This window comes from Erpetoichthys calabaricus, chromosome 10 (genome assembly GCF_900747795.2).
Source record: "Erpetoichthys calabaricus chromosome 10, fErpCal1.3, whole genome shotgun sequence".
Lineage (NCBI taxonomy): Eukaryota > Metazoa > Chordata > Cladistia > Polypteriformes > Polypteridae > Erpetoichthys > Erpetoichthys calabaricus.
The window spans coordinates 138,744,560-138,816,648 of NC_041403.2; the positions used below are offsets into that span (position 1 = coordinate 138,744,560).

At 39.8% G+C, this 72,089-nt stretch overlaps 2 protein-coding genes across 4 annotated transcripts; one reads left to right on the plus strand and one right to left on the minus strand.

Moving 5' to 3' along the window:
- The first annotated feature begins 1,073 nt into the window (after window positions 1-1,073).
- Window positions 1,074-2,801, plus strand: LOC114658442 (tigger transposable element-derived protein 1-like). The gene has a single exon (XM_028810512.1). It carries the CDS (start codon window positions 1,074-1,076, stop codon window positions 2,799-2,801), a length of 1,728 nt encoding a protein of 575 aa, XP_028666345.1.
- Window positions 2,802-7,694: 4,893 nt separating this feature from the next.
- Window positions 7,695-57,314, minus strand: LOC114658593 (rho GTPase-activating protein 40). 3 transcript variants are annotated; one of them, XM_028810617.2, is made up of 15 exons: window positions 57,101-57,312; window positions 53,635-53,810; window positions 50,429-50,649; window positions 42,638-42,725; window positions 42,141-42,262; window positions 28,228-28,393; window positions 27,996-28,087; window positions 22,292-22,369; window positions 19,179-19,338; window positions 18,678-18,760; window positions 14,266-14,472; window positions 13,799-13,939; window positions 11,521-11,669; window positions 11,333-11,388; window positions 7,695-8,098 (listed from the first exon to the last, which is right to left on the minus strand). In XM_028810617.2, exons 2-15 carry the CDS (start codon window positions 53,798-53,800, stop codon window positions 7,992-7,994), a joined length of 1,836 nt encoding a protein of 611 aa, XP_028666450.1. In that variant the 5' UTR covers window positions 53,801-53,810; window positions 57,101-57,312; the 3' UTR covers window positions 7,695-7,991. The 3 variants fall into 3 exon arrangements, with proteins under 3 accessions (XP_028666450.1, XP_051789231.1, XP_051789230.1); XM_051933271.1 differs by lacking the exons at window positions 7,695-8,098; window positions 11,333-11,388 and having other exon boundaries at window positions 11,531-11,714; window positions 57,101-57,314; XM_051933270.1 differs by lacking the exons at window positions 7,695-8,098; window positions 11,333-11,388 and having other exon boundaries at window positions 11,531-11,717; window positions 57,101-57,313.
- Window positions 57,315-72,089: the final 14,775 nt, after the last annotated feature.

Consider the following 72,089-nt stretch of genomic DNA (forward strand, 5'->3'; position numbering starts at 1 on the left):
CTGTTTATAAAAACTACAAGGTCCATAAGGCCCTGCTGGAATTCAGGGAACTTCCATGCTGCTGGGAGGGCTCCATCTGGCGGCTTGGAGGTGTGGGCCGGAATATTTGGCCGGCCATCCATCACAATATATATATATATATATATATTGTGACGGATTAGAGGGTCTCCGTTACCCCTTGAACCCTCAGACTAGACGTCAGACTCCAGGTAAAAGTCCAAATATAATATTTATTAATATAAATAAGTGCACAAAGCACTCTCCTCTCCACAATACTCAATAATAATAACAATAAACAATAATCCTCCACTCTCCCAGACACTTCGCCACCCTTCCTCCCAGCTCAGCTCAAATGTCTGGGCTTCCCAGAGTCCTTTTATAGCCCCTGACCCGGAAGTGGCTCCAAGCCAAACCCACAAGTCCGTTTTCCTTCCGGGTCAGGGCAAACAGTCCTTTTCTTCATCCCGGGAGCACATCGCTTCTTCCAGTCACGTGACTGAGATGCACTCCCGGGTTATAGGGCATGCCAGAGCCCACTAGCCCTCCTACAGCGACTCCTGGCGGCCCCCAAGGTATCCAGCAGGGCTGTGTCACAACACTACAAAGTCCATGAGGCCCTGCTGGAACTCGGGGCACAAATATGCTGTCCGGAGGGCTCCTCCTAGCGGCCTGGGGGTGACGACCGGAGTCCATAGCCGGTCGTCTGTCACAATATATATATATATATATATATATATATATATATATATATATATATATATATATATATATATATATATATATATATATACATTAGAACCTCGGTTAGAGAATGCCTTTGATAACGAACAATTCGGATAACGACCAAAAATTTCACTAAAAATTTGCCTCCGATAGCGAACAAAATTTCGGATAGCGAACAGATTGCTACGTCATGCACACGCGACGCACACGCGACCAGCGGACAGCGGCCAGCTTCCCATCTTCCTTTGCGCTCGAGACACGGTTACGAACAGACGTTCATTATCTTTATCGGTGTGCATCCTTCTTATTTAGTGATTTGGTTGCTTTATTTAATAATATAGCCCTCAATCATGGCTCCAAAGAAGATTAAGAGAGCTGGTAGCAGTGCAGTAATAAGGCAGCGGCCAACAATTGAATTGAAAAAAGAAATTATTGCCAAGTATGAACGAGGCATGCGTGTGTCGGATATCGCAAGAGAATACAGCAAGTCAAAGTCGAAAATCTCGACGATTTTAAAGAAAAAGGAGCAGCTTAAAGAAGCTAATGTGTCAAAAGGAGTGAGTATTATAACAAAGCAAAGGCCTCAAATAATAGACGAAGTAGAAAAGTTGTTGCTTGTGTATATAAATGAAAAACAGTTAGAAGGTGCTAGCATCAGTGAGGCATTCATTAGTGAGAAGGCGCTGCAAATCTACGAAAATTTGAAGAAGAAAACCCCAGAGACAAGTGCTTTGAGTGATTTTGTTTTCAAAGCCAGTCAAGGCTGGTTTGAAAAATTTAAGCACAGAACAGGCATCCACAGCGTCATAAGGCATGGGGAAGCAGCTAGTTCCGACAAGGCAGGGGCCGAGAAGTTCATCCTCGAATTCAAAAAAATCATAGAAGAAGAAAGTTACATCCCGCAACAGGTATTTAATGCGGATGAAACAGGCCTGTTTTGGAAGAAGATGCCGAATAAAACGTACATAACGAAGGAAGAGAAAGCATTGTCAGGGCACAAGCCTATGAAAGATAGGCTAACTCTTCTATTGTGCGGTAACGCCAGTGGGGATTTTAAGCTGAAGCCGCTGTTAGTCTACCATTCAGACAATCCAAGAGTATTTAAGAAGCATAATGTAATAAAACAGAAATTGCCTGTTATGTGGAGGTCTAATTCTAAGGCCTGGGTGACCCGCCAATTTTTTGTTGAGTGGGTGACCGAAGTTTTTGCCCCGGCTGTGAAAGAATACCTAGAGAAGAACAACCTTCCCCTCAAATGCCTTCTCCTGCTGGATAATGCTCCAGCACATCCTCCAAACATCGACGAGTACTTAGAAGAAGAGTTCGACTTTATTCAAGTTCGTTATCTGCCACCGAACACAACCCCTTTGCTGCAGCCCATGGATCAACAGATCATTTCAAACTTAAAGAAATTGTACACGAAAGCCTTATTCAGAAAGTGCTTCGATATAACGAACGATACCAACTTAACTCTGAAGGAATTTTGGAAGAATCATTTCAACATTTTGAATTGTGTTCATCTTATTGATAATGCATGGAACCAAGTGACCTACCGTACTATGAATGCAGGATGGAGGAAACTCTGGCCAGACTGTGTTCCAGAGCGAGATTTTGAAGGATTCGAACCAGAAATTGTTCATGAAATTGTTTCCCTGGGCCAAAACATGGGGTTGGAGGTGGATAATAACGATGTTGAAGAACTTGTGGAGGAGCACAGTAATGAACTCACTACTGAAGAGTTGCAGCACCTTCAGGCTGAGCAAGAAAAGAATTTGGCTGAGGATATGTCTTCGGAGGGGGAAGAGGAAGGGAAGGAGGAAGTCCCAAGTTCAGTGATTAAAGAAATGTGTGCTAAGTGGGGGGAATTGCAATTGTTTGTAGAAAAATCTTTCCCAAACAGTGCGGTAGGCAGTAGGAGCCTGAACATGTTCAATGATAATGTGATGTCGTATTATCGAAAAGTGCTACAAAAAAGGCAGAAGCAACAGACACTGGACAAGTTTTTTTCTTCAATCTCAAAGCGACAGAGGACATCCCCCGATGTTCTCACGGAGGGGGATTCCCCCTCTAAGCAGTAATTCTACCCCTTCCTCCCCACACCTCCATAAAAAAAAAGCATAAAAATAAAAAAAAGTGTTTTGTAAATTAGTTTCGTAAAATTAAGTTATGTACAGTAAACAGTAAAATGTGTTTACGTATTAAAGTTACCCAGTGCTATTGTTTTCTGCCATATGTAGCGTATCTGTCATATGCCCTCCCTCCTCTGCCGTGACCCTCTCTCCTCTGCCGTGACCCTCCCTTTGCTGTCGTAATCGCCTCACTAGAAAGGTAAGATTCCACATTTTTTTTATTTATTCCATGCTGTAGTGTCATTTCTTTAGTTTTTAGTTACAGAATTATGTTATGTGCTTATTCATAATGATTTTGTTCCTACACATTGCATTTTCAGTCGGTCATAGCCAAGCCTACCAATGCTACATGTCAGTCAAAACAATAAGTTTTCCTATGTTTTCTTATGTTTAAATGCTTTCTTTAATGTTTTTATTTTTATTTAACATCATTTGTACTGTATTATAACTGTTCCCATTTAAAAAACATACCTATATAGCCTGTAACTTTCATATATTAGCGAGTCAACAGGGGCTAGGAACCAATTATTTCTATTTCCTTTATTCCTTATGGAGAAAATTGTTTCGGATAGCGAACATTTCGGATAACGACCCACATCACATCACATCCTAGTGAGCTGAATGACTTTCGGCCTGTTGCTCTGACATCACATGTGATGAAGACCATGGAGAGGCTGCTGCTTCACCACCTTAGGCCACAGGTTCAACACGCCCTTGACTCTCTGCAGTTTGCATATCAGGAGAAGGTGGGAGCGGAGGATGCTATCATCTATATGCTACACCGATCCCTCTCTCACTTGGACAGAGGCAGTGGTGCTGTAAGAATTATGTTTCTAGACTTCTCTAGTGCCTTCAACACAATCCAACCTCTGCTCCTTAGGGACAAGCTAACAGAGACGGGATTAGATTCATACCTAGTGGCATGGATCGTGGACTATCTTAAAGACAGACCTCAGTATGTGCGTCTTGGGAACTGCACGTCTGACATTGTGGTCAGCAACACAGGAGCGCCACAAGGGACTGTACTTTCTCCGGTCCTGTTCAGCCTATATACATCGGACTTCCAATACAACTCGGAGTCCTGCCATGTGCAAAAGTTTGCTGATGATACTGCTATCGTGGGCTGCATCAGGAATGGGCTGGAGGATGAGTATAGGGACCTAATCAATGACTTTGTTAAATGGTGCGACTCAAACCACCTACAACTGAACACCAGCAAAACCAAGGAGCTGGTGGTTGATTTTAGGAGGCCCAGACCCCTCATGGACCCCGTGATCATCAAAGGTGACTGTGTGCAGATGGTGCAGATCTTTAAATATCTGGGAGTGCAGCTGGATGATAAATTAGATTGGACTGCCAATACTGATGCGCTGTGCAAGAAAGGACAGAACCGACTATGCTTCCTTAGAAGGCTGGCGTCCTTCAACACCTGCAATAAGATGCTGCAGATGTTCTATCAGACAGTTGTGGCGAGCGCCCTCTTCTACGCGGTGGTGTGCTGGGGAGGCAGCATTAAGAGGAAAGACGCCTCACGCCTGGACAAACTGGTGAGGAAGGCAGACTCTATTTTTGGCATGGAGCTGGACAGTTTAACATCTGTGGCAGAGCGAAGGGCGCTTAGCAGGCTCCTATCAATTATGGAGAATCCACTGCATCCACTTAATAGTATCATCTCCAGACAGAAGAGCAGCTTCAGCGACAGACTGCTGTCACTGTCCTGCTCCACTGACAGATTGAGGAGATCGTTCCTCCCCAAACTATGCGACTCTTCAATTCCACCCGGGGGGGTAAATGTTAACATTTAACATTATACAAAGTTATTGTCTTTTTTTCACCTGCATTATTATCATTCTTTAATTTAATATTATTTATTGTATCAGTATGCTGCTGCTGGAAAATGTGAATTTCCCATTGGGATTAATAAAGTATCTATCTATCTATCTATCTATCTATCTATCTATCTATCTATCTATCTATATATATATATATATATATATATATATATATATATATATATATATATATATATATAGTGATAAGAAATGCACTCCAGACATTGGGGCTGGAAGCAGAAGTGACGTCATCGGGTCCAGAACAAGAAGTGATGTTGACGGGACCAGAAGTGACATTGTCTAAGGTACCGGGACTGAAACTGACATTATCAAAGGTGCCGGAACCTGGCTGGATTTCCCAGGAATGGTCTGCTAGGAACTGAGAAAGACAATCAGTGCACCCTGCCGCCCCCTGGTCTGATGTGGGATTACAATTACTTAAGCCCTTTAGCTGCCTCCTACTCGCACATGTGTATTTGTTATATTATACATATAGCAATATATAGCCTTTGATTTTTGTAAGTCTAAGCATTATCCTCTGATGAAGACCCCTGGCAGGGGTTAAAAGCTCAGGAATAAAAACTACTTTATGATATGTGATTCATTTTTTCTCCCTTTGTGGATCTCCAGCTGCAAATATGCAAACCGTATCACAGACCTTCTCTTCCATATAGATATATAAATTTGTCACACATGTGCACATGGGAGGCAGCTAAAGGGCTTGAATAAGGGTAATTCCGAATCAAACCAGGATGTGGCAGAGTGCACAGACTCTTTTTCTCTGTTTTCTGCAGACCATTCATGGGAGATTCCACCTGGCCCTCTTGACGTCACTTCCGGGTCCGAGCCTATGGAGGAAGACCTTGCTGGCTCCAGCCCCTGTGATGTGACGTCCGGGCTCAGGCCTATGGCTGAAGACCCTTGTGAGCCCGACCCCTTTGACCTCACTTCCTGTCTTTCCCCTTAAAAGCTTCTACCTTTTCCCTATTTCCTCAGTTCTGTTTTGGATTCGGTTTTGTGCACATCAGTGCTGTTTATATTTTTGTAACGTTGCAACCAGGATACCAAATATACGGGTGGCTGCCCCAAACCTTGTTTTGACTCAGACTGGAGTTTCTGACAATATACAGTTAGGTCCATAAATATTTGAACAAGAGACAACTTTTGTCTAATTTTGGTTCTGTATATTACCACAATGAATTTTAAATGAAACAACTCAGATGCAGTTGAAGTGCAGACTTTCAGCTTTAATTCAGTAGGGTGAACAAAACGATTGCATAAAAATGTGAGGCAACTAAAGCATTTTTTTAACACAATCCCTTCATTTCAGGGGCTCAAAAGTATTTGGACAATTGACTCAAAGGCTATTTCATGGGCAGGTGTGGGCAAGTCCTTCGTTATGTCATTATCAATTAAGCAGATAAAAGGCCTGCAGTTGATTTGAGGTGTGGTGCTTGCATGTGGAAGATTTTGCTGTGAACAGACAACATGCAGTCAAAGGAGCTTTCCATGCAGGTGAAAGAAGCCATCCTTAAGTTCCGAAAACAGAAAAAACCCATCCGAGAAATTGCTACAATATTACAAGTGGTAAAATCTACAGTTTGGTACATCCTGAGAAAGAAGGCAAGCACTGGTGAACTCAGCAATGCAAAAAGCCCTGAACGTCCACGGAAGACAACAGTGGTGGATGATCGCAGAGTCATTTCCATGGTGAAGAGAAACCCCTTCACAACAGCCAACCAAGTGAACAACACTCTCCAGGGGGTAGGTGTATCGATATCCAAGTCTACCATAAAGAGAAGACTGCATGAAAGTAAATACAGAGGGTGCACTGCAAGGTGCAAGCCACTCATAAGCCTCAAGAAGAGAAAGGCTAGATTGGACTTTGCTAAAGAACATCTAAAAAAGCCAGCACAGTTCTGGGAAAACATTCTTTGGACAGATGAAACCAAGATCAACCTCTACAAGAATGATGGCAAGAAAAAAGTATGGAGAAGGTGTGGAACAGCTCATTATCCAAAGCATACCACATCATCTGTAAAACATGGTGGAGGCAGTGTGATGGCTTGGGTGTGCATGGCTGCCAGTGGCACTGGGACACTAGTGTTTATTGATGATGTGACAGGACAGAAGCAGCCGAATGAATTCTGAGGTGTTCAGAGACATACTGTCTGCTCAAATCCAGCTAAATGCAGTCAAATTGATTGGGCGGCATTTCATGATACAGATGGACAATGACCCAAAACATACAGCCAAAGCAACCCAGGAGTTTATTAAAGCAAAGAAGTGGAAAATTCTTGAATGGCCAAGTCAGTCACCTGATCTTAACCCAATTGAGCAGGCATTTCACTTGTTGAGGACTAAACTTCAGACAGAAAGGCCCACAAACAAACAGCAACTGAAAGCCGCTGCAGTAAAGGCCTGGCAGAGCATTAAAAAGGAGGAAACCCAGCATCTGGTGTTGTCCATGAGTTCAAGACTTCAGGCTGTCATTGTCAGCAAAGGGTTTTCAACCAAGTATTAGAAATGAACATTTTATTTCCAGTTATTCAATTTGTCCAATTACTTTTGAGCCTCTGAAATGAAGGGATTGTGTTCAACAAATGCTTTAGTTGCCTCACATTTTGATGCAATCGTTTTGTTCACCCCACTGAATTGAAGCTGAAAGTCTGCACTTCAACTGCATCTGAGTTGTTTCATTTAAAATTCATTGTGGTAATGTACAGAACCAAAATTAGAAAAAAGTTGTCTCTGTCCAAATATTTATGGACCTATCTGTATATATACAGTATATATATTGTTTGTATTAAAGTATGTTTTTACAACATCATAGCCTGCTTTTAAAGTATCTCTTTGGACATTAAACTTCTACAGGACAGAAGTGGGATGTGTAAACAGCAGGCACCTGTGGTCAGTAAGTTGAATTCCTAGGGGAGATATGGTTGGTAGACTGCAAGTGTTCAGTAAGGTAGACTCATATATTTCATCAAGATACACACAAAGGTCTTGAAACAATTTATTTGTTTGGGGTTTTTCAATTTGTTTCTATCCAAATTCCCTTGGTCTCATCATCACCAGTGGATATTTTGAATTCAAAGGCAGTGTGGTGATCAGAGGTGCTTCCAGACAGCAAATGAGCTCTCTTTCTCTCTCTCTGAGCTCCTTGTTGACACTCAACTCCTTTGGATCTGGTGATGGAATAACATGAACAAGCTTGACTCCTCTGTCCTCTACTGTGAGGTCTATAAGCTCTGAACTTTTGAAATTCACTCTCCATGTAAGTACAGAGGGCCATTGTGACCAAAAGTCATTCTCGTTTGGTATCAGGGTGTCGTTGCTTTATAATCCACTCGGCTCCTGGGTTGTTGTTGTACAAGTCTAAGAGAAAAGTGGTAGGATCCACACAGTGCTCCCCTAAAAGAACAAAAACAAGCAAGCCTCAGCTCAGTTATACATGTCAGGGCCAGGGAGAGAACTGTCCAAATGGGCCCCGCATCAGCCTCACAGCCATTTAACAAACCTGACAGAACTAACAGAACATTATCAATGTGTATTTTGGAGCACTGCTAGCCAAATGCAAAATATTTTTTTTAGAACATTTCAAGCCAAGTGCAAAACATTTAGACACATTTTGTAACACTGCAAATCAAATAGAGCAAAATATAATTTTTACAGCATGTAAGACAAACTTTGTAAATAACAGGTTCTATATTACTCTGATAATTTCTGCAGAAGCGTTTGTATTTGCCAAGTCATTAATAAGATCTGCACAAGTCACTTAACACGCTAGCTCCCATGCAATGGGCTGTTAAACGGTTCAGTCGTGAACGTCATTTTTAATCAGCTTGTTCTAGTGAGGAGAGAAACAGGCAAGTTTCGATCTGCATACAGTTACTCAAAACTGAGAACTAAAATAAATTTGGCAGGCAGTTTCACAATTACCAAACTCACTACAAAGTTTTCAGGGTTTAAAAATCTTTTTTTGGCAGAAATAAGGACTACTGCTCCCCGCAGCTTCATTGACACTTGTGTGTTTGCCTTTCATTCCATCTGCAGCTGTGCAAAGCATGTAATCTTCAGCACTCTGGTAAAGTCAGCTGTGTTTCTGCCTCTCATTCACATCACTGTGGAGGAGTGCAGCACATTTTTTTTCAGTGGAATATAATGCACGTTATCCACACAAAGACACATCAAAATACATTGCCATGCACATGACTGTGTTTTCTCCACAGAAAAACTCAGCGTTCTAAAAGTCGCAAACTGCCCCATATTAGCTGAGTATGTGCACATTTCCTGTGATTTGCCCCCACTATAAGTCGTTTTTTAAATATTAATGACGGGCAGAGGCATGCAGGTTAATGTATGAAAACACTTCCAGGTAGGAACTGAATGCCTTTCTTCTGTGTGAATGGTACGGATTTCGCTAGAGACGAGACATCATTTATTTTGGGATTTGTTCTATAAAGCTATAACACAGAGTTTCTCTACAAATCCAGTTTTGTGCCAATCATTTTGTTCATCTCTATGCTTTCTCCTGGCTGCAGTGACTTGAAACATGCAAGAAATGCACAGAGTAACGTAAACACGTAACGTAAAATTTCTGAAGCTTCATTCCATGTGTAGCAGTGCTGCCGTGGGGAGAACTTCACTTCCCAGCAGCCCAAGGGGGTTACCTGTAAAGTATGATGGGAACGGAAGTAGTGGCTGCTGGGGATGAAAAAGGCCGGCGGGAAAGTTTAAAAAGGAGGCCCGATGGAGCAAAAGGAGATCTGTGTTTTGTGTCGTCTGAAAAGTCAATTGTGCCCTGGATCGTTTCACGTTAGATGAATGGACTGTCTCGTGCCTGCCTGTCGTGTTATAGTGGTGGATTAATTGCTGTGTGTCTTCAAAAGGAGCACTCCTGGAAATCTTACCCCTCGCTGCTCAGGACTACCGTAGGACTGTTTCATTCATTTTCTACAGAAGCTGTTCTCGGGATTCTCATCTTCACACCATATCATTCCACCTGTTTTTGCTGTATTGGACTGTATAAGGACATTGTCTTGAGTGTTAAATTGTTGTGGTTTGTTTGTGTTTATTGTACATCGCCGTAAGGGGACTGGGGTGGAATTATTTAATGTGTAGTTATATTTCGTTCATTAGTGTTTAAGAAATTCTTTAATTGTTTTATTACCTGCTGTGTTTTTGTCTCTGCTTGTGAGTGTGTGTGGGTGAGACCAAGGCTGGGTGCATCCCTGGATTCTCCACCAAAAACAAATAAATTCCAGATAGGATAGGACGATAAACCACCATGCAGAGCAGCACAGGAGAATGACCAAACTCAAAAAGACTCAGTTCAAAGCTGGAGAAAGAAACAGCTAGAAACTACTATTTACTGTCAAACTTGGATTTGAAAACAGTTGCTAAACCTCCACCACGACCTGAGAACCGCTGGGAATTAAAATATGAGCAGCCAAAAGGCAACAATTCAGAGAAGGCGCTGGACTCACCAGGAGACAACCAGGTTTCAACTATACAGAGGAAATCCAATCCATGAGAGGCAAAGAAATCCTTTAAGATAAAAGTTTTGTTCATTACAGATCTAGCGTTCATTAGACCCATCCTGATGGGAGCCAGGTCCGAAGTCGCAATAGTGAGCGGAACGCACGCCAGAGGCCACAAGTTCTGGAGATTCGCTCCTCGCCAGTGCAGGTGAAGTGGGCAGGGGCCCGGAGGTGGAATCGCCTGATCAGAGCCAAAAACAGGTACCAGCCAGAAGTCCACAGGGTCCCGGGAGCGCCATGACGCAAAATGGTGAGGAGCCGATCTATGTTGAGCTAGAAAAGCTTTGGGAGATCAAGCTAAACAGGCCTCTAACTTTACCAACCGCCTGCTGCATTTACCTCGGCATCTGTGAGATGGACCTGGAGCATGGTAGAGGAAAGCTGGCATTCCAGGAGGAAAATCTTGTCCTCTGTTGTCAAACTGTACAAGCTTTACAGCAGACAAACAAAGCTCCATAAGTGTTTGGTGATCATACACCAGTAGTGAGTTGACATTTTGCATGACACACACACAAATAACAACAAAAACATAAGCAAAATAGAGAGCGGTAGATGACATGCCACACACATTGGCACCATCCAGGTTAGGTTGAGTGGTCTTCGACGGTGTGAATCTTAGCGGCACTGGACCGCTATGCATGTATGGAGATTAAGAAATTCAAGAGGTGTCCATGGATCTTTAGAAGTGGCAGAGTATACCTTCTTCACACACAGCTGGCACTCAAAGGCTGTTGTCAAATCACCAAATATTGTTATTGTTACATTTTTGCGCAGACCTTCCTGGGCTTCCACCAGCCCAGGGCTTAGGGTCTCATTTGAACCCCCCAGAAAACCCTCCATCTGGGTGACATGGCCCAACATTTATTTTTGAAAATGTGTTGCCTGTCAGGGCAGAGTATCTCGCAGTTGAGTCAATGGATTTTACTTTTAGCAACCTTAACTTTACCAGTATACTAGAACGCCTAGCCCAGCCTGAATGGCTCTTTCAGACAGTCCATAGTGGTGAAAATTTAAGGTTATAGCCTAGAAATTTCACAATTCCTTCAGTTTTAATTTCTATATTCTAATGGGTGTCACTGGAGAAAATGTTTATGCTTAGACATACCAATATTTCCACCAACTTCATAAAGGGCAATTTCTGGCTTCTCAACAGATCCATTGCTGCAAGAAAAACATCCACATGTTAACCCAAGAGCTTTATGTTTCACTCCTGTAACTATTATGTTAAAGTAAAGAAAATTCTCACCCATTAACTCTATTCCCTACACACAGGCAAAGTATTGGCCCACTTACCCACACCCTGTGGCAGCATTGGCCTCCTGTGCATTCAGTTGCTTGTGGCATTGTTCTAGAACATCTGCAGCCTGACAGTCAACATTCAGCTCGATCTTTAAAACATCATTCTGCTGAAGGCCGGTCTGGATCTTCACTGTCCTGTGAGGCTGTGAGGACGGTTCACGCTGATTAGTGGGCTGCATCTAAAACACCTGCTACAGTGAGGGACAAGAGTCAGCTTCCGGTAACGGATGAAAGAAACTGCCTCCATCTTGGAGGAAGCCACCCTATATTTCAATCCCTCCTGTAGCACATATCAAAAAGTGCAAAACGATGGAAGAATATAAAACAGCCCTTCCTCTAATTCATTCTGCAGGCAACAGGTAAAAGTAAAGCATAGATGTGAACAAATGTGTTGGCACCCCTCCACAAAAAAAAAAGAAGATCCCACAATTGTCTCTGAAATAACTTGAAACTAAAAAAATGTAATTGGCACCCATCATTGTTTATTCTGTATTTAACAAAACTCAGAATTTGGTTCAGAGTTTTGATGCAACAGAATATTTCAAATAATAACACAAATAAAAATGACATGGACAAAAATGACAGGACCCTTAACCTAATATTTTGTTGCACAACCTTCAGAAGCAATCTCTGCAAACAAGCCGTTCCTGTAGCTCTCAATGAGACTTCTGCACTTGTCCGCATGTTTGGGCCACTCTTCCTGAGCAAACCGCTCCAGCTGTGTCAAGTTTGAAGCGGGTCTTCTCCAGACTGCACGTTTCAGTTCTTTTCATAGATGTTTGATAGGATTCACATCAGAGCTCATGGAAGGCCACATCACAATAGCCCAATGTTTTGTTCGTAGCTATTCTTGGGTGCTTTTAGGTTATGTTTTTCGGTCATTATCCTGTTTGAGGGTCCATGACCTGTGATTGAGACAGACCTTTCTGACACTGGGCAGTACGTTTTGCTCCAAAATGTCTTGAAAGTCTTGAGATTTCATTGTTCACTGCACAGGCTCAAGGTACTCCATGCCAAATGCAGCAAAGAATTCCAAAAATATAACAGTAGGTACGGTGTTCTTTTCTTTGAAAGCTTCATTTTTTTCATCTGTGGACATAGAGCTGGTGTGAGTTGACAAAAAGCTCTGTTTTTTGTCTCATCTGTCCAAAGGACATTATCCCAGAAGACTGTGGCTTGTCAATACGTATTTTAGTAAATACCAGTGTGTCTTTTTTTATGTTTTTCTTTCAACAGTGGAGTCCTCCCAGGTTTTCTTCCATTGAGCCCACCGTTGCTCAAAAAGCAATAGATGGTGCAACCAGACACTGATGAACCTTGATCTTGGTCTTCAGCTTGTATCTCTTTTTGAAGTTGTCCTTGGCTTTCTGTCTACCATTCTGACTATCCTTCTGCACATTCTGAGGTTGACTTTCCTGTTGTAGCTGCATCCAGGGAGGTTGGCTACAGCCCCATGAACCTTAAACTTCTTAATAACATTTGCAACTGTTGTCACAGGAACATCAAGGTGTTTGGAGATGGTCTACTAGCCTTTGCCTTTAACATGCTTGTCTATAATTTTCTTTCTGATCTCCTCTGACAACTGTCTCCTTTGTTTCTCTGGTCCATGTTCAGTATGTTACCTAAGATGATGCCAAACAGCAGAGTGATGACTTTTCTCCATTTAAATATGCTGAATGACTGCTTGTAATACTAATTAAAGAAAAAGGCTAGTCTGAAAAATCACCCTAATCCAACTAATTATGATCTTCTCTAGGGGTACCAACAGATGTATCCAGGCCATTGCTTTGCTTTACTCACTGACATATTAAAAGCATTCAAGTACGCATGGGACAACTGCTTTTCATTTAATCACTTATCAGGAGGCATACAGAACTTTTTTGAGCTAAAAGGGTACCAACAAATGTGTCCACGTCTATAAATCCAGTATTGTCCTATCGGTTAATTTTGGTTCACTATTTGAGAAAATACTTGGGGATTATACTGTATATTAGGATAGCTGAGTCTTGTTTTCTGGCATTCACGCAGCATTTGATAATCACAGACAGCGGCGTGAACAACAATCTATGCTCTAACAAGAAGCAAAACCAGTTCATGAAACTCTCCATAACAGTTTTACTTCTAACTAGAGACATGTGGGTGGCAAAATGGCTAGCAGAAGGTAGCACTAAAATATTTCAAAAGCACTTGGAGTGCCAACTGAAGCAAATGCCCACTATATGTGACCTAGTATTGCAAGGGACTTATTTCATTGCTCAAATAAGATCCGTACCTCTGCTGAGCACTTTTCTGTCTTGTGCCGGTCATTGTAGATTTTCTTCAGTAGATTTTTAATCCTCCTGTCATAGAACTGGTATCTGCGGCTGCTGTTTTCATTTAGCTTTCTCACCTGAGACATCAGGAAACATGGAATCTGCAAATATGGCATCAAATCTTAGATAAGAATACATGTAGCACAACACTATCAATTTATGGAAGGAGGAAGCTTCCCTCTGCTCATCTGACAAAGGTGTATTTTAGAGTTTGTTTCAAATATTGTTCATTCAGTGTAAGTTTTTGTGCACCTTTTTGATAAAAAAAGAAACAAAATCTGGAAAACAATAATGTTCTGCATATAGCAATTTCAGTATTGCTTCAAAATGGCAAATATGCACATTTAAAGAGACATTGCTGGGTAACAGCATTCAAATGGAATCATGAATGAATGAATCTGCTGTGTGACATGATAAGGAAACTTACTGTCCACAGCAGGTCTTGATATTGGAGTAGCAGCCTCATGATGTCTGCTGCCCTCTCCGCCAGTACTTTCTCACGACCTCCACTCAGCTTGGTGTCTACACTCTTATGAAAGAAGAGGTTAGGTGCCATGATAGTGGAGACACTCCACAGGTTCATGCGGTTAGACTTCTCATGCAAAACCACTTTCCTCAGAAACTCAAGCAGGGCCTACAGGGAGACAAATTACACACCAAAGTCAGTTCAGAATGAATCTACACAAAGGTGATAATGTCAGTCAGTTGTATCAAGGTGACAACCACAACTGGAATCATGTTAAGTGTCAAACTTTCCACAAATGGCATGTCTTCCTAAAGTAAAACATATATTGAAAGGCAGATAACATACAAAGTATTGAAAATAATGTAATAATCCATCCATTCATTCATTATTTAACAAACTTAATTTTAATTGAGTCTTGAGTGCCAAAGCAGAGGTGCAGGATTGGTCTCAAAGCAAGAACCAACTATATTCCATCATGGACACAGCTACACAGTCATGTTAGAGCCACCTAACAACCTGATCTCTGGGTTGTGTAATAAAAACACCAAACAGATACAGTGAGAACTTGCATAGAGGCATGACTCAATCTCAGGACTCTGTAGTTGGGAAATTGCTGAACTACCCTGATGTCATTCAAATACAAATCATGGCGTACAATAATATCAAATCATGTATCAAAATCTGGATTGTTAACCATTAGTTATCAATATGTGTGGTAAGCACAAAACCAGACAAAATGTAACTCCTTCCCACACCTCTATAAGCTCTACACAGCCTCTGAACCAAGCTTAGGACAGCCAAAAGGAAATGAAGTCAAAAGCCCACCTGATCTAGATATGCATCAATCTTTTATCCTACTTCTCTTCTGCTACTACCCACACTAAAGAACTTCTCTTCCAGTACAGGATTGGCAATACTTCTGATATGCTTAGCTTGTTCTCTGCTTTCACCTTTCTTCTCAGCATCCACCTCTACTCCAATTGTCTACTCCAACATCCTCTTTAGTCACCCCACTACCTGTCATTAGACCCTTCCCCTTACATCTCCACCAGGCAATCTCTCCTTCACTCATTTCTGCTGTCACACACGTCATCAACACCTTGCTCATCTCAGGTTCTTTTCCTACTGTGTTCAAACAGGCCCTGATAAATTCATTTCTCAAAAAGCCCACACTAGCCCCATCTCAAGTGAGCAATCACAAACCAGTCTCTCTTCTCTCTTTTTTATCCAAAACACTTGAATATGCCATCTCTAACCAAGTCTCTTCTTTTACCTAGAGAACAGATTGCTCAGTTCTAACCGGTGAAGCATCAAGAGGGGCCATTGCACTGAGATGCCTCAATAGGCCCTATCATCCAGTCCCATGTATTCTCATGGCAAAGGCAGAGCTCCATGTTATACCAGCCAATCCATCTGTTTAACGCCCTATGTCTGGAAAACTTGACTTATTATCATTATGCAACCTTAGGGTAATCCTTCACCAACCACATTGCAACTGTCTCTCATTCATTCTGATTCACACTGTTTAACTTCTGCAAGATCTAATGGAGTATGCAACAAAACTTTTGGTCTTGTCTTATCACATCTTGACCACTGTACCTCTTACTGGCAGGGGTACCTAGATGCTCTACCAAGCCACTGCAATTTATTCAAAATGCAGCGGCACGTCTTCTGTTTACCTGGCTGGGATGTGAGCATGTCATTCCTCTTTTCAGGTCACTAAACTGGCTCCCTGTAGCAGCATGCATTACTTCAAATCCTTAATGCTATATTGTGACAGACGACCGGGGACCTTGATGCACAGGGATGCCTGGAAAGTGGAAGGACCAGGATAGAGGCAATACCTTCCCCGGGACACGAGTGGACAGCCCCTCTGGTTTGCATCAGGGCCACCACTAGGGGGCCCTTGGACACTCCCAGAGCCTCGGACTGCAGCACTTCCGCCACACCAGGAGGTGCTGCAGGAAAATCATCAGGGTGCACCTGGACCACATCCAGGTGCATTATAAAAGGGGCCGCCTCACTCCATTCAAGGAGCCAGAGTCGGGTGGCAGAGGACAGAGCTTGCAGGAGAGGAGTGTAGGCAGCAAAGGAAAGGAGAAGAAAGTAAAAGAAACTATAAAAGCATGTGGTTTGGGACATTCTGAGTCTGTCTCTGTCTGTATTCTGGGTGTCTTTCACTATATATATATATATATATATATATATATATATATATATATATATATATATATATATATATATATATATATATGTGTGTGGAAGAGAAGGTCTGTGATACGGTTTGCATATATACAGTGGTACCCAGCCGGGACACCCAGGAAGACCAGAGGAGGGCTTGTGCCTCCTCCAGACCACAAGGGGGCAACCACCCTGGTTCGTTTGAGGGCCACGGGTATGGAGCTGGGACGCTCAACCCTGTAGGGGCCCATGGTCGCCGCCAGGGGGCGCCCCCATGCCTGGAGAGCCCTGGACCCCAGCACTTCCGCCACACCAGGAAGTGCTGGGGGGAAGACGAGTGGGGACACCCAGAGTGCTTCCGGGTATGCAGACGGCACTTCCGCCACACTGGGGAGTGCTGGTGGAAGATTTCCAGGAAGCACCTGGAGCACATCCGGGTGCATATAAAAGGGGCCACTCCCTTCACAGAGTGGCTAGAGTTGGGTGGAAGAGGACAAGGTCTGAGAGGACAGAGAAGGAGGCAGTCTGATGAAAGGCATACTGTGGTGTTGGCCTGGACTGGGGTGATTGGTGCTGCGGCACTGGGGTTTGTGCACTTTTGATAACTGTAAATATTGTAAATAAACATGTGTTGCGTGCTTAAAACACAATGTCCATCTGTCTGTGTCCGGGGCTCATTCCACAATATATATATATATATATATATATATATATATATATATATATATATATATATATATATATATATATATATATATGTGTGTGTGTGTGTGTGTGTGTGTGATACAGTATCTGCCAAACAACAAGTGTTTTACCCGTATTGGGGCTTTTCAGGTGTACACATTATTTAGGTAGTTACCTACCACATAACGCTTGTGGTTCGTCGGCCAATCGGCAAACATCCACTATATCCTCTTAGTTGTGAGAAGAGTCTTTCATCATGCTGTTTGGGTTAAGAGCTGTTCGTGTGTGATGGTTAATACTGTAACTTTGTCCTTATTTCTAAACAGTCTCCAGACTGATGTTTACTTGATTATGTTGACCTCTTTTGGTTATCGTTTTTGGGCAAAGGCATCTGCTAAGTGATTAAATGTAAGTTTAAACATAAACATAGTCTCCCATAGCATCCTGAGAATATGATTTCAACAAAATACACACCCAATCATTCCATCCAGCCCTCTATTTTCAGCATTTTACATTCCAGGGTGAGAGATAACCAATATTTGCTCTAGAAAAACTGGGTGCAAAGCAAGAACTCCTTCTGCCAGAGGCCACTTTCATACACATACCCAAACTCACAAATACAAGGCCAAGTTACTCTTGACATTGAACCTAAGAAGTATGTCTTTAGGATGTGGCAGGAAACGGGAGTACACAGAGGAAACCCACAGAGCCAGTGAACAGGCAATGGTAGAAGTAACTGGAGTTGAAAGTAGAGGCGCTAATCCTATCCCATCTTTTTTCATTAAAAAGTGGTGGGGAGTCTGACCTGTCCTAGTAGCATTAGACAAGTCCATCAAAGAAAAGTCCATCAAAGGGTCTCCTTGCATACACATCCAGATTTACTTATACCAGGGTAATTTAGAGATACCAATTACAATTGCACAGTATCTCAGGGATACCAGAAAACTTGCATAGACAAAGGGAAAATACGCAAACTCTGCACAGACATTAATTGAGTAAGTCTCAGAAGCTATGCAACAACAGCAACAAGCCCTGTAAACCCCATCCTTAACACCCTAAGACCCAGTGAATATTCTGAATTTTAACTGCACCCTCCTCAAGCAAACCTCTACTAAACACATGTAACTGCCATCCCAAGAAAGACAAAATTTTCCACAGAGCCCATTTCCTAGGAAATAGTGAACGAGTCTATGTACAAATGGCATGATTGTGTCACTGCCTATTTGAAACATTAGCCTCTTTATTTCTGTGCAGTTTAATATCATCTCCTCAGATTAGTCACTAAATGTTTGCCAATTTCAGGTTTTGGAGGGGACTAGACAACCGCAGGTCATCTTCATTAATGTTGACTGTCAGTGCAGTTTTTGGTTTTTGCTGTACCAAATACTTCCGCCCAATTTTGCAACAGACATCTTACCAGGAGAATGCTCAGTGAGTAAGATATGCTCAAAGTGTCTTTACACAATGTAAGAGTGCAGGATAATGTCAGAAATGTTCTGCCCACATACCTTTAGGGTGTTTCTATTGGGATCTGGCAAGAGAAGCACAAGAAGATTGAGAACGTGGAGCCTCTGCTGCAGATATGGAATGTCTGCAAAAAACAAAAAGGCATAATGAATATGTATCCCCAAAGTGAACATAAATTTTGATGGGTATGTGGATTTTGTTTATGTGCAACATCTCTATTATGTACTCCCTGTCATTCACATATTTCCACATAACTTCTGTCCATCAACTTTTAAGCATACTTGATCCAATTTGGAATTATGGAGACTAGAGTCTTTCTCACAAGCACTGGGTACAAGACAAGAACTGACCCTGCATCCCTTCTATAGGTCAATTTCGCCCTAACTGAGCCAATTAACAATTACTCTAGTAGGAAAACCCTGGAAACCAGAGGCACCTGAGGCTATGAGGCAGCACTCCTCACCAATGTGCCACCATGAACCCTAAAACATCCATTTGTTTACACCATTACAAGCAAACTGGAACAGATCTCTCTTACTTACCACCAACAGTGCTGAAAGTGTGAAGATACTCTGCAGTTAACAAAGGCACTGGCAGATCACGTATGAATTTCTTGAGAAGTGCAGCTCCATCATTGGGATTCACTTCCTCCCATTTGAAAAGCCCTAAGTAGAAAGTATTCTCTAGTCTCTGCTGCAAACTCTGTAAGAGAGGTATTACAAATATAAAACAAATAAAGTCAATCTGCACATAATTGTATTTTAAAGTAAATACCTATCCATTTCCTTAAGGTTTTATTTTACGCTCACCTACTTCCATCCTGCTACCATTACAGAGCTTTATATCCTCTCCTACCAACAATTTTGCCATTGATTCCTATAACTGTATTTAAAATGCAAACCTGTTCCATTGTAGTGACAGCATTGCCTAAATGGCCTAAACAGGCTATCTATCTGTCTGTCTGTCTGTCTATCAGCCTTAACAGGGTTCTTGACCAATAAATGGAGAGTTCAGGTCTTCAATTACAAAGTGTAATCCCATTTGAATGCATTTTCTGTTCGTGCATTGTTTTAATATCCCAGAAGTATGTATTTTAAAAACACATGCATGCGTTTAACCCATTTAAGATAATTGGATGGCATGATGTTGTGAGGGATTGCCGGCCATTTATTCTGGCCAACACCTCCAAGCCGCCGAATGGAGCCCTACCTGCAACATAGGGATGCCCTGAGTTCCAGCAGGGCATCATGGACTATGGAGTTTTAATACACAGCCCTGCTGGATAACATCGGGGCCGCCAGGAGTCGCTGCAGGGAGGCTCACAGAGTGCTACATGCCCTATAACCTGGAAGTGCGTCATAAACACATGACCGGAAGGAACGACGTGCTTCCGGGGTGAAGAAGTGGAGTTTTTATATGACCTGGAAGTGTTCCTAGTCACGTAGGACAGAGAGGGCGAAACACTTCCAGGTCAAGGACTATAAAAGGACTATGGGAAATCCCAGACGTCGAGCTGAGCTGGGTGGAAGGGTGGCAACGCGTCTGGGAGAGGAGGATTGGTTATTATAGTGTATTGATTATTGATTGTATGAGTAGTGTGGAGTGGAGGGTGCTTTGTGCACATTATTATAAAATAAATAATAATTGGATTTTTACCCAGTGTTTGGAGTGGTACATGAGGATTCAAGAGGTCGATAGGGGCCTCAACTGCGACAATGTGTAGATTATGTAATATGAGATTTTTCATGGACGTTTTTGATCTTGTTAGCCGTTGTCCAGTGTTGGTCTCCACAGACACTCTTACTATCAAAATCTTTGTATCTGCATTCTCAGTGAAGATATGAAATTAAAAACTTTACTCTGCCATCACTACAAGTGATGGGGTAAGTAATATTTAAAAAAACATTTTTTGGTGGAGTACTCTTTTAAACAGGAAATATTTGCCTGTGTCACTTTTTGATGAATCTAAAATATAAAAAAGAGTATTAGTTGTGTAGTAGACGTAGCAGTAACCCTAAGCCTAACCCTTCTGATAAGTTAGTTAGAATTGCCAAGTCTGCACACTGTGTTGTCTCCCAAGGAGGATGTCCATTCAGTGTACGTTTATGTACACTTCAAAATCTAGTCACAAACACTGAACACTTGCTTAACAAATTCAAAGAAACACAGGAAAATCCTGTAGGAAATCCTGATGCAGCATGCAAGAAATGTGTTTTGAGAGAAGATTTGATTTCGAGAAAGACAATAACCCCAAGCAAAGAGCCAAAAGTCTTAAAAATGACAATGTTAATGTCCTGGATCGGCCAAGTCCAGATCTCAGTTCAGTTGAGAATTTGTAGCTCTACTTGAAAAAGGCTGTTCACTCATGATCTCCATGCAACAAGACAGAGCTTAAGCCATTTTGCAAAGACATTGCAGAATCCAGATGTGCATAGCTGGCACAGTGCATCTACTAAATACTGATTTGAAGGGCATTAATAGTTATACAATCAATTATTTTGTTTTTTGTATTTGCAATTAATTTAGACAACTTTTCCCAGATCTGGTTTGACTTTGACATTAAAGAGTGTTTCTGTTGATCAGTGTCTAAAAATATAAATTGAATAAGCAGTGATTTAATGTTATACAAAAATAAAATGTGAAAACTTCAAAGGGATGAATATTTTTTATAGGCACTGGATCTAAGGCCTAAGAGTTGGTTTACTGTTGTATAGCCAGGACAGAATCTGCATTGGTTATCCAGATGTTAGGTTCAATTATCAGAAGAAGTTTTTGCTCCAATACTCCAGTGTAGATTCTTACATTCTGGAGCTTTCCTGTAGCCTGTATCCAACAACAGCCCATTCCAAACATTTTATGTCAGATTTGAGGGAATTCATTCTGTAATGTAGCTATTTAAAAGCCTTTTTACTAAAACTTTAGGTGGCAGCTTTCAATCTTGCCATTAACCTTGTACAACGGTAAAACTAAGAGGAGGAAGATAATCTGCAAGATTTGTCACAGGTTTGTTAGAACATAATGATACTAATCAAACATTACAATCTTTTTAGACAGTAGCATGCCATGCAAAAAATGTCTCTGAACTGCTTCAGCTAAAGGATAAAATCTTCCCAATCTGGCTGTAGGAGAAACAGGCCAATGCAGTTCAAGGCTGCTTTATTCAGGTGATCCCCTTCTTTAGTCAAGGATTCTCAATGTATTTAGGACTCTAAAAACAGAAAGCGCCTAGAAGGTGTAGCACACGTGTGCACGGGTGGCAGTCGAGCTTAACTAAAGAGAATGATAAGTCGGAATGGGTGTTGACAATTATCACTAATGCCTATTCTTCTCCCTCTGCAGACCCTCAGAAGAAAAGTCTTCCTGATACCCTCACCCCAGTCTCCAGTGCTGACCCCACTTCCAGCCCCAAAGATGACCTCACATCCATCTCTTAGCCTAAAAAGACACCATTCCTGCCATTCCTCTATAAAGCCAACATGCTGTCTAATACAGTTAAGATCAGTTGTGGTTTCTTGTTGTAGACTAAGTCTGTTAATACTACTCATTCTGTTGTTTTCTTACTAATATTGATCAAGTAAATGGGATGACTACTCCAAATGTTTTCTTGTTTTTTTCTTGCTATTACACAGGATATGTAAAATTCCAAGCAGCATACCTTAATCCTGGACTGGGAGCCTGATACTCTCAAAATGCCTTCGGAATCCAGGGCTTTTTCTTCCAGGAAGGACAGCATCTGTAAGATGAAAAGTGCCTGTCAGAATCACTGGCGCAGTGCTTGAAGTACTAACACACTACCAACACTTTCTTGAACAGCAAAGCCTATTAGCATAATAGTCTCTAAAGTCTCTCACTTAAATGTGTCACCTTAGACCATTAAGAGTTGCGAAGGATGAGGATTCTTTATCATATCTAACAGGCTGCTTCAAAAATGAAACTTTGGGCCCATTATCACTTAACTTTCAAACTGTAGTCTTTGTATTGCTCAAAAAGGATGTTTGGGGTCCATAATGGATGCAGTTCAAAGAATTAAGCTTTCAGTTTTAAATGCATTTGTTCTGTCATTCCTGTACCTTTTTAGGTGGTTTTGTATTTAATGTGTGTAGCACCTACTGTGATAGCTATGTCTGTCTGTCCACCTGAGACAACTCATTTCCACGTTGACCAATTTTGTTCAAAGGTGGCATACTTAATCTTCATGTAAATTTGTCAAGACAGTTCAATTTTCGTTGTGACATCTCAAACAGAACACCCTGTACAAAGTTTTGAAATTTTAAAATCTCTCATTGAAAAGCAAAGTTAAATCTGCAAACGTGTCTATCTTAAAATGGAGACACATTCTGTGCAACTTCAACTACGAGTTCCTTTACTGTTTCAGTTTTACCTTGACATCAGTTACACCTACTTGTAAACTTCTCATATTTTCCTCTTTTAAACCTAGCTTTTTAGCTTCAACTGACAGCAAACAGATCCCCAATACAAGCTGATGAAACATAAGCAGACTACGTGCACAGATAGAAGGCGCACACAGACGGGCTGGTGAACAAGCAAACCTGCATTTGCAAGTCCAGCTGGGTGCGTGCAGAAACCTCTGCATCAGCAGATTGTTTCTTTTTTTTAATTTGTAGTAATTTTATTTCAAGAAAGCAACATAATATACAATAAAGCAGATAAAATTTACAGAACATATAACAAATACATACAATAACAAAGTAAGAATTCATCTCCCAGCAAATTGTTTCTGCTTTCTTGCAACTTGAGCATAAAAGGAAGAAAACCAGTAACTCAACATTTTACTCCTCCTAATACTTTAAATTGTACAGTAACAAGCAAATTAAATGAGCTTCCTAACTGTAAAAGTATAAAATGCAGGTAAGGGCAACAAAAGGTTATATAGATATGAATGACATACGCTGTGGCACGTAAGCCATTATGCACAAAATAAATAAACAGTTACTCAGTGTTAACCTTACACTAAACCAGTAAACCACATTATCTGCAAATTACAATGATGTACCATTTCACCGACACTATCATTTACCAGGCTGAAGAGACATTCCTGTTACAGCAACAGTCCCGATTTCAGGCTATGCGTCCCAATAAATGACTGAAGAATATTAAATTTTAATGCCTTAGACAGGCTACTAATCTAATACAGTTTTTCAGTGCCACAAATATTACCAAACCAAATATTTTCACAGTATTTTTGGAGTAGCATTTACAAAACTCAAGGGGAGACCCCCTGCAAGCAAGAAAGAAAGCAAAATCCTGGAGCAGACTTTGGTCACACTACAGGCCATACCAATACCAATGTAACTTGTAAGGTATCAGCATGTAAGAAATCCTTGGTGTAGCTGCATAGACTTAAGTCTTTGATGTAACTAAATTTCCATTGTTCTTCATATGGTTTTGAATGGCAGCATAAAAGTTACAGAAATGCTTCACATTCTTCAAATGGTGTACCAAATATAAATCAGGCCAAGATGTAACCATTCCATGTGAAAGGTCATTTGGATTGACCATGCACACAGAAAAACAGCCCCGTCCACCATCAACATGGCTTGTTGTTACGGTTACTTAAAGTAACATATTGTAGGTCTGGTGTTAACATAAAACTTTCATTGCAGACTTTGACAGCGTTTTACTCTATAAATCTATAAATCTTTCTCTCTTGTAATAAGTTTAACTTGCATGCAGTGAAAACCAATATCTCTCTGATGAATGTGTTTATACACTTCCAAAATGAAGTCTGTGCAGTGAAAGTAATATTCTCCATCAATGAGAGATTTCCAATGAATAATAATATGCTTTTTCTATTACAAAACCAATTGTAATTTCAAATATGACTGAAGGAAATTGTGTGCTACCGACAAAATTTTCTAAATTTTGAATCTTAAAGAAAATTAATAAATGTAGCAATCACGTTTTCCAAATGTAAAGGTTATTGAGTAAATGGGTAATAATAAGACTGTCAACTGAAGTTTTCAGTATATAGAATTTTTCAGGGTAGAGTGATTGCTTTCACAATGCACAAATTTCCTGAGTAGTTTCATTTAAGATTTAAAAACTGAAAAAACATCTCCAAGGAGTTTGGTTGAAAATATACTATTCAAAAAAAATTAAAGGAACACTTTTTAATCAGAGTATAGCATCAAGTCAATGAAACTTCTGAGCTATTGATCTGGTCAGTTAAGTAGCAGAGGGGGTTGTTAATCAGTTTCAGCTGCTTAATGAAATTAATAACAGGTGCACTAGAGGGGCAACAATGAGACGACCCCCAAAACAGGAATGGTTTAGCAGGTGGAGGCCACTGACATTTTCCTCTCCTCATCTTTTCTGACTGTTTTTTCACTAGATGTGCATTTGGTTACGGTCAGTGTCACCACTGGTAGCATGAGGTGATACCTGGACCCTACAGAGGTAGTTCAACTTCTCCAGGATGGCAGGCATATCAATACGTGCCATCACCAGAAGGTTTGCTGTGTCTTCCAGCACAGTCTAAAAGGGCATGGAGGAGATTTCAGGAGACAGGTAGTTACTCTAGGAGAGCTGGACAGGGCCGTAGAAGGTCCTTAACTCATCAGCAGAACCGGTATCTGCTACTTTGGGCAAGGAGGAACAGGATGAGCACTGCCAGAGCCCTACAAAATGACCTTCAGCAGGCCACTGGTGTGAATGTCTCTGATCAAACAATCAGAAACAGACATCATGAGGGTGGCCTGAGGGCCCAACATCCTCTAGTGGGCCCTGTGCTCACAGCCCAGCACTGTGGAGCTCGATTGGCTTTTGCCATAGAATACCAGAACTGGCAGGTCCACCACTGGCACCCTGTGCTTTTCTCAGATGAGAGCAGGTTCACCCTGAGCACATGTGACAAACGTGAAAGGGTCTGGAGAAGCTGTGGAGAATGTTATGCTGCTTGTAACATCGTTCAGCATAATCGGTTTGGTGGTGGGTCAGTAATGGTCTGGGGAAGCATATCCATGGAGGGACGCACAGACCTCTACAGGCTAGACAACGGCACCTTGACTGCCATTAGGTATCAGGATGAAATCTTTGGACCCATTGTCAGACCCTATGATGGTGCAGTGGGTCCTGGGCTCCTCCTGGTGCATGGCAATGCCAGGCCTCATGTGGCAAGAGTATGCAGGCATTTTCTGGAAGATGAAGGAATTGATACCATTGACTGGCCCCCATGCTCACCTAATCTAAATCCAATAGAACACCTCTGGGACATTATGTTTGGGTCCATCCGACTAGGCCAGGTTGCACCTCAGACTGTCCAGGAGCTCAGTGATGCCCTGGTCCAGATCTGGGGGGAGATCCCCCAGGACACCATCCGTCGTCTCATTAGGAGCATGCACCCCCCAACGTTGTCAGGCATGCATACAAGCACGTGGGGGCCATACAAACTACTGAGTACGATTTGGAGTTGCAATGAAATTTCGGCAAAATGGACTAGCCTGCCGCATCATTTTTTTACTTTGATTTTTAGGGTGTCTTTGAATTCAGCCCTCTGTAGGTTGATAATTTTCATTTCCATCAAACGATGTGGCATCCTTTCATTCCTAACACATTACCCACTCCATATCAGTAGAAATATCCAGCAGGATTTTTTCCCATTGAGATCTGATGTGTTTTCAAAGTGTTCCTTTAAATTTTTTGAGTAGTTTATAACCATCAAGAAGTAATTAAAGCAACCAATGTAATTTTTTTACTAGTGATACCACCTGAGCCAGATCCCACCATAAAATGGGATTGGATTAGGCATGGACTTTGGCCTACTGATTTAAAATCCTAATCAGTATTCATTATTTAGGACAGCAATTAAACTGTTGTCATGAGACCGCAGTCTTGTCATTATTGTTATTATTATTCATCTCAGGGTGAATACACACACGCCCCACAGGGCCAATTTAGCATTGCCAATTCACCTAACTAGCATGTCTTTGGACAGTGGGAAGAAACACAAAGGAAGAATATGTAACTCCATGAAGGGAGGACCCGGGATGAGGTCCCTTGTCTCCTTACTGCGAGGTGGCAGTGCTGCCGCTGACTCCACCACCATGCCACCCATTTTCATGGTGCTTTTAGAAAACAAAAAAACATCAACAGTTTTGGAAATGTCTGCTTTGGCAGAATGAGAGCACCAACATGCCATGGTATTAAAAAACAGGTTTAATTAACAACAAGAACCAACCTCTAATTAAGATAGATAGATAGATAGATAGATAGATAGATAGATAGATAGATAGATAGATAGATAGATAGATAGATAGATAGATAGATAGATAGATAGATAGATAGATAGATAGATAGATAGATAGATAGATAGATAGATAGATAGATAGATAGATAGATAGATAGATAGATAGATACTTTATTAATCCGAAGGGGAAATTCACAAATTTGAGGCCCTGATTTAGCAGGTCACCTGTTGCCTCACTTTACATCTCAGTTTTGTTTGGCTATCTTTTAAGGAAAAATGAAGTAATTCAGAGGACTGAGTCTTAAAAAAACAAGGCAACTCAAATGAAGGCAAAAGAAGTCAATTAACAGCAGAAACTGGTCACTTATGGAGAAAGCGGCAGGAAGAAAAACCGACAGCCACTGCAGCTCTCCAGGATCAGAGTTGGACCCTTGAAGTATTTACTAAGTTTAGTAAATGCCAATTTTCTAGATTTTGTAAAATAAATACATTTTTAAATGCAATGTGATGCCACACTACTGTATCTTTTGGCTAGAGGAAGCAATTATGTGATTTAAACTTGTCTTTAAATCTTGTTCTGTTGATAGAGCATTATTACACAAATGAAATAGTTTTATTGTTAAAGAATTGCAAACTAAACACTAACAAAGTTCCAACTTCATCTGCAGTATAACAGTTAAGATACCGGTGAAATGACATTGTCTCTTTCAATGCTGTAGAATTTATTGATCTTTGGACTCTGGTTTTAGTAGGCTAACATTGACTCCGTTTATAAATGAAATTCAAAGCTACAGGATATGAAAGTATTTGCATCATTTTACCCAGGCAGGGTAAACCATCTCTGGAACTCGAGATGAAACATTGACAAAGACATATGACCTACAACTACCATAGACCATTCACTGAGGACTGAAAACCACAAGGAGTTCCACCATCCAATACTTTATTACAAGGCCATTATCATTTCAAATCACCTGCCTGTGCTGTGTTTGTGTAAAGGTATGCATTTATAAAATCTGTACTGTGCTAGGTTGATATTCGACATAAATGATGCAATAATGAATAGAATATCCACCACCGTTTCAATCAGCACTAAAGGTAAAAAGATATAGAAATGTTCATAATTTTCATAAAAAAACATGCAAAAACATACCTCTTCTAAGAGGAGTGGTATGGTTGCATTGGAATTAATCTTTTGGTCATTTTCCAGCAGTGTGGCCAAGGGAACACCAAACAGGCAGCCCTCTATAGAAAATGAATTAAAAATGAGTTATCTTCTCAATGCTAAAAAGCATTTACTGTAGGTGTCCTTGGATTCACTTCACTGTGACTCTACCCCAACAAAGTGCTAAGTGAGTGCAGTTGTATTGCTATCTGAACCTTACCAGAGATCTTGTTTCTGCTGCTCTTGGATCTCTTTAGTTCCACTTGCAGAAGATCACAGAGTGCAGTCATGTCGATGAGAGCCAGCTGACGGATCTTCTTGACATCTGGTGAAGACAAGTCCCCGATCCGTGTTACCCCCAGTCTGTACTTGGGAGAGACTAGCTTCTAGAGGCAGGGAGAGAAGCACACATTTATTATTGCTGTAGGCAGGACCTTGGATTTGCTTGAACAGCACATCTGAGTATAGCGCTCTCCAAAGTTGTCTCACAAGGTATTAGACTTGTTTGGTAACACTGTCCAAATAGATAGATAGATAGATAGATAGATAGATAGATAGATAGATAGATAGATAGATAGATAGATAGATAGATAGATAGATAGATAGATAGATAGATAGATAGATAGATAGATAGATAGATAGATAGATAGATAGATAGATACTTTATTAATCCCAGGGGGAAATTCACAATAAATAAATAAACAGACATGTAAGGCATTCTAAACCAAGTGGTGTTCAGCATCCTAAAATAAAGCCATTAATACATACTGTCTATAGTATAGAATTAAAATTTGAATTTAAATCTTAAAGCATTAAGGGTGCAGTTATAAAATTCTTCATTGTAACACAGAACTGGGTATGTCCTCTTTAACACTTTCAAAAACGTCTCTGTTTAGCGATGAGCTAAATATTTTTGTATTAAATGTATTCTCATGGGCGGCATGGTGGCGCAGTGGTAGCGCTGCTGCCTCGCAGTTAGGAGACCTGGGTTCGCTTCCTGGGTCCTCCCTGCATGGAGTTTGCATGTTCTCCCCGTGTCTGTGTGGGTTTCCTCTGGGCACTCCGGTTTCCTCCCACAGTCCAAAGACATGCAGGTTAGGTGGATTGGTGATTCTAAAATTGGCCCTAGTGTGTGCTTGGTGTGTGGGTGTGTTTGTGTGTATCCTGCGGTGGGTTGGCACCCTGCCCGGGATTGATTCCTGCCTTGTGCCCTGTGTTGGCTGGGATTGGCTCCAGCAGACCCCCATGACCCTGTGTTTGGATTCAGCGGGTTGGAAAATGGATGGATGGATGGATGTATTCTCATTAAGCTGCTCTTGTGATATAAACTCCCACAAAAAATACATTTGCAGACGTCATTATGATTATTAAAGACAAAAACATGACACAAAATATCATATTATCCATTTTGCACACGTGTATGTATGAAAAATTCTATGTTAATTCTATTTGCTTCATAATCACTGATAGGGAACCTACACAGAAGGTAAGGCCAGCGGCAAACATCTTAAGTATAGACCACCATACAGATATCCTAGTATTACTATTAAAAAGATAAGACATTTGGAAATGAGAATTTCAATCTGTATAGCTCAGCACCTGGAAGTGTGCTCATGAGGGACTTGGGAGTAAGGGAGAGGCCTTTTCCAATATATTGCATGCATTGATTCCAAGTGCAAATTCCATGAATATTTCTGCACTGTTGCTACTGTACATCCAAGTACTACTGATAGATGGAGGTCCCTCACACTTTCCCTCAACAGCCTCAGTCTTCATTCTCTTTAGTTGGAAGTGGTAAATAAGAACAGAAGTATAAAAGACACACTGGTAATGAGGCAATTCAGTAAGGCTCAAAGTATGATTAGTTGTTTTAAGCCCAATATCATCTTAAAGATCAGAGTATGGAGAGAACACACACTAGTGATCCCCGGCTCTTTGGAAGGCAAAAGAGATACCTGAAGTTAGAAGAAAGAAAGACAGAGATCAAAACAAAGACAAGAAGGAGTTCAACAAAGGGGGTTCAACTGAACATTTAAGTACAAAGTATCTGTTGTAATAGACCTGCCAGGGTCACTGATAGATTTAGCTTTTCAGCAGTTTTAGTAAATGATTTCAGTCAATAAACAAAGAGATCTGGGTGGTGAACAAAAGGCAAAGAATGCATATAAACAGAACAACTAACAGAAATCCCATGCAACAACAATGTCAGAGTTATCTAAGTGATCATAAAATTTAACTCATAACCATGCTTGATTTACTGTATGCATTTCCTATCTTGCCTGAAGAAGGGGCCTGAGTTGCCTCGAAAGCTTGCATATTGTAATCTTTTTACTTAGCCAATAAAAGGTGTCATTTTGCTTGGCTTTTCTCTACATTCATAATGGCTAACGCGGTACAACACCCTAGTACTATGTCCATATAAAAGGAAAAATGGAATTAAAATTTTTTGTTTTGCTGGCTTGTAAGATCTGAAAATCTCTGCGTGAATAATGCAGGTATAGTATATATGCATAAAAAATGCGATTAGACAGTTCATACTGGTAGGGTGGCAGAGTGGTAAGCCTTGCAGTAAGGAGATTGGGGTTCACATCACAGGTCCTCCATATGTGGAGTCTGCATGTTCTCTCTGTGTCTGTGTACGTTTACTCTGGGTGCTCCAGTTTCTTCCTGCAGCCCAAACATATACAGGTTAGGTGAACTGGTGATGCTTAATGGGCCATAGTGTGTGGGAGGTGTGGGAGTGTATGTGGGGAGGTGTGGTGTGTTTGTTTGCCCTGCAATGGACTGGCACCCTGTCCAGAATTTGTTCCTACCATATTTCATATGCTATCTGGGATAGGCTCCATCTCCCTGTCCCGCAACCCTGGTCTGGATTAAGCAGGTTTGAACAAGACTTTATACTAGTGGTTCTCAACCATGGGGTCCACTGCCCACTGAGGGGGTCTCAGTAAAATTCCAGATGGGACACCTACACAACTGAAAATAATCACACGATAGCAAAACACTTAAATCTCTACAAGCAATATACAAAAAGCAAAGGAAAGCAAATTTGTCCCAAACTTAGTTCTTAAATAGGTAAAACCAAGCAGGAGTTTCAAAGACTTTTTGCCTAGCAGTAGAATACACTGGCACCACAGCAGATTTGGACAGGGAACTACTTTCATAAAAGATTCATAGAATTTTATAGTATTGAAGTACCACAAAACAGAACATAATTTACAGTATATGCTAGGGGGCTTCGCTCGCCAACAACCCAAACAACCCCCCACGCCAGCCATTTCGCATATCTTACGCTCGTGTATGTGGATTTCACTTTCAACAACAACAAATCTTTTAATTCTCGCGGATACGTCTCTTCATTGGGAAGAAACACTACTTTTCCCTGATGGCAACATGAATTTGACAATCTACAAGTCTCTGACTTAAAGTTTAAATCCAAAAAATGTATTCGATCTCTTTTCACTGTTCCGGTATTTTACTGAGTAATAATTTCCATTTGTTTGCGCTAATGCGATCTTTACTATTATTTTTTGAGACTTTTGAATTTTCATACTTTCATTATCTCTAACCTGCTCTGCATGTGTACAACACCAGCGTTTTTGAATTCTTTACGACGTTCTACTTTGTCATCTACTCTTTGTCATTTATTTCCAGCCCTGGGTGTGATTAAATCTTTTGGCACAAAGTCGTGTCTTCCGGGAACTGAAAGTATCTCTCTGAAAAAATCTCCTCCCAGGCTAAAAAGTGACGTCCCGTCCCAGGATTTTTTTATTATAATTTTATATTTTTATTATTTATTATTTTTTATTATAATATATATAGATCTATATATACAGCATATAACTTAATAAAAAGATAAGAGTCTGTGTGTCTGTGTATTCGTGTGTCCTTCCTATTGGATATATCTGTCACTTCAACAAACACACTTTTCTTCTACACACATACTACACATTTGTAGTGATAAAATAAAATGTCTTGCATTTGTCATTCCAGCTTAATGGCGCATCATAAACTGTTTTTATAAAGCTCAGACCAAATGGCATATAACAGGGTAATATGCATTTCACCTTTCGTTCCAACATATGGTGCATCACAAAATTTTGTAATAATGCATTTTAGCACTACAAATGTTTGTGATGCACCATCTGTTGGAATCACAGTGTAATGCATTTTATTACTAGCTGCATTACAAAATAAATTCCAATAGATGGTGCATGTTGATTATTTAGATTTCAACCTGCCATTTCAGTGATAGAATATCCATTAATATTCTTCACCCTCTTAAGTTTGGAGTAATGATTACACCATATTTAGTTCTAAAGCCCATTGGCCCAAAAGCCAATATATATATATATTGTTACTATAAAAATAGAATTACTCAACATGATTCAAGTGCATTACAAGCAGTGAAGTTGTTGTGGGTTTTTCAAAAGGTTCTCCTGTTTTTCCACCTTATCACCAAAGACATGTGATTGAATATCTGATTCCATACCAGCCTCTGTGAGAGTGTTGGTGTGTGCCTGAATGGGCCCTCTGGTAGACGGGCACCCTGTCCAGGGCCATTTCTTGCCCAGTGCTGTCAAGATAGGTTCCAGTCCTGTGTAATCTTGAATTGAATTAAATGAGTTGGAGAATGTTATGATATGTTATGTTACCGTGATATTGGATTAACAAAGAAGATGCTAAGAAGATTCTAAACAGCTACCCTGTGTACAAGGTCCATATGAGAATATGAAGGTTGAAACCTTGCTAGTCATGTTGAACAGAGCAGTGTGCTAACTTCACAGTTCCATTTTTTTACAATAATTTTCTCGGGTTAACTTCAGTAACAAAGCATATCTCTCATCATTCAAAGACTTTACAATTTAGATCATATGGTCTGTGTGTTGTGTATCATCTGTTTGAATATTTTATTGTTAAATTGTTTATTGGCCTATAGTGGTGTTCTGTATGGTTAACTGTAGAATTTTGAATTGGCTGTGCTGCATAGTTTCTTCTGTGGTTAGCATAACTGTATTCTAAAAGGTTAACTTCTGGGGTGAGGAAACTTGCATGAGAGCTGATGATCTCATCTTTAGGCTCTGAGGTTGGCCCATTTCATAAATGATACTAAATAAGACCATGAAGTATAGCGAAGAGTCTGGTAAGTGACTGCCACAAATAATGGTTACACACATAAAGTCACACAGATATAGTTCCATGCAATTGTCATGTCAATATAGTGGGGTTGTTTGATTGTGGGAGACATTGGAAAACCGGTAGATAGAAAACACAATGGTCTGAAATGGGAAGCACTTAGGAGTCATAGTGGACTCACCACTATCTACAATAAAAGAGTGTACAAAAAGAGTCGAAAAGACTAATAGGAGATTAATTTATATATCATGACATGTACCATACAAGCAAGTCAAGTGTGGTTATGCATAAGTTATATAACACACTAGTGAGGTATCACCTGGAGTGCTGTGTTCAGTTTTGTACTACAAAAAAGACTAAGCAGTGCTAGAGAAAGTCCAGATGAAAATGATCTATTTACTAAAATATGCTTTTTCAAGATGCCAGTTTTGTTTATATTCAGGCTGAAGATGGAGTGCTATGCACTTGTGTACAGCAACACTTTACAAATTAACGTTGCTGTAAAAAGCTGAAGGTAACGCTCTTTCCCTTATATGAAGCTGGGCTACTAGAAAGAATACCTGGACTACTAGGTTTGCAAAACTGGTATTCCAGCAGACTACCAATTTGCCCACCCCTGCTTTATAAACCATGACTGCAATGGATTTAAAAATATTCAACATTAGTCAGCTGTCCACAATAAATGAGCTTCCTACTCTGAGTGGATTCCATTTTTACTCTTATTGTTGCCATGTTTCAACTCCTCCTTGAAATCCTGGCTGGAGTTCAGCAAATATGGAAATAAAAATAAAAAGTTTATTGAAAAGCTATAATTTTTGCTTGAGGGGCATTAAGCCGCTAGTGGAATCTGAGTCTCTGGTGAGTCTCTTAGAGTTTTAAATCAGTAGTCCACAAAGACTGCAAAAGAGAATCTAGATCCTACATGACAGGACACATGCAAATAAAAAAAATCAAACAAAAAGTAAACGTCAACAACGGATTAAACTCATTGCTGGACATGTTGCTGTAACAATTGACATAAAAAATAAACTAAGTCACTTTTTATTGTTGTAGGATCATTACATTTCTCCAGCTCCCAGATTCCCTTATCAAATAGTTGCTTCGTTACCCAACCTGGTATCAAGTTACAGTTAGCTTGTTAACAGCAGTAGAAGCATTCAGTTATGAAAACACTGGCACATTCAGACAACATGTATTGTTAATGGAAAAAAAAACAGATGAAATGTCTAAAAGCGGATAAAAATTTTCAAACAGAAGTTCAATGTACACTAAGCATTCAAGACAAAGCTCCAAAGGTCATTCAAAAAGACAGTTTTCCATTGAGGATTAATAAAGTATATCAAATCATATCAAAAACACAAAAGCTCTGGAACTGTAGGTTTGAAAGAAATTAAAGACTTTGTTTTTAAATCTTTGGAAATGTATTGCAGTAATCAATTTGGTTGGGAAAGTTACTTTATAATATAGGAATATGCAAATTTACCCCAACGCCCACAAAGAAAAACAGAATCAATCCCTGAACTTGTAGATCAGTAAGTCTAATTAATTATTGGAAATATTACTCTGAAATTAAACCAGAATTCCACATTTCGAACCACAATCAGAAAGAATTCTGAATGGGAAACAATTTTTAAATAAACATTGCCCTTTCTGAAAGGCAACTGGAGTAGCAAGCAAAAGAAAACACTTGCAGGGTCATTTATAGATTTTTAAAAACTCCTTTATATTGGGTCACAAAGAAGGCATTATACACTAGAAACCATTAACATCAGCAGTTATTTTCGAAATTTAATGGCAAACTGGTTAACAAATAGCAAACAAGTGTAAATAAGCAAGGAAAGAAACATTAAAATGGGGTTTTTGGTAAAATTGATGATGATCACAATTTACATTTAAAAACAAAGAATCAAATATTGTGTGTAAATTGTGACATTCCCAAATAATGATAAAATTCTGAAGGATGGCAAATATTAAGTAAACAGCAAAAAGCCTTTAGATCTAGTTAACCTTCAAAGGTGGGAAAAATAATATTTAATACAGACTTGTATTAAGTGGGACAGTGAGCAGACATATTGGTTAGCATAGGCGCATGCATCACAGCTCCTGAAGTCTGGGTTCAAATTCTGATCTGTGTCTAGTCTATAAGGAGCTTACACTTCCCTCCTGTGTCTATGTGAGGTTTTTCTCTGGGACCTTATGGTTTTGTTCCCACATCTCAAAGATGTACGTGTTAATCAAACTGGTAACTCTGAACTGACCAAATGTGTGCTGAGTGAGTTGTTACTGTGTTATTTCTCCTGCATAAACTCAGAATATATAAAGTGAACAATTAAGTCATATTGTCCTTTTATTACATCATGATCCAGTCTGTCATAACTTTCAACTCAACTTTCTGGTTTGGTTGCCTAACATATCAATATTTTAAGAAGTTCAAACAGCATAACAGACATTCAGCCAAATTTATTGGTGCTGATGTGGATAGCTTCATATGCCTGCTCTAGATGGAGGTGATGAAGAAACTGGAAACTACAGTATGTCATCTGTGAGGACAGTCACCTTCAAGACCCACGTACATGGTACCATAAAATCATGTCTGACCAGTGCTATTAAGCATTTTGACAAAGTACATCATAGGCAGCAAAGCATTAAGGCTACAAAGCCAGTTTTCATGATTGTTCTAAATTGGCCTCAGTGAAGCTTGGTCAGTTGCTAAAAGCAGTTACCAAAGGACTGTTTTTGAATTCTGTAAATTTGTCTGACATATGCTGACATATGCCCTCACCGATGTACCTGATTCATATGTATTACAGTCATGTGAAGTGTCTCAGTTGTACTTTTATTGTTAATCGAATCACTTTTCATGCTCAGAAAATCTCTTTATTGTGAAGAGCCGTGTTTTCCAAGTGAAGAAGTACATCAGTCAGTGCATAAGTCACTAGTGCTGCATGTTCTGCAGATGTACCACAAGCAAAAAATATTACCAGTGACGAAGCATACAAAGGCATATTAAATACAAGTGTATATAGTGGCACTTAGAACTTTTAATCAATGTTCAAATTTATTTGAATATTTATTTATTATTAATATTAGTATTCACACCTTAGTTTTTGTATAATTTGACAGCCTGTGTATATAAGAGACTAGCAAAATACCCTCGCTTCGCAGCGGTGAAGTACTGCTTTAAAATTTTTATTAAGAAGAAAAGTAAACCTTTTTAAACTGAGGGAAAATATACCAATAATTATTTGTTAAGGATCTCTTTGTATACCACATTGTCAGTTCGGCCATCCGGTTGTAATATGACCAAGTTGTGCGCTGAGCTTACTCTTGAGCATGCAACATATAGTTGGCCATGTGAAAAGCAAACTTGCCTCAAATCAATGCCAACCTTTTGTAGGGTCTGTCCCTGAGACTTATTAATTGTCATTGTGAACCAGAGCCACACTGAAAATTGGAGGCGTTTGAATTGAAATGGGTTTTATCGATAAATTCGCATCCAGCTTTTGAGAATTTAAACATTCGTAAACATCAAAGTGTCCACTACTCAAATCGTCACCTGTGAATCTAAGATGTTTAAGAGGCATTGGCGGTTGTCCAAAGGTGTAAAATATTTGGCCATTTTGGTACACTTGAAAGCGACAACTGAACAATTCAGCGGCAGCCATCAACTCACATGCAGAACCATAGGTGAAGGTCTTAAGCATTTCACTCTTATAGTGCTCCTGTGTAGTATAATTATCTCCTGTACCGTCATCAGTCCACACCTTGAACCTGTCCCACTTATTCAATACATAAGACGCAATGTTCCTCCGGATATCAAGAGTGAGACTGATGTGGCCGTGCAATATGTAACACAGAGTATGGAAAAGGCAGTCGCCATCTCTGGGCATGGAAACCACTCGGTAAGTGACAGTTCTTTGATCGATGGTAATCACCTTGATAGACATGTTAATGGGGGTACGGTTGGAACAATAAAGGAAATGGGTACCTGAACAAAGTAAACTAAGTCTAAAATACCTACACAATAACGATATTTGTAATAAACGAACAATAAAAAAGCGGAGAAACCGTGGATTAAATAAAAAGGCTGCAGTTATAAGCAGGGAGACGTGAATACTGTGGCAAAGCAAGGAAGGGAATGAAGAGACCGGAGCGACGGACGGCCTAATATAGGCAGGCAGCTAACTACGTGGGAGGCGTGGGGAGGGGGGACCCAACGCCACCTCACACGGCAACCGAGCTGCAGGCTATGGACGTATATATGTACATAAGTAGGATTCAGTTAGCGTTGGGAACCCACATACCAAATTTCTTGAAGATGGGCCCATAAGTAACAAAAACCGTTGGAAAGTTTAATATGGCGGCGACAGTGGCGTCATGCCACTGAAATAAGTATGTACATCGGTTTCAGTTATCGCAGGGAAGCCGCCTACCAAATTTCATGACCGTTGACCATTACGCGTAGAATTTTGAAATGAACTCTGCTTAACTTTTGTAAGTAAGCTGTAAGGAATGAGCCTGCCAAATTTCAGCCTTCTACCTACACGGGAAGTTGGAGAATTAGTGATGAGTGAGTCAGTGAGGGCTTTGCCGTTTATTAGTATAGATACTTTAACCTTTTCAACTAACAGCAGTTAGGCGATAGTCCTTAGCCTACAAGACAATCCATTAGATGCCATAGGCAGCTGCCTATTACGCCAACACCTGGGGGGGCACTGTTTATGAAAGTTATGGGGTGCACACTCTGGACAGCGAGGGGCACCATTTATGTAACTCAAGCAACATATGTTCCATTAAGTCTAATAAAATGAAAAGTGCACTATAGATGTCAAGGGGCTCCATGTTGGTTACTTAAGGGGGTAAACACATTTGCAAACCAAGGGGGTTGCCCCCATCCTTGTACAAAAAGGGTCATCGTTTATGTAACTCAAGCGGAGCAATGCACATCGTGGCCCTTACCACCTCCTCCCCCTCCATTCCACTCTATGGACACTGAGTGGCACTGTTTTGGTAAGTCAAAGGGCATTCATTCTTATACTCAGACTAGGGCTCAATGATTCTGTAACATTTTCTGTATTTTGGGAACTCTGCAAAATGTCAGCACATTTTTCTAGCAGTAATGAGAACCTGTTCCCAATTAAGCCAGGTGTTTAGTGTGAGTGCTCATTTTGGGTAAGAAGGGTGGGGTGCTGATGCTGTTTTTTGTAAAAAAAAACACTTTTTCAAAGAATTCTCAGTTGAGTTTCTGCTTGATATTTATATATATATACAGTATATATATTCCCGAGAGGGAGTGCAGTGGAGTGTGTACGCCTGATGAGCCCAGAATGAGGGCGAAACACGTGTCACGTACTCTTTGCATTTATTTGACAGTAAACTATTTCAACCATATATATATATATATATATATATATATATATATATATATATATATATATACAGTATATATATATACTAGTCATTTAGCCCGTTACAATAACAGGCGCTAGAACAGTAGTGCATAAACATTAGTAGGAACAGTCTATATTAAATGGCATTCTTTTTGTTGGTCGTATTTTTCTTTCTTTCAGCCTTTCTTTTGTTGATGTTTACTTGCTGAGCTGACCGTTCTTCGTGGGCTGCCACCGTGTATTGTGTGTCTTTAATTTCCTGTGACAGTAATACTGTCTTGTACGGCTATATTCAATAAGGGCGCGCACAAAAAGGCGAGCTTCAAAAGGGCGACCTCAATTGAGCGCGGCGAATAAAGGCGTTCGTAGATAATTTATTTCAAATGGCTCTGGAATATGTGAAGAGCAAAAAAGGTGCAGATCTTTATTTACGCGCGCCTTTATTCGCTGCGCCCAATTGAGGTCGCCCTTTTGAGGCTCGCCTTTTTGTGCGCGCCCTTATTGAAGGATACCGTCTTGTATGTCCACTGGCTTGTACATCCGTAATACACCTTTAATTTTCTCTGGCGGTAATAAGGCGTGCGCGTCGGTAATATGCCTTTAATCTCCTCTGACAGTAATACTGGCTTGTATGTGGCTGTAATATGTGTCACTGTATTGTGTACCTTTAATTTCCTCTCGCAGTAATACTGGTTTTTATTTCCGTTAAACGCCTCTAACTTTCTCTGACAGTAATATTGCGCATCGCACCGTGCCCCACGCATGCGCACTTCATCAGAAGACACCCACACATGGACACCTGGACGCACATAGGGATTTTATATATATATATGGGCGGCACAGTGGCGCAGTGGGTAGCGCTGCTGCCTCGCAGTTGGGAGACCTGGAGACCTGGGTTCGCTTCCCAGGTCCTCCCTGCATGGAGTTTGCATGTTCTACCCGTGTCTGCGTGGGTTTCTTCCGGGCGCTCCGGTTTTCTCCCACAGTCCAAAGACATGCAGGTTAGGTGGATTGGCGATTCTAAATTGGCCCTAGTGTGTGCTTGGTGTGTGGGTGTGTTTGTGTGTGTTCTGTGGTGGGTTGGCACCCTGCCCGGGATTGGTTCCCTGCCTTATGCCCTGTGTTGGCTGGGATTGGATCCAGACCCCTGTGACCCTGTGTTTGGATTCAGCGGGTTGGAAAATGGATGGATGGATGGACTATTGATCTGGTCAGTTGAATAGCGGAGGGGGTTGTTAATCAGTTTCAGCTGCCTTGGTGTTAATGAAATTAACAACAGGTGCATTAGAGGGGCAACAATGAGACGACCCCCAAAACAGGAATGAATGGATTAACAGGTGGAGGCTACTGACATTTTTCCCTCCTCATCTTTTCTGACTGTTTTTTTCACTACCTTTGCACATGGCTACGGTCAGTGTCACTACTGCTAGCATGAGGCCATACCTGAACCCTACAGAGTTTGCACAGGTAATCCAACTTCTCAAGGATGGCAGGCACATCAACATGTGCCATTGCCAGAAGGTTTACTGTGTCTCCCAGTACAGTCTCAAGTCTCATGGAGGAGATTCCAGGTGACAGGCAGTTACTCTAGGAGAGCTGGACAGTGCCGTAGAAGGTTCTTAACCCATCAGTAGGACCGATCGGTATCTACTCCTTTGGGTAAGGAGGAACAGGATGAGAACTGCCAGAGCCCTACAAAATGAACTCCAGCAGGCCAGTGGTGTGAATGTCTCTGACCAAAAAATCAGAAACAGACTCCATGACGGTGGCCTGAGGGCCCAGCATCCTCTTGTGGACCCTATGCCAGGCACTGTGGAGCTCGATTAGCATTTGCCATAGAATACCAGAATTGGCAGGTCCACCACTGGTGCCCTGTGCTTTTCAAAGATGAGAGCAGGTTCACCCTGAACACATGTGACAGACGTGAAAGGGTCTGGAGAAGCTTTGGAGAATGTTATTCTGCTTGTAACATCGTTCAGCATGACCGGTTTGGTGGTGGGTCAGTGATGGTCTGGGGAGGCATGTCCATGGTGGGATGCACAGACCTCTACAGGCTAGACAACGGCACCTTGACTGGCATTAGGTATCGGGATGAAATACTTGGACCCATTGTCAGACCCTATGATGGTGCAGTGGGTCCTGGGTTCCTCCTGCTGCATGACAATACCCGGCATCATGTGGCGAGAGTATGCAGGCAGTTCCTGGAGGATGAAGGAATTGATACCACTGACTGGCCCCCATGCTCTGCTTATCTGACCTAAATTGAATAGAACACCTCTGGAACATCCTGTTTGGTTACATCTGACACCTCAGACTGTCCAAGAGCTCAGTGATGCCCTGGTCCAGATCAGGGAGGAGATCCCCCAGGACACCATCCATCAACTCATTAGGAGCATGTCCCCTCGACGTTCTCAGGCATGCATACAAGCATGTGAGGGCCATACAAACTACTGAATATGATTTGGAGTTGCTGCAATGAAATTTTGGCAAAATGGACTAGCCTGCAACATCATTTTTTCACTTTGACTTTCGGGGTGTCTTTGAATTCAACCCTCTGTAGGTTGATAATTTTCATTTCCATCAAACAATGTGGCATCCAATCATTCCTAACACATTACCCACTCCATATCAGTAGAGATATCCAACAGGATTTTTTTTCCATTGAGATCTGATGTTATTTCAAAGTGTTCTATTATACACGTTATAATTTGTAAGTAAGAAATTGGACCATCTCAGAATTTATCATCTGCATCTTGCTTTTGCAAAATGGACTGCATAAACCTTTCGCCAATGGGATTGCATAAACCATCTCAGTTTATGTGATTCTTTGTATTGCCTTATATCTAATGCTATTGGTTTTGACTGCAAAGAAATATAGTGAAAGCTTAAAACCAGTGTCTCTGACTGTTACTAGCATCACCAAAAGGTTTAGATGGTTCACTCCTTATCTAGCTGCAGTTTTTTGAGGGTATGATAGCATGCTATTGTGAAGCCTTCTACTATTAGTTAATTGGTTGAAGCAAAGGAATGAAAGTACAGACAGTCCCAGTCAGTGAGAGCCTACCAAAGGAGCCCATTGGGTCAAATTTTCACGGGGTGCAGCACAGACACATACAGTTAGGTCCATAAATATTTGGACAGAGACAACTCTTTTCTAATTTTGGTTCTGTACATTACCACAATGAATTTTAAATGAAACAACTCAGATGTGTTGTTTAACAACTTGTGTTAAAAAATGCTTTAGTTGCCTCACATTTTTATGCAATCGTTTTGTTCACCCCACTGAATTAAAGCTGAAAGTGTGCACTTCAACTGCATCTGAGTTGTTTCATTTAAAATTCATTGTGATAATGTACAGAACCAAAATTAGAAAAAAGTTGTGTCTGTCCAAATATTTATGGACCTAACTGTACACCAAGAAAGGTTACAGGCAACAGTTACACATATGGTTTTGATATTTCCTCTTATCTCCGATTTAAAAATGAGCCTATGATGTTAGTTGGTAATTTACATGTTTCATGACACAAATCATCTGATAACATGATAAAACTGCATGCAAATTTCATTTAGTCTTAACTATTTGGACATCTTCCTCTTACAAACTCACAGGTAAAGTCATGGCCTCATTCTTCTTTCTTTGATTATCTTGATCAGCAGTTTTGCCCTGCTTTACTAGGAGGGCAGCTTGCTCACAGTATGGCACATCTGTTATGAAGATCTCCTCTTTCTCTGATTTTTTTAAAAGGAAAAGAGAAGAGCAATGTTACTTTGTTAGTGCTTCACGGTGGTATATAATGGAGACCAGCCTGAAATGCCAGTCAGATATCATGATTTGCTGTTGTTATTCTTTGAGATTACTTCTGTTTTACTCTTTGTGCGTATAATATAATTTTTGTGCTTTACATACATAACTGTTAATACAGTATAGATATAAATATATGCAAGTGCTCTGAGCATGTACTCAAAAAGAAGCACTATACAAAAACAAGTAGACTTGAATTTTTCAAACACGTCTTGCATGTTGTTAGCAATGTGCTTCAATTTTTTCAATTTTTGTTTCAACATATGATATTTACAGTATATTTAAGAATGTAAGTAAAGTACCTCCTACTGGGCACTGTGGCATATCACCCATGACTTCTTCAAGGTGCTGGTCATTAGAAATTGAGTCTTCAGTTTCAGGCAGAGTTTTCTGTGGAAGTCAACCAATGCAGTAATTGTTAATTTTGTGTGTATTACACAAGTAACCAATAAGGAAGCCAAAGTAGATGAAAATAAAAGCACATGCAAGGGGATGAACACAAGGAGGAATAAAATATTAAAGTAAATAGACAAGACAAAACCCTAGCTCAGGGGTGGGCAGATTCAGTCCTGGAGGGCCGCAGTGGCTGCAGGTTTTTGCTCCAACCCAATTGCTTAATAAGAAGCCCTTATTGCTCAAGTAACACTTCAGCTTCACTTTAATTGTCTCGCTCGTTAAGATTTTGAACCCTTATTGCTTATTTTAGTCTTAAACAGCTGTATTCTTGGTTTTTAATTGCTCCTAATGAGCAATACCATGCAAATGACAAAAGAGACCAGCATTTCTCCATTTAGCTTGTTTTCATTTACACCTGTGTGTATTTATCATGCACTATTTGGTTTAATTAAATACTTGGAAGGAAAGTGAAGAGAAAAAAGTGAATCACTGAGAATTACTCATCTGTTTTAGACTTCAAATCATTTGGATGATATCCTTAGAAAGGAAAATAAATCTAGGATATGAGAATGACCTGACATGGCAGAGTTAAAGCACTAGCAAGCCATGAAATTAAATAATTGACAAGGATTGTTTTTTAATTAAGCAACTGGGTTGGAACAAAAACCTGCAACCACTGCGGCCCTCCAGGACTGAATCTGCCCACCCCTGCCCTAGCTGATCCACTGGCCCAGACCATTCTGATCACGCACCCCTGTCCCCCTACCTTTAAACACCACAAAAACCCTCCTCTCTGACACAAACCGTCCACATCTTCCTTAGCACAGCACTGGCCTGTATTCTCCCATATTCCTAGCTCCAAGTTTAAAGGCTTTATGGTCAGAAAGAAGCTTTCAAGCCCTGGTCAAAAACCACTTCCAGGAATCCTCAACAAAAGTTTCTGGGGTCATTCTCCTAGCACTTCCTTCTAGATGCCCAGTCATTGCTGAAATCCCAGAACTTATTTCTACTCTAAAGGGCTTGGTGTCCCCCTAGTACGGTCCAGTTTAACGGACAGCAGAGTTTGTCACATACAAAGTAAAATTCCTCCATACTGTCATTTGGCATAATGAGAGACTATTTTCTATGAATAAAAGTCCTCCACTCTTGTTCCACTTATCTAGCATCACCCTTGTGAGATTCTGGGTGCAACAACATGTCCTCTTCCACCAGCATCTTTACTTGAGGTATTTACCATATGACTTTTGTCTCAAACTCCAAAATACCTAAAAACCCATTCTAGAACATGTATCCTTTAATAATATATATTATAATAATATATAATGATATATATTGTGCCCTGTGTTGGCTGGGATTGGCTCCAGCAGACCCCCGTGACCCTGTGTTCGGATTCAACGGGTTGGAGAATGAATGGATGGATGGATAATATTTATATTTCATTAGTTTTTAAGAGTGAAAGAAATCCAACATTTGCAGATTTAGAGCTTAGGTACTTGTTAGCATGGGTAGACAAGAACCATCAGGCTGCAGAATGCCTGCCTAATTGGAGGAGACCTACAATCACTTTCAGGTTCAGGGGCTGTTTATCAAAATCTAGGAGCCATTCATCAAAATCTGAACAGGCAGCAGGATCCCACCTATTGTAAGAGAGAACCTTTGCCTACAATCTCCTGGAAAAACTTAATTTGTATCCCACCAGTATCCATTAGCTGCATTCTCTTTGTTAGCGGGTCAAGGAACCTTGGCAGTGGACAGACAACCCAGCAAATGCTATCAGCAGGTTGAGTCGTTTTCTGGATGGGTTTATCTGCTGTCCTCTAATGTCCTGGGGGAATCTTGTAAGCTTCATTCTTGGGTGCCATGATGCCTATTTCTTTGGAGTCTTCCTGGAAAATTTCCTCAAGGTACCCTTTCTAGTAACAGTAATGTCAACTAATACAACCCATTTGTCCACACCAGTATGGAGATATGCTCTGTGATAGTAAGTTTGAGTTTTATATTTTGAGACCGACTTAAGTCAGGTACTTCTCCTTTTTCAGTGTAACCACTCTAAAAGAAAACCTGGGCAGCAGGTTTCCATCCAGATAACAGCCTGAGCGCCTTACTCACTTCCCAATTACCACACCATAGAAATTATTCTTTTGCCTTCTGTTTTTTATCTTTCTTTCTCTCTCTCTCTCTCTCTCTCATCCTTGACCTGTTTCTTCTGCCAGCAAACCTCACCCTCCAGTTTTTCTCACAACACTAGACTCAATATGTGCATTGGTAAGAGACAGTTTTAACTTTCATTATGGCATTCTACTTTGGCTATAGGTGTTAGAAATCTATTCGGAAGCCCACCACTTCCCCAATCCTCTAAGTCTTCTATAATGTGTAAAAGATCAGGATTCCAAAGCAGTTCATAGCCTGCGTGTTTTCTCTTGGACAAAAGTTGCCTGCTGCTGTGCCTCCTATCAATGAGTTTTACTACAGTGGTCCCCTGCCGCAGTCTACTGTATTGATGTCTGTGAAAATTATTGCTAAGTTACTTCTTCCCAGAACTCTACAAATAATGGGGTCTGCTGCACTCTACGTGCTGCTCTTTCCCACAGTTACGTGCCAAGATGCTCAGTCACTGCACACTCTTCTATGATTTAACTATGTTAATTTATTTGCAAATGGGCTCAGTGGTCTATGACTGTCTAAACAGTAGTAAGCTACAGAAAAAAACAAATTGAATCAAACTGTGGAGTAGTGGTTAGTAGGGCTGCCTCACAGATAGAGAATCATGGCCTAACCAGGTGCTGTCACTGTGTAGTTTGTATGTCTTCCTCATATTTGCACTGAGTTGACACCTGGTGTTCCAGTTTCCTCCCACATGCCAAAATCTGCAGATTAGCTTCACTATCAATTTTAAATTAGCCCATTTTAAGTGAGTGTGTCCTGCAATGGGCTGATACCCTGCTCTGGCTTCTTTACTGCCTGATATCCTTTAGGATCCTGCTTCTCTTGCCCCTAAATTAGAATAAAGTAGCTTAGGAGAAAAAGTGTAATTTTTTTGCAAACTTACCAAAAACATATTGGAATATATGCAAATTTCATTGAACAATGTCAAAGAGTTAAAACTGGAGCACAAAAAGCAACATGTCTTAACCATTTAATAAACTAGGGGGCTTCACCCCCTGCTCGCTTTACTCACCAACCCCACAGCCTGCACTACACGCCAGCCACTTTGAGTCTCTGCCGCTCACGTATGTGGATTTCACTTTCACCAAACAATAAATTTTTTAATTCTCGTGGATACGCCTCTTCATTGGGAAGAAACACTACTTTTCCCTGATGGCAACATGAATTTGATGATCTACAAGTCTCCGACTTAAAGTTTAAATCCAAACAATATATTCGATCTCTTTTCACTGTTCTGTTATTTCACCAAGTAATTATTTTCGTTTGTTTGCGCTAATGCGATCATTACTATCATTTTGTTGAGACTTTCAAATTTTGGTACTTTCATTATCTCTAACCTGCTCTGACTGTGTATCGTGCCAACATTTTTGAATTCTTTACAACGCTCTACTTTGTAATCTACTCTTTGTCTTTTATTTCCGGCCCCGGGAGTGCTTAAATCTCTTGACACAAAGTCTCGTCTCGCAGGATATTAAAGTATCTCTCTGAAAAAGTCACATCTCGTCCCAGGATTTTTTTATTATAATAGAGAAATATTAAACTTTGCAGAAGAAAAGAATGATTTTGAGGTCAGTTTATGATATACATTAGCAGTGCTTGGAAGAAAAATGATATTGTAAAGTCTCAAAAAATAAACTCTACAGCGGATCCAGAAAGAATTCAGACCCCTTCAATTTCTGCACTCTTTATTCCATTGGAGATTTTATTTGAAATGGATACTTTTGCCACCCAATCTACACTCTAATGACAAAGTGAAACCATGTTTTCTGAAAGAGTTACAGATTTATTAAAATTCAAACACTGAAATCTCTCATTTCTAAAAATATTCAGACTATGGCACATCAAATGGTGTACTGTATCCTGTTTACGTTAATTATCCTTGAGCTATACCTAAAATCTGATTCAAGTCCATCTGTGGGAAATTTAACTGATTGACATCATTTATAAAGGCACACACCTGTGTATACGAGGTCCCTCAATTCACATTGTATCTCAGTGGTGGTGAGATCAGGGCAAGGAGTATACCATTTCTCAAGCTTGGAGTATTCCCAGGAGCTCAGTGGCCTCAATAATTGTGAAATGAAAGAAGTTTGTAACTACCAGAACTATTCCTTAAGTTGGCTGTTCAACCAAATTGACAAAACAGGCAAGAAGGATATTGGTGAGAAAGGTGACCAAGAATCCAATGGTCACTCTAAAAGAGCTTAACAAGTCATCTGCTGAGATGACAGAACCTGCTGAAAGGAAGACATTCTCAGGTGCATTCCATTAATCAAGTGTTTATGGTGGAGTGGCTACACTGAAGCCACTCTTCAGTAAAAGGCATAGGACAGTTTAAAGGACTCTGAGAGGATGAAGAAAAAGATTCTCTGGTCAGTTGAGACTAAGTCTGAACTTTTTCGGAAGAACTCTAAGCACTATGTCTGATGAAGACCAGACACTGCTCATTACTCACTTAATATCATTGCTACAGCAAAACATTGTGGTGGCATCAGCCTGCTATGGGCACAGGCAGGGTCAGAAAGACTGTCCAGAATTGAGGGAAAGATGAACACAGACAAATACAGAGAGGTCCCTGCATAAGACCTGTTCTAGAGTGCATGTGACCTCAGACTGGGGCAAAAGGTCACCTTTTAGTACAACAGTGACTGGAGTGGCTTTGGGAGAAGTCACTGACTGTTCTGGAGTGTCCCAGAAAAGCTCTGGCTTAAACCCCATAAAACATCTATAGAGAGACCTGATGATGGCAGTTTACAGATGCCTCCCATCCAAGCTAATGGAGTCTGAGAGGATCTTCCAGGAAGAATGGGATATAGTGCCCAAACCCAGATGTAAAAAGCTTGTAGAGACTTACCTACAAAGACTTGAAGAATATAATTGTTGCCAAAGGGACTTCTACAAAGTACTGAATTAAGGGCCTGAATACTTACATGAGGGATTTTAGTTTTTGATTTTTAAGAAATGTGCAGACCTTCCTGAAAATATGTTCTCACTTTATTATGGCTTGATTGTTGTGCAAAAATGGCACATTCATCAATTAAAAATTAAATCTGCAGCACAATGAAGTGTGCAGACATTGAAGGTGTCTGAATCCACTGTACAGTATATTCGCCAAAATAGATTTTGAACTCTTAATAGACAAAAAATGTGCATACTACCTAAACACCAAAGGAAATAAATAATTTGAAACTCATTCTATTTATATATAAACAGTTGGTTAGTGTTGCTGCCTTAAAACTCCAGGAACTTGTCTTCAATTGCCTGAATAGATAGATAGATAGATAGATAGATAGATAGATAGATAGATAGATAGATAGATAGATAGATAGATAGATAGATAGATAGATAGATAGATAGATAGATAGATAGATAGATAGATAGATAGATAGATAGATAGATAGATAGATAGATAGATAGATAGATAGATAGATAGATAGATAGATAGATAGAACACTGTCTATGTGGAGTTCGCATTTTCTAGTTGAGTGAGTTATCTCCAAATTCCTAAATATGTTCAGCGTTTGAATTACCGGTGACTTTAACTTACTGTGAGTGAGCGTGTATTGTATAGCTATAGACTCGCATCCTGTCCAGGTTTGGTTCCTGCCTTTTGTCCAGTTTTGTCACAACAGATTTCAACTTCCTGCATGTAATTATATCTGTCTATCCATTATGTGAAACAGCTTTATTCATTTTAGGGTCATTGTACTAAAGTAATTCAGTTTCTGCAAATTAAAAATGATTACCATTCTTTAAAACAACAAAGGCAGAAACAAACAAAAACTAACTCATGAAAAAGGGATAAGTACTGAACAAACAAAATGTGTAAAAGCGATAAAGTTAGCCTTTGTGTCTCACTATTGTGTATTATTTATAGTAAGTAGTTCTACAACCTAAAATAATCTATCCATTTTTCATATATTCTTATCTCCAGACAGGGTCACATAGAAGTCAGAGATAACCCTTGCAACAATAAGGAAGAGCCAGGAATTTGTTCTGCACAGGATGCAGGTCAACTGCAAGTCATATAACGCAGCCACATAATGTGGCCACTATGGGTTGCCAGAGAGCTCCAAACCCCAAACACAAATGCTCAGACAGGGCCTGAGTACAAAACAAAAGGTTTTGCCAGTCATTATCCAACCCACTATATCCTAACACACGGTCATGGGGGTCTGCTGGAGCCAATCCCAGCCAACTCAGGGTGCAAGGCAGGAACAAATCCCGGGCAGGGCACCAGCCCACCGCAGGGCACACACACACACCAAGCACACACTAGGGACAATTTAGGCTCGCCAATGCACCTAACCTGCATGTCTTTGGACTGTGGGAGGAAACTGGAGCACCCAGAGGGAACCCACGCAGACACACGTAAACTCCACGCAGTGAGGACCCGGGAAGCGAACCCAGGTCTCCTTACTGTGAGGCAGCAGCGCTACCCACTGTGCCACCGTGCCACTGCACAAAAGGTTTTTTTTTTTTTTTTAAATATCGATAAAACAGTAATTAAGTGCACAATTCTTTGCTCCACTTCATTGCAACTCCTTCCAGGCAAGTGTTGCCTGTCTCCACTCCTGCCTCTGACTTGCTTGGACATGGCAGTGTGGTTTCTTTTACTGAAGACCCAGAAGTACTTCCGGTGCCAGGGCTTTGCCCGTTGGAAGCACTTCCAGGTCACATTGAAGTCCCAGACAGTAGGGAGTGTCAGTCTACATGGGCAAACACGACAAATTTATCCATTTAAAATTAAATCTACAACACAATAAAGTGTGCAAAAAGTGAATGGGTCTGAATACTTTTTTAATCAATTAAATTAATCAGTTAATCAATTCAAAAGGAACATCCATCTATCTCTCTGTCTATTTTTTAAGCCTTCTTATTCTAATTCAGGGTCATGGGATATAAAAATAAGTGAATCTCCCTGTTCGCCCATTTTCCATAACAACTTTTCACAATCCCAATATGAGTTTGGAAATGTAAGACTATGTCCTATAGAAAATAGAAGAGAAAAGCTCACCTCCAAAAGAACCTTGTATGAGGCACACAGTGCATACATATGCACATGTATACTAAATGGCACAACTTCCTACTGTTCATATCATATATTCGCATTTTAGAAAAGTTTTATCAAATGTTTGAGATCCAAGGGCACATATGTAAAATAAATCTTTTACAAACAGGACTAACACATAAAATCTGGTTTTAAATTTTCTTGCAAGATATTAAAGTTATAAAACTTCAGATGGACATTTTTTTAAGAGATGAGGTATAATTCGCATTAACTTCATGCTTCATCTTCCTTTCGTCCCCTTCTTGACCCTTAATTGCATTATTTGAATTTAAGTATGTTAGGATTTAAGTATGTTATCTTGGCTTAGTGAAACTAACATTTAACACACTAACAACAATTTTTAATGCTTCAGGAAATAAACATTTTGGCATATTCTTGGAAACCAGATGACAAGTGTATCTTGCAGAATATGTGGGTTATAAAAATGATTTCATGCTAAATCCCTTTTCATGTTGCTTACCTGTAGGCTAGATGAACCGAAGATGTCACGGACATCAGGGATGGGTTGTTTGCGTTTCTTTTTAATAGAGCAAGTGTATGTGTTCAGTCGTCGCTGCACTGCTGCAGCCTGGGTCCGTGTAAGAGTCGACAGCAGGATCATGTTGTCCACGTCTTCACAGTCCTCACCAATTAAAGTTGACAAACCTGCATCCTGAAGCCAGGCTTTTTCCAGTTCCCCTTCTGAAAAACAAAGAGGTGACATAAGCAGCGCATACAGGAAAAAGACATGTAGAATTAAAAGAGTCAGTTAAATAATGAACTTAGAGAATTTGAGGAAGAAAGTCATTATTAAGGGGAGGCATGGAGGTACAATGGTTAGTTCTGCTACCTCAAAGATCCTGCTGCATTTAATTTCCCCTAGGAGGCTGCACATTCTCCCCGTGTTTGCCCTGTTGGGTTTCCTCCAAGTATTCCAGTTTTCCACCCACATCCCCAAAGATTGGTGAGTCAAAACCCATGTGAGAACATTGGTGTGCATAAGTAGGCCCTGTGACAGACCGGTGCCTCAATCCAAGAGTATTTAATACCTTGAGCCCAGTGCTACTGGTATAGGTTCTGACATCCTGCAACCCAGTATTGGATAATAATAATAATAATAATAATAATAATAATAATAATAATAATAATAATAATAATAATAATAATAATAATAATAATAATAATAATTCATTACAGGATTAAGCAGATTTGACTAAGTTAGATGATGCAGGTAATTATTCAAGAAAGATACATTTGCTTTGATAATTTATTTCCATAAGTAATTCCATTTTCTGCTAAATATTAGCACTCTTTCAAGTTTTTTGTTCAAATTCACAGTCAATACAGACAGGAGTCATTTGCACTGGTACAAACCCAAAGGATGCCTTGGGCACAATACCAGTTCAATCTCAAACCTGGGCAACATGTAGTTTATCCCTCTCTAGTTTCACTAACCTAAAAAGCTAGATGTTATCTTTTAAGAACAAATGCCTCTGCCACACCTATATTTAGTTTTAAGTTAGGCCACACTTTTACTAAATCAGTGACATGAAACCATGATGTGACTCATTTACTTATTCTGCTGACATCTTCATCCAAGGTGACTTACAGGATTTATGATACAATTGGTTACATTTCTTTTGGTTTTCCAATTGGAGCAAAGACAGGTCAAGTGACTTGCTCATGGTCACCCAGTGTCAATAGCAGGATCTACACCAACAACCTCAGGGTTGGAGGTCCAAAGCCTTAACCACTACACCACACTGCCTGCCCTCATATTTTGTTTATCACACCAAAGTAAAACATTCACAGCTGAATGTTACAGCAGGTTAATGTAGAAGTTGCTATCACTGTGCTAGATCCACGGAGCCAAGCAGTCATCAATGTCACCAGGTAGCTGTTAAATGCCTACACTGCCTAGAACGCTACATCAAACAAGTGAATCAGACTAGTGAAATAATCATAACTTTCTTTAGCTTGCCAGACAGCTTGTGAAATCTTTATCACAACAGGTTACTCAAATATTTGTTACTACATTTCAAAATGTCCAATTCCATTAATGATTTCATTTGTCAGATCTGTTAGCCTACTGGCATCTTTGAGTAGCATACACTGGAAATAGTCTTACTGTGAATCACTCACAGATTTATTCTGCAATAACACAGGGAATTCAAAGTATCAGATGTACTGTATGCCAAGACACTAAGCCAACTCAGGGCACACAAAAAAAATATCCACAACCAATTAGAAGGAATCAGTCTAATGTGTGCACAAGAGCAGAACATTCAAACTCCATCTAGTCCAGCGTTTCTCAACCTTTAAGTATTTGCGACCCGAGTTTTCATAACAGTTTTAATTGCACCCCCCTAATGTTTTTTTGAAACCCTAATAAAATTCATTCCTATATTTTTTGCTGCCGATACACCGCTACAAGTTTAAAATTTCCCTTCGAATAGCAAAACTACGCCACATGTGGCAACATTCGTGCCCCCTTTTTTGTTACTTCAGGGGGGTCGTGCCCCACAGTTTGAGAACCGTTGATCTAGTCGGTAGCTGGGATGAAAACTGAACCCACCTCCTTTGAACTGTATGATAGCAACATCAAAATATTATTATACCATCAAATCACCCTTGTGAATTTCCAATAATTGATATGTTTTTGCAATAGCAATAACAGACAAAAAAGATATTGAATGCAACAACATACATTAAATTAAATAAATATATACAGTATTCTGTGGTGGGTTGTTGCCCTGCCCAGGATTGGTTCCCTGCCTTGTGCCCTGTGTTGGCTGGGATTGGCTCCAACAGACCCCCGTGACCCTGTGTTCGGATTCAGCAAGTTGGAAAATGGATGGATGGTTGGATGAATATACAGTATTAGTCAGAGTCTCCTGGCATGGACTGAGTAATTTGTAAATTGGTTCAGGAAAGAAAGAAAAGCTTCATATGTTTTTTAAATGGTGACCCTGTTGTTATTGCTAGCTGCCCCATCTGTCATCCACAGTGTTTCTGTGCTCTTGTGAGCCAAGAATTTGCTCTTTTTGGGTTCCAGAGTTGAGGTAACTCCTTCTCAGGCTGTAAGCATGAGTGTTGTCATGTCTAACTTGTTCTTTTAGTTCAAGGTGGACAGTTTATAGTGCTTAAACTATGAAGAAAAGCAGGAGTGAGAAAAAACCCCTCAGAGTCTCCTTTGTGTTGTGTTGCACCTCTACTCTCAATCAAGCCTCATCCAACACCCCTCAACAAAAGCTCCTTTTATCACATGAGATATTGTTAGGCTCTGGTCATTTTGTCTGTTCAGATGTTTCACTACTTCTGAACCAGCAGGTGGGCACTGGCGTGCAAACTGTACCACACAGAGAAAAAGCACGGGGATCCCCAGGGTTTTAAATTTTGGGTTCCAAAGTAGTTTGCCTTATCTGTATGGTCCTAGAGAGCAACTATGCAAAATCTGCTCCAGATCAGTCAAAAGGTGTAGGATTGTATAGGGAACATGTAGACAGACAGTCTATTTTATATACTGTATACAGATATACAAGAGCATAGACGTAAATATCCTAAATGAATATAGTGCTCAGACATAACCCAATACACAGTACACATAAAGCCCTGAGCACTCATTCTAGACCTTTCCTGTTAAATTAATTCATTCTGTAGTGCTCTACTATCAATAACTTCTCTTACCCTCAGGCTGCCTGGTAGAGCCCAAGCTGCCCTCCGTCTGTGAGATGCTTCCTCCTTGCCAAATACTTTCCACTTCATTCCAGAATGCATCAGACAGAGAGGAGTGGAAGTACAGATTGTCAGCATTGAGCTGACATGATGGGTTTGTCCAACTGTCCAGATTCATCCCAAAGTATCTAAAGCAAAGGAGGTGAGAAGATATTCATTAATAAAAGGATTTTAAATGAAAACAGTACATTTCTTATGTTATTCTACAATATCCTTATTTATGTAGTGACTTTAAATTGCATTCAAATAACTGAGCAAGTTCATGAGTGTGTTCTGTTATAAGGTACTGGGGTGCCCCACCTAGGACTGATAGCAGTTTTGTTGACAGTATTGCATGACGTTAGTCTAACATTAATATGTATTCTTCTAGCTGTCTGAATCCAAGAATAATTCTGAAAACAATTATAGATCTCTTGACTTTCAATATACATACAGTACATACTTTCTTAACCTTAACCCCTCTTTATCCAGTTCAGGGTAGTGTGAAACACTGGGCAGAAAAGAGCACTGGACAGAATGCCAGTTCATTTTAGGGAGCACCCTCACACTCTTACTCACATTAGGGCCAGTTTAGAATCAGTCCCTAACATAACCTGCATGTCTTTGTGTATGTGGGCGGAAAACCAGAATGCCCAGAGAAAAACCATGGGGAGAATATGCAGACTCCACACAGATAGCACGTGGGCACAAGATTCCGAACTAGGTTTCTGGATCCATGAGGTAGCATCACTATCTACTGGACCAATATGTTGCCCCTGCCAGAATTTTCATCTTGATTTTAATTAGCTTTAAAACCATTTTAAGATGCTGTTATATTTACTGTTAAAGTCATTTTAATTCATTCATTATATATATTGTAAGGGACGGCCGGCAGTTTATCTTGGCTGGGACGCCCCAGTAATGGAAGGATGGGGGAAGGCAGCTTATCAAGGACACTGTCTCCCCCAAGACGATAGACGGCAGCTTCCATGGACTGCAGCAGTGCCGCAAATGCCCACAGGGCACTATGGGACTTGGAATTCGGCAGCACAGCCCTGCTGGTTGCCGTGGGTGCCGCTAGGGGACACTGTGGGAAGTTGGTGGGAGAACAAATTCTTACCTAGCCCGGAAGTACTAATGGACTATGACAATGGAAGCCCCAAAGTACTTCTGGGCTGATTAAAACCTGAATTCTCCAGCTGAGCCAGAAATGCTGGCAAGTCACCTGAGAAGAAGAACAGAAGCACTTCCCGGTCAAGGACTATTTAAAGAACTGTTGGAGACCAAGCAGGCGAGCCGGAGTTGGGAGGTAGTTGTTTGTGTCTTCTTTCTTTGTGTGCACATTATCTCTAAGCAAAGTACAATCGAACCTCCACTAATGTGAATAAAAGCACCCTCAGTTTTACTGTTACTGACTTGATTTCTTGTATTAACTCCAAAAACATGGTGATGAGACAAAACAGAAGAAAGTATTACAAGTTCATGAAAGTCATTTGACATTTTAGAAGAAACTATGCATCTACCCCTAAAGAGTCACGATGATGAAAATAATGCAATTGGGTGCGCATCTGTAACCAAAAGCATTTTTTATTTTTATCCTTTGTTGTTTAAAGAAGTGGACACAAATAAAAATAGCAATAATTAAACTATACTAGAATGAAAGGGTGCAAAGAAACTTTTTGCCTCATAGAATTTCAGATTATTACTGTATGTATAATGCCTAAGAGATATCTTATTTTTAAAAACCTATTAAGATTCATCAGTCCATTTTCTGAGTTTACAGAGCCTAATCAAACATCAAAGAGTGCCAAGAAACCAACCAACAGAGGATTGGGAGACCATTTATCACATTGCAAATACCCATACTTGCTACACTGAGGTAATTTAGAGTCAGTCAGCAGCCCAACTTGCTCAGGAACTAAAACTATATGTGAACATATTAAGAAATGATCCAAGTGAAACATACACCTCAAAGCCATAAAACAAAACATATACTTTAAAGCCAGCCTCAAGATGCCTGAAAATCTGTCAAATGTAACCAACACAGCCCTAAAATTACATTGACATAAAGCTCACTGACAAACGGCACCCTTCATTTTCTCACCACCCACACATAAACATCACAAAGTGTCTGGTTCTAAGATCCCAGGAAAAACTGAACTTACAAAACATACACTTTAAAACCTCTTCAGTCATAAGCATCTCCATAACTATGATGAGTGTGCCTACCCATAAGTATTATGAAGATTAAAATCTGATTAAATGATCAAGAGCATGAAAATATTAATATTCTCTGGAGTCTTGGAATCATTTTTTTCATGGTTTTTGTGCTTTCCGCTGCTTCCAGTAGAATATTTGCACTATTGCATAAGACATATATCTCTTCTAACTTCCCCTGTCATGGCCTGAAACTACGTACACTACAAATATGCCATTATTTACCTGTATAGTATTAAAATTAATCATTGTCTGACAAAGTATTAAAAATTTTGAAACTTAAAGATTAAAATATACCAACCTGAGCCACTCCTGAGGTAAATAAATATTCATTCAGCTCAAGAAGCAACTACTAGGGACTTTAAAACATCAAATTACTTTGCTATAGGTGACACATGCTACCATACAGCACTGAGTGTACAAAGTGTATTGGCTTAGAACAGACACATTCAGAGTTTGGTGCCAAAACAATCAACATCAAATCTGTCCCAAAAAGTGAATGTCGAGAGAGAGACAGCACTTAGTTTCCAAAAATGGGAAAGAAAGGTTACATTGTTAGTCAAATGTATTAAAAATGAATACTTAAATCATGTGCACCGCACCATGTAAGGTGCAGGAAACAAAGCACACCAAGTACCTCATGGCACATTCCACAAGATACCCTGAGATGGACTAAATGAAAGCAACAAAACTGTAGTGAGATACAAAGAGCACAAGTGGAACTTCACAACTAAAAGTTCCACTGTTCAGGAAACAGAAGCTGTGAAGTGTGAGAGAAATCAGGAGGACATTCCACATTGTCATCATAATATTGGACAGATCAAATTAAAACTCTGCCAAATGAAAACAATAAGCTCCACAATCCATTCAAATGTTGGCATACAGCACCACTCTAGATACCCCTACCTTTTCAGAATTCTTCATCCTTGTGAGATATATATACCCCATCTCCCAAAAACAAACAAAAAATAAAAAAATAAAAAATAATAATATATATATATAGGGTGGTTCAGATCTAACTATGCAATTATTGCATTGCATTACATTAAAAATTGCATAGTTAGATCTGGACCACACTATATATACAGTATAGGCAGATTTTAAGAGGTACAAAGCAGAAAAAAAGAGACCGATTCCATCCACAAAAAGCCAAGTTAACTTTTTCAAAGATCAGAGAACTGAGCCTGTCCAGTCACAGTTGTTACAATCGTAACCAACTTACCTGTTAAAGCAGGCAATCAGCTCAGTGAGTCTGTCAATCTTATCCAGGAGTTTAATGTCATCTGTGTACAGCAGAGCTGCTTGATCTGAATGGAGAGATCCGGAAACAGAAGCTGCTTGTCCACCTCAAGCTGTTTCCCTTTTAATCCATTAAACATATTAAACCTCACAAGGTCACTGCAGCAGCAACGTCAGAGGAGCACATCCTCAGGAAGGGCTCAAACAAGCCTCGGCCAAAGTGATTGTGCCTGTAGCTGCTGCTCCTGGACGTAAGGACAATGTATATATTTCAGCATGGTTCTGCTAATCTTCTTAATACCACAATCTAGCCCAAAAACCTTTTATTTAATTTTATTCTGAGTTATAGCGGCTTAATCCCCCAGGACACCTTCCATTCCCCCAAGATAAATATGTCAGGCTCATTTCCTCCTGGAATAATTGCTATTAAAATGGAGTGCATCCTGTTTACATTAAGTGGGGAATTCAGACCTTTACAAATTTGAAAACATCTTTCATGAGAAAGCGCATTGTTTAAAACAAGTGGTGAACAGCTGAACCAACTGAACATTCGGTGGACAAGGCCACCACATGAAAATGAGAGGCTGTCAATACAGTCTGCCACAGATACTACATATGGTGTATTGTGACAATTGCATACTCTTAGTTTCTTTCACAAAAAAACTTCAAAGGATCAGGTGCAAGAGTCAAAAAGATACTATCAATTGATTCTGCTTGTTTATTTATATATAAGTAAGCATAATATATATATATATATTTACTGAATATATACACATGTATCCTGAGATGGAGTAAAAACAGGGTAACGTGGGGATTGGGGGAGGAAAGGTTGGCACAGATCAGAGGAATTTCCCATCAAGGCTACAGGAAGGAGTGAAGGAGAGGGTAAAATGCCTTCATAGGGATTACATATGTCATGCCAGGGCAATCCCAGAAGGAAGCATGTCCTTTCTATTAATAGTTTTCTCTCAAAAAGCTGAAGGACAGGGGCATGTGGGCAAACAAAGAGTAAGGTCCAGCCTGGGTAACATGTAGTGTTCTCCTAGGATACGGAAGTCACCAACCTATCAGTTGCTGAAATGTCTGGCACTCCTCATGGAAAGACAGCAATTCCATGGATGGCTATAAGAAGGCTACCTGACCACCAGACTGACAGAGGTCCCAGACTGGAACAGCAAAAACGGAGTTGACCTTTAAAGCAGTAAAGCTTTAGTGGACATGTGGATCTCTGATGGGAACTCACTGTTCCATAGTGCAGTAACAGAAAGGGTCCCTAGGGGGAACTGTAGCTTTTTATTACTATCTCAAAATCAGAGCTGACCCAAATCTACTGTAATTCTGAGAAGGTCTCTGAAGCTGAGAGAGATAGAGAGGGATGGGAGGTACGTATAGAAGAGTTTGTGGGACCTGAAGGTGGGCAACTTGGCAAGCCGCCCCATCTGGTATACAAGATTAAATGCCAGTATGAACTGGCCACGGTTTACGGGGGTCTCTCAAGGCCTTAACATTTGGAGAGTATAAATACCTGGAATGTTGTATATATTTTATCTTGTTCAATCACTGGACTTGATGCCTTCAGGTTTTCTTGTCGTTTTGCTTTTCTAGGCCATTCTTTTACTTATTTGTTTTCATGGATTTATGAAGCAACACATAAATGTATGAACTTATGGAACACCAACCCGATATTTACTATGTGATCAGATTCTTATGAAGGTCATACTTTAAGGGTATACATGATAGCTAGCTAGCTAGCTAGCTAGCTAGCTAGCTAGATAGATAGATAGATAGATAGATAGATAGATAGATAGATAGATAGATAGATAGATAGATAGATAGATAGATAGATAGATAGATAGATAGATAGATAGATAGATAGATAGATAGATAGATAGATAGATAGATAGATAGATAGATAGATAGATAGATAGATAGTGTCAAAAGCGCTTTGGAAGAACCGACATGCGCCGCAACAAGTCGTGCCAGGGGACAATGACTGGGTACTAACCTCTCTTTTTGTCCTTCTCCGAAAAATGAAGCAGCACCACCATAACTATTCCCCCCAGAAGACTGCTGATTCCACCCACTTCCGGGTTCCTTTCTTACCTCTGGTTCCATCCTGATGATGTAATTTACCCATCGATCGCCACGGCTTCCCCATCATCTCGTCACTTCCTGTCCATCCTTATAAATTGTCCGCTCTGCCATTTATTGACTGTCTGTTGTACTGAATCTGAAAACACTGACAAAAACCCTTTTTCTTTACAGTATACGGGGCCTAAAAACCCCAAACCTTCACGCTGTGTCTGTTATTTCTTTACAATAGATAGATAGACAGAGATAGATGCACAGTAAACAATTTAAGTCTGACATCAAGAGAAAATGATTTTAATTGCAAAATTTGTCTTACTTTCTCAGCTGATATCCTCTTCATGCTTTCTATATTAGTTTATTGTGGGTGCCATCATCATGTGTCTCTTCTTTGCACATCTCTATGGTGTTTCTGCCCAGGGTTGACCAACAGTGGTTATCTGAAATTGCAGATTAAACTTCCAGACTTTAGTGTGTGTGTATTCTGTTTAGTTTTTGCTGGAAAACAAGCTAATACTTTCAATATCTTGACTATGACCTCTCTCAACACACACCAAGGGACACAATTATAGACTTTTTACAAATCTACACAACACATGTAGACTGGGTTATCATAGCCCATGTATCCAAAAACTGTGTCAGGGAGAAAAGCCAGTGTACTATTTCACAGACAGGAATCCATATTGTTCCTATTATTATTACTGTATCTTAGGCTGAAGAATGGTACAGACCTTCCGTTTCAGCACCTGTGCATAGGCCTTACCTGGGAGGCTAAGGAATGTGATCCCTCTGTTGTTGGAGCACATCCTCTGGTCACACTTTTTAAAAATGAGGACTACTACACCAGTCTGCCAGTCCAAAGGTATATTATCCAATATCCATTCTACCTTGAATAGACCTTTAAGCAATGCTCTACCAGCAATGCCTAGTGCTTTGATTGTTAATCTTCCCACAAAACTCCTTAATACTGCATAGCAGTTTTCTTGGTGAACATCCCACAGACTTTTTTTCCCATCAGCAATACAAGAAAGGCAGGAACTAGGCATAAAGTTGTTATCCTTCACATGCCTCTTTAAAAAACACTTACAGGGCTCTCGCTATAGGGGCTAATTGTCCACTACTAATTAACATAAAAGTATTTCTTTTGATTGTGGAAAGAAACCAGAAATTATAGATATGAAATTTATGTTTTTCTAGTAACCTCTGGGCATCCTTCATCACTACATAGTGTTATCTTACTTTATCATAGTTTATGCTACGATTACCTCAGATTTCTATTATTAGGAGATGTGTTTAGGAAGGAGCATTAGCTCCACAAATGGACCAGGCTCAATGCTGGGAAATACACAGTGGAAAGCCTGTTCTGCTTAAAGTACTGTCCCAAAGCCACAAAAGTGACAAAATAATCCCAATAACAAAAAATTCACAACACAACACAAATAATAATCTTATACTTAACTTGTACTAGAGAATCGGCAGCATAATTATGAAGAATCCACTGCATCCACTAAACAATTTCATCTCCAGACAGAAGAGCAGCTTCAGTGACAGACTGCTGTCACTGTCCTGCTCCACTGACAGTCTGAGGAGATCGTTCCTCCTATCTATCTAGTCCACATCAAGCTGTATAGGGATAACCCCTTTGAATATCAAATATCACCAGGGTGAATCCTGTTGTTGCTGACTCTCTCTGTGTGTTTCTCTCTTTCTCTCTTTATTAGCTGAGGGGCTCTCAGGCTGTAAACAATATCAAGTTGGGTAGGTGGAAGGGGCACAATTTACAAGTCTTAGGGTTGAACAGGTTAGCAGTGGTGCACCAGCATATCTGTGTTTCAGTGATGGTTAGGTTCTCAAATGTTAGGGAATTGGTAACACTTTTTATAACCTTAAGATAATCCTGTTTGGGTACAATATAGCAATCAGTTTTAACTAGGAGCTTTGCCCCTCATTTTTTCTAAAAATGTCTGAAAATAAAGGTTTTTTCCTGACACATCCAGGAAATACTCACAGATTGATACAGCACAATAATGAAAACAAAAAGCAATGATGCATGATAAAAAAGAAAAGCAAGCAATATAACATAATAAGTAGAAATAAAACAAATACTGTAGATGTATATAACAGAATAATATTTAAAAAAAAGTGTATTTATATAAGTTCAAAGATTATTAAATACAGAGGCCACAGTGACACATAGTGAATATTAATTAATCTCCACTGCTGCCTACAAGAGACTTAACAGTTTGAAAGACTACAAAATTGTCATAAATGTCAGGTATTGAGGTATATTTGTATTTATACTGAATATTGTGGTGTTTTGTTTTACATTTTTTACATTGTACATATGTACAAGGCTTTGCTCTGCTCTAATGGACAATACAAAAATATATAAAATTGATGTATGCATAATAAATTGAAAATTTTAATGCTGAGTGAGGATGGTTTAATGAGCTCTGCTGCTTTTTGTACTCAAGAAGAGACCATTTCCCTACTCCATTTCCAAACTCTGTCAGAAAAGGTGTATCCAGTGCCTAACTTCAGGCAATATACAGCCAAATGGGTGCAGTAAGAAAGAGGAACATTTTATATTTTTGTAGCTTTAATTTCACTAACAGAAAGGAATGGTGACCAGGGCTTTGTAGTCGGTACACAAAAACTTTGACTCCAACTCCGACTCCTCGATTTATTGAACCAACAACTCCAAATTCAAAACCAACGTCTCTACTTCTAATTAGACTAATATATTTACTATGTTGATTGAATGCATATAACATACAAGATTCATCACTGCCAGCATGAATCATCAGGCTACTTTTTAGCATCATAACCTGTTAAAGTTTGAGTGTAAAGGTTGTGGGGATGCCATTCTGTTTTTCTTTCATATTTTTTATTAAAGACATTACAAAAATGTTACAATAGGCTATATTTTTATCAAAAGGAAAGAAGAAAAAATAATTTAATCTAGACAGTATATGTGAAATTGGAAATTTTAACAGATTATATTACAACCAGTAACAGCGTACTGCACAATAACGTGCAGTGAATACACTTGACTTGAGCATTCATAGTTTTCATCCTCTTTTTTCTCTGTACGTTTAGCATTCATTTGCTCATTCATTGATGCGCTTGCTGCTTCCTGAGCAGCTCTTCTTTTCTCCACCCTAGTGGCCCACTTCTTCTCTTTTTTCATCGGCACCTTTTCACAATAAAACTGATTAAGTCAGTGTTTGTATTGCAATTACTTAGTATGTTTTCTTTCATTTTTCACTTAAGCTTGCATTTAAGTCTTCAATCTGCCTCAAGAATGATTTAAGATATGAAGAGGTAAGGGAAGTGACAGTGAAGATGGTAGGGCTGAGAACTGTGCCAGTATGCAAGTGCCGCTGCCAAGAGTTGATTCTACAATAAAATAAAATGAAAATAAAAAGAGGAATAACCTTGGAGGCCAATCATCACCCCAAAAGCGGACAGTAGACGTCACATAGTATATGTGTACCACATTTCAGGTCAATTGGTCAAATGGTTTGCGAGCTACAGGTGATTTGAAATCCTGGACAGACAAACAGACAGCCATGGTAGCGTATTATATAAGAAGATTTACTTTTAGTCAGAGTCAGGGTTATACATTTTTATTGACTCTAACCCCACGTAACATAATTTCTTCTGAGTCCAACTCCATGACTCTGATTCCCACCCCAAAGCCCTGGTGGTGACAGCCATAAACAAGTTTACATGCTAAACATTTTTTTTTAATTTTCTAGCGCTTAACATAATAAACCAAAAATGACAACAGTATGTCTTAATTTGATATTGCTCCATTTTATTACTTTCACTGTCATTGATCTATTACAATTTTAAAACCTTTAGTTACTGATTTATAAACCGTAGGTACATCATCACTGCCTGCAAAAATACATCTTGAGTTCTTGTTGTAATCAGTCACATAAACGTCATCAGAATCAACTTAAAAGATAGGCTGGACAACATGCCTGATAACCAGAACAACTCCCTAAACATATTTTAGGCACACAAATCCATACAGTTGTGAGTTGTGCGTTCTAACAAGCATAAGAAGAGCATACAGATGAATTACGGCATATGCCACAAAGCATGGTTATAAGTTTGCCTGAAAACCTGTCATAAAACACCTTCTGCCTCCAGTCAAGTGTATAAAAGCAGACAGTCCTGTGCATTGCAATGTAAGGAAAGGCAGGTTAACAGTCAAAAATGGTCCTCTGGCCTAAGGTCTTACTGCCGTCACTGAACCATAAGGTTAGGAGAAAAAGTTGTCATTATTCTCACATGTGTAAGCAACTATTTCACACATAGTAGATAAATATTTGCTAAGTTATGTGTGACTAAAGAACCAAAAGTTAAAGAGCTCTTGAAAGCATGTGCACACAGCAATAGTAGCTTGTTAAAGGCATTCTGTTCACCTCAATGAATCAATCAGTCTGTTTTCTTCTATTTCCATTTTAATTAAAAGCTTGAGCAGTTTTGGATGTATTTTTTATTAACACTGGTGCAAAGTAAGTTAACAAACATCCTGTAAATGAAAAATCAGGTGTTCAATATCTACAAGGGAAGTGTTAGGTCCGGTCTGTAAAAACTGATATGTTCATATCTATCTAACCATCCAGTATCCTTTAATCAAGCCCGTGGATGTGAAGAGAGAAGCAGATAACACAAAGCAGAACCCAGTGCATCACTGAACACTCTCTCATATACAAATTAAATTTGAAGTTATCAATGAGAAATGTTTGTGCCTTTGGGCTCTAAGGAGAGACACTAGTGAACACAGGAAGAAAATGGAAACCCCTTGCAGAAAACACCCCAGGAGGCGATCAAACCAGGGTCCAAGTGCTGTGAAGCAGAGACATTACCTACAGCACAGACATGCTGTCTGTTTTCTAACATTAATTTTCATATGATATGTTCCCTGTATATGATCTTTTTATTCTACATGTTTCTTTTTATTACATTATTTAATGTACAATATATCTATTTCATTTATTCTCTGCATGTATTTTTATGCAAAATTTTATATTTTTATTACTTTTGCCATAGAGCAGGGGTGGGCAAATTCATTCCTGGAGGGCCGCAGTGGCTGCAGGTTTTTGTTCCAACCCAATTGCTTAATAAGAAGCACTTATTGCTCTAGAAGCACTTCTGCTTCATTTTAGTTATCTCCCTCGTTAAGATTATGAACCCTTATTGCTTATTTAAGTCTTAAACAGCTGCATTCTCGGTTTTTAATTGCTCCTTATTAGCAATAAGATGCAAATGACAAAAGAAACCAGCAGTTATCCATTTTGCTTGTTATCCTTTACACCTGTGTGTATTTATCGTGCACTATTTGGTTTAATTAAATACTTGGAAGGAAAGAGAAGAGAAAAAAGTGAAGGACTGAGAATTACCCATCCGTTTTACACTTCAAAGTATTTGGATGATATCCTTAGAATGGAAAAAAAAATCTAGGATATGAGAATGACTTGACATAGCAGAGTTAAAGCACTAACAAGCCATGAAATGTAATTATTGGCAAGGATTGTTTTTGTAATTAAGCAACTGGGTTGGAACAAAAACCCGCAGCCACTGCGGCCCTCCAGGAATGAATTTGCCCACCCCTGCCATAAAGTATGATACAGCATGTCGATTAAATGCCTTAGAATATGAATGTAATTATTAATGCCCTGTCCAGGGATTGCTCCTGCCTTGTACTCTATTTTGCTTGGATAGGCTCCAACAAAATGATAAGGAGGATTGAGAATATTGGATGGATAGATGGATGGAAGGATTAATCAATAATCACCTAAATGCAATATCCTGACTTTATAACTCACAGTCCATCTATTTACTGAACACACTTAATAATTAGCACAATTTTTAAAAGCTTAAGTCTAATTGTTTAAAATTATTGTCTAATTGTTCTAAATTGCAGTTGATGTTAACAAATGGTTAAGATATTTATTACAGTACTTGATTTTATAGATTACAGTGGATTCAGAAAGCATTCAGACCCTTTACTTTTTCACATCTTGCTATGTTCCAGCCTTATGCTAAAATCATTTAAATTCATTTTTCATCAAGCAACACTCAATACCCCAGAATGACAAACTGAACATAAGATTTTAGACTGTCACACATGCGTGCATGGGAGGCAGTCTGAGGGCTTGACTGAGGGTAAGCTACAGAATCAGGGGTTGATGAATCACACTAATGCCTTTTCTCCCTCTTCTGCAGACCTCCAGAAGGGAAGACCAATAAATCTCAACCTACCTCCGATTCCAGACCACGCCCTTCTGCCGACCTTACTTCCGCCCACTTTCCTGCAGAGCATGTAGAAAGCCAAAGACCTTCACTCACCAAATCAGTCTTGTTACAGACTCCGTCTCTTTTGATTACTTGTTAGAAATTGCATTTTGTGTTAATGTACGGAGTGGATTCCCCAAACCTTCTTTTGGTTCTCTTGTGTTTTACAGACATTTGTGCAAATTTATTAAAGAAAAAGAACTGAAAGCTCACATTGACAAAAGTAGTCAGTGACATTTCAAATTTGTCTCAGGTGCACCCCATTCTACTGATAATCATTGAGATGTTTCTATACCTGGGTGGCACGGTAGTGCAGTGGTAGCGCTGCTGCCTCACAGTTAGGAGACCTGGGTCCACTTCCCGGGTCCGCCCTGCGTGGAGTTTGCATGTTCTCCCCGTGTCTGCGTGGGTTTCCTCCGGGTACTCCGGTTTCTTCCCACAATCCAAAGACATGCAGATTAGGTGCATTGGCGATTCTAAATTGTCCCTAGTGTGTGCTTGGTGTGTGGGTGTGTGTGTGCCCTGCGGTGGGCTGGCGCCCTGCCCGGGGTTTGTTTTCTGCCTTGCACCCTGTGTTGGCTGGGATTGGCTCCAGCAGACCCCCGTGACCCTATAGTTAGGATATAGCCAGTTGGATAATGGATGGATGTTTCTATACCTTGTTTAGGGTCCACCTGTGTTCCATTCAATTGCTTAAGCAGGACTAGGAATGACACACACCTCTCTATGGAAAGTCCCATGGTTAACAATGTGTATTAGAGGTATTAGAGCAAAAATCAGGCCATGAAGTCAAGTGAACCGCTTGCAACGTTTAGAGACAGAATTGTGTCAAGGCATTGATCTCAGGAAGGCTGCAAAACATTTTGTGCAGCATTGAAGGTTCCCAAGAGCACAACAGCCACCATAATTCCTAAATATAATAAGTCTGAACCAACAACAACTCTTCGTAGAACTGAGGAGATTAAGAACCAAATGATCACTCTGGCTGAGCTCCAGAGAACCACTGTGGAGATAAGAGAATTTTTTAGAAGGACAAGCATTACTGCAACACTCCACTAACTTAGGTTTTATTGCAGAATGTCCAGATGACACATGAAACCCTGGCTGGACTTAGCAAAAAGACAGCTAAAGAATTCTCAGACTCTAAGAAGTAAGGTTCTATGATCTGATAAGACCAGGACTGAACTATTTGACCTGAATTCTAAGCATCTTGAGAAAAGCAGGCACTGCTCATCACCTGTACAAAATCATTCCAATAGAGAAGCATGGTGGTGGCAGCATCATGCTCTGCAGTTGTTTTTTAGTGACAGGGGCTGGAAGTCTATTCAGGGTTGGGAGAAAACTGAACAGAACAAAGAACAGAAATATCTTTAAGAAAAACCTATTCCAGAGTGCTCCTTGATGTAAATTTGCAAAAATGTGTAAAATCTTGCTTGATGAGGGAAAATTGAATTTAAACATATTTAGCGAAAGGCTGCACCATAAAAAATGTGAAACAAACTGAATTGGTCTTAATACTTTATGAAGGCGTTGAATGTTATTAAGTAAGAATGATTGATATTACTGTTTTTATAGTATTTTGCCACGTTACTTTTACAATTATATACTGTTTGCATTCCTTTAAAGCTCACAATTAACATTTTCTAAATTTTTTTTATGTATTTATCAGGTTGCACCTTAATTAATGCCCTGTTTTATTTCACTTCATAATAAAACCTCCTTTTTGTACTCCAGTTTTCCTCCCACATTCTTAAAGACCTACAGATTATCTTAAAATGGTGATTCTAAATTGATCCCTGTGTGCATGTGACAGTATGCTTGAGTGGGCCTTGTGTTGAAATACAGGAGGACCTTGAAGCAGAACCACCTGAGGTGGTTTAGACATGCAGTTAAGAAGTATTCCTCATGGAGAGTGCACCAGGCTCAACCTACAATATTGGTTGAAGGTCCCAGGAGCTGAAGGATCTATGCAGGGTAATCACATTGAAAGTACAGAAAATTCAATGCATTGGCTTTTGGTCCTGTTCAAAAAGGTTTTAAAAATCTAAACAGTTTTTATGACAAAGTCATCTACTTTGAACTGGATATTTTTTACTATCAGAAACTAAAGAATAGCACAGATACTATATGTCTTGGCATCTTTTGTGTTACAGTTACTAATATTGTTTTAGCATTTGTTTGGGTAAATATACTGAAAATTAAGGAACATAAATGAAATGTCATCCCAAGTGATCTATTTCAAGATATTAGTGGTACAGGCGTTGTTTTGAAATGGGCAGCATTCTCAACCTGAACTTAATCTACAAATAAATGTGACAGTCAACTATTATACTACATGCCAAAAACACACAGACACACTCACACATACCAGGGAGAGCAGATCACCCAGAAGACAGATTGTGTGAACAAGGACTGCTAGAAGGCACCAAATCAGTAGAAGCAGACTGAGGTACTGGTATGATGTTAGTGGGATTCCCCTGAGGCAATAAATGGGAGTCACAAAAGGGAGTTATCAGGGGATCATCACTTGATAGAAAAGGGCAGACAGCACAGCAACAGGTTGGTGCATCTGAGAATTTCAAGGTCAGATTCATCAGGCAGTGTTAGGACTTCAGTGGAATAGCAGTTGCTTTTTGAGCTTGCTGATGACTTTGTAATCCATCTCTCAACATCAGACATATCTCCAAGACTGTGCCAAAGATAAGCCAAGAATGAGGTAGAAACTACAAGGAGAAGCCAGTGACAGTCAGTGTAGGTGGCATTGACAATGGAAGGAGGGCATGGTGCAGGAAAGTATATTAATGTGAGCAAGTGGATGAGCCGCTCATCTGTTAGTTAGCACAGAATCGCTGTGTATAGTGACTGCTGGTGGGATAGTTAGGCTTTAGGTTGCCCTTTTTTTCTTTTCAAACAGTTTATTTGTTCTTTATGTTCATTCCATCTCCGTATTTTATTTATATAGGTATTTTTAGACATATGTTAGATTTACATGACCATTTCATTTATATTCTTTGGGAAACTAAATTGCAAATTTGTCACAAATAACATGTTAAAAACATTTAAATGATTATAATATTGACTTAAGAAATAAACATAAATAATTTATTCAAACTGTGTATAGAAAGAGCAATGATGCATGTGGAATAATGATGCTAATGTGCTGCTTCATCTTGCATCATGCAGAGTATAATGCTTATATAATAAATCACACAGTCACCTACAGCATGGAAAATTGCATATGAATATAAATGAAGTAATCAAATTCTATTCCCACCACCAAAGGAAAAAACGGAGGATTACATTTTCAACAACAAAATGAGGAAAAAACAACTTAATATATACCATACATATAAAAACAGCCGTTGGGTATTACTTTTTTTATCTTTGTGTTTGAATGAAGAATTTGCTTAGAGGAATTATTTTCTTTTAAATGTCAAAGGTGCACTCTGTAACAAAAAAGTAGCTGCTCCCACAAGCAGTGGTCTAAATAACATGTAAGAGCAGGTGTGCACATGATTAGTTTTGCATGTTAGTTACACTCACAACTGCCACTAGAGTATAGCACTTGAGGTTTGGCATTAAGAGTCAAAAATGGCACATTGTTAGCAGTGCTTTACTTATGATGCCAGAAATAACTGCTACAGCACATAGAGAATTCCTCCATAAGATCTTCCTCAGTCATACATTTAAATGAAAGAGTTTGATAGAGACTGAATCCTTGACCTATTTGAGGTTAGGTGGTCAGTCTGATCTACTTTGGGACATGTTAACTCTGCAGTGGGTTAACGAAAGAGTTGAAAAAGAAGCTGCAAAAGAAAAAGCAGCTGTATAAGGAGTATAAGACTAATAAGTCCAATGTGAATCATAGGGTACATGATAACGTGAGGGCAACTGTTAAAAAGGATATTAGGGAGGCTAAAAGGCAGTTAAGGAGGAATATAGCAGATAAGGCGAACAACAACCTAAAAAGATTCTTTCAGTATTTCAGTAGTAAAAGAACAGTCATGGAGGAGTTGATGTGTATTGGGAATATAAAGGGGAATTTAAAAATACAAATATTGAATTAGCAGATGCTCTAAACTTGCATTTTTCTGAGATATTCACATGTGAAGAGATATATAACCTCCCAGCAGTAAAACAGACTGCTAAGGAGGCACTGAGTGATTTGGAAATTGTAGAGGGAGAAGTACTTATTAGATTAAATAGGTTGAAATCAAACAAATCACCAGAACCAGATAATATTTACCCTCAAGTGTTCAAGGAGGTTAATAAGTACATATGTAAATCCTTGATGCAAGTTTTTAGGTAGTCACTGCATACTGGGGAGATTCCAAAAGAACAGAAAATGGCAAATATTATATTTATTTCTTTATTATATATTTTATATTTTTTAAATTATATTTATATAAGATATGTTTGCATTCTTTTCATTGTGAGACGGAACTGTCATTTCTGTCTTGTCATGGAGCACGTTTAAACTTTTGAAAAAGAGAGAAATGTTCGTTTGCAGTGTTTGAATAAAGTTCCTGTCTCTACAACCTCCTGTGTTTCTGTGCAAATCTGTGACCCAAGCGTGACAATATATATATATACTGTATGTGTGAAGACAGCCATGGTGGCCTGCAGCTCCTGCCAGGAGCAGAAAAAAATATTCACCCATGAAAATATAGGGTGCAATATTGGTTCAGACACAGGAAGCAGAGGGTTATGGTGCGTATAACCCTATCACAACTGGCTGCTGTTAAGAGTTGTGTCCCACAGAGTTCAGTGTTAGGGCCACTGCTATTTTTAATATACATAAATGATCTGGATAGGAATGTGAGTAAGAAGCTGATTAAGTTTGCAGATGATACCAAGCTGAGTAGATTGGCAGATAATCTACAATCCATTGATTCATTACAAAGGGACTCAGTCAGCATGCAGGCTTGGGCAGGTTTGTGGCAGATGTACATAAATGCAAAGTATTACAAGTAGAAGTTAAAAATGTTAGGTTTGAATACATCATGGGAGGTGTGATAATAGAAAGTACACTTTATCAGAAGGATTTAGGAATTGTAGTCAACTCGAAACTCTCAACTGCCAGACAATGTTCAGAAGCCATTAAGAAGGCTAACAGAATATTAGGTTATATAGCACAATGTGTAGAGTAATAATAATAATAATAATTCATTACATTTATATAGCACTTTTCTCAGTACTCAAAGCGCTATCCACACAGGGAGGAACCGGGAAGCGAACCCACAATCTTCCACAGTCTCCTTACTGCAAAGCAGCAGCACTACCACTGTGCCACCAAGGAGGTTCTGCTCAAGCTTTATAACGCACTGGTGAGCCCTCATCTGGAGTACTGGGTGCAGTTTTGGTCTCCAGGCTACAAAAAGGACGTAGCAGTGCTAGAAAAAGTCCAGAGAAGAGCGACTAGGCTGATTTCAGTACTGCAGGGGATGAGATATGAGGAAAAATTTAAAAAGCAGATCTTTTTTAGTCCAAGCGAAATGAGGAGACATGATTGAAGTGTTTAAAATTATGAAGGGAATTAGTACAGTGGATAAAGTGTTACTTTAAAATAAGTTCATCAAGAACACGGGGACACAGTCGGAATCTTGTTAAAGAGTAAGTTTTGCACAAATATTAGGAAGTTTTTTGCACACAGAAAACCATAGACACTTGGAATAAGTATGACTTTAGGGGCCTTCAAAACTAGATTTGATGTTATTTTGGAACAATTAAGTAGACAGGACTGACAAGCTTTTTTGGGCTGAATGGCTTGTTGTTGTCTACATTGTCCTAAGGTTCTAATGTTGGATATGATAGTGGAACAATGTTAATGCTCTTACACACTGTATGTTGGAGAGGATCTGGGAAGTCCAGGGGAGAAAGGCGTCACTGGAGGACTGATGGATTGTGCTACAGGCTATCACAGCACCTACATCAGTGCTTGTCACCATCTGTAGTGACTGTCAGGTAATGCCACAGACTACACATGTAAAACTTCATTAACAGAATAAAGAGACATAGCACCCAAATCAAATCTTAAATTGGACATTTAGGTTTCTGTGGGCTGGCAAAAAAATGTAGGTTCTTAGAATTATTTTATTTAAGTGCAAAAAGAATTTGAATTAAACCAAAGGCAGTGATGCTGATGTATTAATCAATCAAGCATTAAAGTGAAGAGATGGTTTGCATTGTAACAAGAGGTTGGCACTACTATGAGCAGACATCCTATACTCCAGCAGGACAATATCAACAAAACAGACAAATAAAGTTAACCAGCAAAACCACAACAGGGTGAACACACACTAGGACCAATTTAGCAACACCAATTCACCTAAATGGACATGTCTTTGGACTGTGAAAAGAAACCAGAACATCTGGGGGAAACCCATGCAGACACAGGGAGAATAAGCAAACTCCATGCAGTGAACACCCAGGACGTAAACCCTGGTCTCCTTGTTGGGAGACAGTGTGCTACCAGTGCATCACAGTAATATAAGATCATATTAATCAAATATTATATTAATCAAAATGGCTACTGACTACATTAATTACACATTCAAAGCCATATTACAGCA

Bases quoted from the DNA above. Each gene is read 5' to 3' on its own strand.
- LOC114658442 (XM_028810512.1), top strand. From the start codon at position 1,074: ATGGCTCCAAAGAAGATTAAGAGAGCTGGTAGCAGTGCAGTAATAAGG.
- LOC114658593 (XM_028810617.2), bottom strand. From the start codon at position 53,800: ATGAATCTGGACAGTTGGACAAACCCATCATGTCAGCTCAATGCTGAC. The intron at 11,670-13,798 runs GTACGGATCTTA...CCGTCCTCACAG, and splicing joins CAGAAAAGTGCTCAGCAGAG to CCTCACAGGACAGTGAAGAT. The intron at 11,389-11,520 runs GTAAGTGGGCCA...TTTTTCTTGCAG, and splicing joins AATGCTGCCACAGGGTGTGG to CAATGGATCTGTTGAGAAGC.